Source organism: Rhipicephalus microplus, chromosome 3 (assembly GCF_043290135.1).
Source record: "Rhipicephalus microplus isolate Deutch F79 chromosome 3, USDA_Rmic, whole genome shotgun sequence".
Lineage (NCBI taxonomy): Eukaryota > Metazoa > Arthropoda > Arachnida > Ixodida > Ixodidae > Rhipicephalus > Rhipicephalus microplus.
In genome coordinates, this window is record NC_134702.1 from 165,156,555 (window position 1) to 165,228,643 (window position 72,089).

At 46.5% G+C, this 72,089-nt stretch overlaps 1 protein-coding gene across 1 annotated transcript; it reads right to left on the reverse strand.

Moving 5' to 3' along the window:
• Positions 1–2,499: 2,499 nt before the first annotated feature.
• On the reverse strand, positions 2,500–38,851 carry LOC142803038 (facilitated trehalose transporter Tret1-like). Its single transcript, XM_075888141.1, has 6 exons — positions 38,599–38,851; positions 34,881–35,042; positions 33,766–34,029; positions 32,452–32,745; positions 11,793–12,038; positions 2,500–2,718 (listed from the first exon to the last, which is right to left on the reverse strand). The coding sequence occupies exons 1-6, from the start codon at positions 38,770–38,772 to the stop codon at positions 2,500–2,502; spliced, it is 1,359 nt and encodes a 452-aa protein (XP_075744256.1). The 5' UTR covers positions 38,773–38,851.
• Positions 38,852–72,089: the final 33,238 nt, after the last annotated feature.

Genomic DNA, 72,089 nt, shown 5'->3' on the forward strand with positions numbered 1-72,089 from the left:
TTGCCGACTCCAAAATTGCTGCAAAAACGAGCTTTATTGCGTTAAAGCAAGTCTAACAGGCAGTAGCGAAGCCAGGTAGTAAAATAAGCCCATACTATCCCCCCCTCCCTCCGAAAAAAAAAATTCTCTACGCCTCTAGTTGGAACGTGCATTGAAAGCAGTGTAGCGCCAAATGTGCATTAGCGGTAGATTTGACTTTCTTCTTGTGCTCTCCGAGGGTATCGGTGAAGCATGGTCGGTTTGTCTACTGTAAAACCGGTCGCCGGACAAAAAAATCTAGTAAATGACGCATGTCCAGCAAGGGAGAAATGACTTGCTCTGCTTCTTCAGGCATACATCACTGACGTTCTTATTGAGATTTGTTTTCTTGCACTACTATGTATGATTGCACTCCAGATGTAAACACAATACCGTCGTTATTGCCTGTAGAAACAGAAGCGTTGCGCTGCTATATAGCCTTGTGGATGATGGTGCCATTCGCGGCATGGCGGAAGAATCAGCTGGGACGGAGCACTGCGCTATGCGGCAGAAGCGAAAGAAAGTAATACGTCAGACACGAGCATGCTAAGCTTCGTCAGTACCTATATTCCACAAAGTTGATTGCTCCTGAAAAATCTTTTTAAGGTTGGAACGACATCTGCGTCACAAAAACAAAATTTGACCGTTGGCGTCTGGGGTCAGTGGCGTCTCGCGTTCCGTGGCGTTGGGGTCACGTGAAGCAAGAAAAAAAAATCAGTAGATGGTCGACGCCCCCATAAGATGTCACGAAGATGTCACAGGGCCATCAACGTTTGTGACGTCGCAAATGCGTTTTCACGACGTTAGGATGACGTTGTGTCACTTTACGTCACATGATCAGGTCATCGCATCGCATCGCGGTTTGGTGAAAGCTGATTTGATCTTGGATGCAGCGCAAAACATCGTTAGGTGCAGAACATCAAGTTTCATGAAAAAATGAGGGGACTGCGGAGCTCCTATCATTCCGCGACCATGGGTAGTATACAAATTTGCCTAGTCTTCACGCTTGCGGGATTGAACTGCACCCTTGGCTTTGTTTATTGTTGTGCTTTGGTTTAGTTTCGAATAAAAAAACGGGCCGTTGGGAACTTCGAGAACGTTGTGACGCTAATTGAATTAATGAGTTTAAAACGTTAAGGTGGTGAAACGTAGCTGCTATAGCTTTCCGATTGTTGTTTCGCAACAAAGTATCTGCAAGGCACGCGAAGCCAACCGGAGCCGAACGTACGAAGATTAGACAAATTTGTGTACTACTCATCATTGTCGTGCTTGCTGAAACGACGTGCGTTGCACCTCCCGAAGCCACTAGTGCCGGAGTTCATTATAGTATATTTAAAGGAAACTGTGTGGTGCAAAAGCTTTCGAAGGGTAGTGGAGCATCATAGATAAGTCGGCCGAAAGTAAAAATAAGAGGGCTAGTTGCCTTGGAGTCGTTTCAAGCTAATGCTTAAAAAATCATGCAAGTTTGTTTTCTGAGAGGGTGCAAAGAATGTCTGGCAGCGAGGCTGAGAGCTTATGCGTGCACGCGATAATAAGGTCGAAGGGGTATCAGTGTTTCTGTTCCTTTTGCAAGAACAATACAGTGATGCATCTACTTGCATCGGTTGCACTGTGGGGCGCGAGGCGGAATGTGCGAGGGCTAATGCTTGCTTAGAATTAACATTTCGATGCCGCCATTGTTATCGCATCCCAGTCAAAGCAAGAACAGTGCTCACTATAGTGACAGGTGATCGGGGCAAGTGATGTCAAATTGAAACGACATGTTTATGCGCGTAATTTGCTAAGAGATCAGTTACAAGTAAACACAAAACTTTCTCTGATTTATTCACTTCCAGTAGGCCTCTGATGTACTGATGAATCTCAGCACAATGTATGAAGTCCGCCAATCAAGCAGTTCATCAATTAGGACGAACAGTTTACATTCATTACCAGTGTGTGGCCCAACAATGAAGAAAAACGAAATTCTTGTTTCGCATTGGTTGAGGCACATTGACACAGTGATACTCACGTACAAATTTGGGCCGGCAATAAAATGAGTTATTTCAGACATTTAATGTTCTTTTCCTTTTATTTCTTGGTGTTTTTTTGCCCTATGCATTTATTTTTTCGACCACTGTGCAGAAGGCGCAAGACGTTGTGGTCTAATTTTTTAGAGTAAACACCGGATCTCTAGGTAGCAGTGGGGTATATAGACTACACGTGGAGCATCTCCTGAGAACCCACAGTTTACAACTGCACTGTAAAGCTAATTTTGATCGTAGCGCTGTGTTAGTGATAACAGCATCATAAAAAAAAGACAGCGCACATTCGACTCTTCAACTATTTCAGAATGATTCACCTGAAGTGTCATTGCTTACAAAAAATGGTGACATTGATGCAAATGACGTGACCCCACTTGGTTGCTTTCACTCTACTTTTTTTTACGTAGATAAAGTGCGTAAATAAAGGGCGTATAACGAAGAATATACGCGCAGAATCCTCTCAATAGAAGTGAGTAGAAGGGGGTTGCTCTTGAGTAACACCCGGGGAGCGGTCACTCTTGAATGGGCTGGGAACTTCGAAGGACGTGCTGTCAGACTTCACATGCGGCCCCGAGGATGGTAGGGAGACGCCGAGTGCATAACCCACCGAGGGAAAGGTTGGCCGCTTGCCGCGACTCAGAGAACCCAGGGTAATCGACCGTCGTCGTCCAAGCATATCCTGAGCATGTCAGAGGAACGTGCAAAGTTTGAGACAAAGGCCTTTTCACTTAACGAATCTGAAGAGCCCAATGTAGCACTCGCATTGCCATTACGGTATTCCGCGCGCTATACGTAAGCCCTTGAGGCACGCTATTCGAAAAAGCTTTAACAACGTCTCCTGAGGCACTGGGTTGTCTATACTGTGCACAAGAACAGCGTTGCCATTGTAGAAATACAAAAAAGTGACAAAAGATAAAATATAAAGTGGCCAAACGTAGCTCCACCACTTCCATTTAGCGACATACTCTTAGTCGCATAACAAAGCATTACTGATACTTACGAATTCAATTAGTTGTGACATGAGAGCCATTGCATCCGCTAAGTTAAGTGAAGCGTAGGTTAAAGCGCATATCTGTTCTTCTGACGCTTCTTGTTCAAGTGACTGATAAGTTCGAAACAGATAGTTACAGTAAGACCATTTCTAAAAGGGAAACCTTGCTGGAGACGAACATTTCAGGTTCACATAGTAGGTGATCTATGTTTTCGCCAATTGCATATAGGAACACGCACTGCGCATAGGCAATAAAACATAGCGAGGTTGTATACAAGTGCGCCATTCTACTTCGTCCTTGCGTTGCGCATTGTCTGCAGAGTTGCAAGCCTATAAAGGCGGGAACCCTATGTGCACCCGCCGGCTATCTGAAGAAGGACATCTGCATTTCCGATGCGGGCGGAAATGCTGTAGGCCCGTGTGCTCAGATTTGTGTGCAAGTTAAAGAACCCCAGGTGGTCGAAATTTCCGGAGCCCTCCACTACCGCGTCTCTCATAATCATATGGTGGTTTCGGCACGTTATACCCCACATATTAATCAATGAAGAAGGACATGCACATGCATCAAATTATGCTACAGAAAAGCTTGAAAACCTTGAGTAATCAATCAATCAATCAATCAGTTAATCAATCGATTTTCGCTGCGTTTGTGTGAAAAGCGAGTAAATGTGCGACGAAAGTTTCACAAAAGCGGGCGTTTTGAGTGTGGGAAGTAAAACACACGCGTGCAAAACGACGACTAAAGCATGCGCCGCTACCATCGCGCGGTGAAACTGACACGCGTCACATTGCATGACACATTGAAAAACGTTTCTTTTTTAAACGCCTGCGAATGCTTTCCGCGGAACAATGCAATACATCTCAATGCAATACACCTCAAGTCTCATTCACTCCTGTGAATCGCAATTAGTCGTGCGATAAAGTCGCAAGGCCACTCGTCGCAAATGGCAGCTCTAGTCGCAAACCCACTGCTTTTGCTTAGGGTTTGCCCACACGTGCGAGTAGTGCCAATCGTGTAACCAATTGTGAATGTCGACCAAAAAGGGACTGAAGGTGACTTTTTGTCACAGCTTCGCGAGAGTTATAAGAAGTCGCTAAAAAAGAACTAACGTCTTGTCACACATACCTCTCGTTTTCCTTCATCCGCGAAATAGCTGACTCACTCTTCATGCGTGTACGATTGGTTGAGTGGTGTGCGAGTGAGTCGCACGACTGAAAAATTGAGCAAGTAATCGCTTTGGGCCTAAAGAGGCCACTTCTGCATGTTTGTCGCAAAGTGGCCATATTTGTGACAAACTCGTTCACGCGAACGTTGCTACTCGCGTTCTTGAATGAGTCCTATAGTCGCTCGCTGCTGAACTTTTTCAGTTGCCACTGCACTCGCCAGCTTCTGAACCAATTCACGACTGAGGTACGCAGGACATGAAGTTGTTTTACGTAGCAACTAATCTGATGTCCTGACGCGTACAGGTCGCAAAAATTGTGAAGATCAGTCGTCTTGAGTCGCTGTTGGTCGACAGTCGCGAGTCCTTGCGCGGGCCACGCTAACCGCAAGTGGGAATGATCTTGAAAAGGGACCAGTTTTCCAAGTATTCATCGAATGCACAACTCAGTATCGGAGTTTATTTTGTGTGCACTACGATGTTTTTCCGCGAACCACCAATAACGAGTGGTGTTGCAGCAGTCTGTTGTGTACACTTTAACTGCTTTCTCAATGCTCTTGTCCCGATCAGTCTGCTGGAAGCTACAGAAGGAGAGATGGCGCTGGGGAAGGAATTTGGGTCTTGAAGAAGGAAGTTATTTTGGGTGCATGCAGTGAAACGCAACTTCCCCCTCCCGCAGTATGAAAAGCCTATGCTCTGGCTGGTGAGAGTATTTTGCGACAAGAAGCAAATACAATAAAAACGCATATCTTGAAGTGTGTCGGCTATTGGTCAACACAATAGCATGCTACCTGTGGTTTGACGTAAAAAAACAGGCTCTGGCAGCCTCGCAGAGTGAGCATGGAGCGAGAAAATAACTTAGCACACCGCTCCTGAATTTCCATTTTCCTGCTCGAATACATGATCTTAGTGAGTTCTTCATAACAGTGTCTGTCGTTCACATAATGCGTTTTCTTGCAAAGCGTGAGCGTGACTCCTGACAGATTTAAAGCGTCGTGCCAATCTTGTGCCCACATGCATTGCTTTGATTCTCCCTGTAACACTTTTTCAACTTGCCAACAATGAATTAATTATGTAAAAAGCTTATTGCCTCACGGACTGACTACTGCAAAAAACTTTAGAATCTATCTAGTACGAGCGGAAGTACAAATAGTTGCCAGACGCGGCAATTGGTTATTGTTTTCTTCTCTCGTCCCAACGAAAGCGCTGGAAGTTAAGTAAGAAAAATAACATCCGGTGAATATCAACCGAGAAATTGCCTATATGTCACACTGGTCCCATTTATTAGGGAGGCGATCGCCGGGCTAATTCCAAGGGTCGAAGTATCGGCCCCCCGAACCGCACCACGAAAACGTGGACAATTTAGAATTGGTCCTTTTTGGCGCGCCAGCGGACGCCGTCTGTGGTCCAAAGAACAAGTCAGAGCCGAGAGTTGATAAACAAACAAAATTATATTCTCATTAACGGCAGATCATAACAATATACACGTATGCACACTCCACAATAGTTACATACAATACGTCACCAATCAAACAACGTACTACACAGTACAATCAGCCACACTCAAAACAACGGACATAGACAACGAACGATACGCTCTACAATGCAGTCGCATGCATTGAACAACCAAGACACTTAAAGACTAAAGAGATAGAAACCTATCCAGTCCAAAGTTCTTGGAACGAAAGTCTGGATGATACTCTTCCGAGAATCACTCACTCAAAGTCCAGGGTTGTTGTCGTTCCGCGCCCTCGAAGTTTCTTTTCCAGGAAACCTCGCCGAAGTTTCTCTTCCAGGAAACCTCCCGTCTTCAATAGGCCACTCTCCAAGCTTCAAACTTCTTCGCCCGAACACGTCGGCTTCACACACGCAGCTGTCGCCACGCGTCTTCGCTCGATAGCGGTAAACACACTCTCTTGCCTGTAGCTCGAGCCTTCACCCCTCAGGTGGAAATCCTCTTCATCTCCTGCTTCGTCCCTACGGACGAAACCTTCGCCGACTACACGGCGGGATCCCTACGCACTCTGGCGCTAAATTCTGTCTTCTCCTGATCTCTCATCTCGGCTGCTCGGTTAAATACCTTCCGCGCGACATTCCAGAAAGTTCTCCTCATTTCGTCGGCGCGATGCGCAGCGGAGGCTGGGGAGAGGGCAAGACGGTTGGCACGCCCTCCGCGGCCGATGACTCAACTCGGTATGACCACGCCCCTTTCGTTCTGGAACTTTCGCGGGCTATCTCGGCCGCCAATGTGGGGTGAGGAGGTTCGTCGGCGAAGCCACGCTTCCGAGGGGAGAGCGCGCGCCCCGGGAGCCTTTAGATGTTTGTTTTCTTTTTCTTTTGCCCTCGCGGTGCCACTCCCGCGTTTCGTCGCGACAATTTGGTGGCGCGCCCATTTTTAGAGCTCGTTCTGTGACACTGCCCCCCACTTTAAGAATATTATCTCATAATATTCAGAACCACACAAACGAGCGCGAACAGTCCCCACATACTCAAAGACTGTAACATAGTCCGTCGCTCATGACACGTCACATTCGCAAAAGTTCACTCAATACAATTGTACATTGTAATTCAATTCCACAACACATGAAATATAGCCACAGGTACATGACTACAACGCTTCATCACACATTCCAAACAATACAAACGTACAAAGTTCACTCATTACCACAATTATACAACACTCTACATCACATCACAGCACAGACACTTCGACACTTGTGACACAGGATAACACAACATTAACACAACATATGGCACTCAGCACTGCCAAACACATTCCGATTCCACCTCACCACCTATCCTGTGCATTTCGAGCGGCGCTTGCGCCCTTTCTTGCGGTGCTCGCTCGATCTCTTCTTGTGTTTCCACGTTCTTTTTTGGCGGGCCCTTTCCAACGACGATATCTGAGGCGGTGTCTCAGCCATCGTTGTCACTTCCGACACCGTTAACGGGTCATAACATTCGACGGGTCCGGTCTGTTTATTTACCAGCTTGTTCATGTCTCGACATTTGGCCCGGCTGGCCGACTCCGTCACCTTTACACTGTCGGTCGGTTGGGGTCGTGCCGACGTACGTCCAGCTGCGCAGCATGTGAACTCATTCAACTCGATCGTCTTCTCATTCAGTGTCTCTTGCGCCGCGGCTTCACCTTGGGCTCTAGTGAGATCCGTCACGGGATGCCCCTCCACTGTATCTCGCGGTCGCTGGGTTGGCGAAGGCTCTATCTTCGGGTCTTCTCCCAAACATTCTGGATCGTTCGGCCCTCACGCCCCGTCGATGTTTCCGATGACAAGGTCATACAGGGGGGTCGTCATGCATAAAGCAGTAACCTTTCCGCTGAAGTACGGGGTTTCAACCTCAATTTCTGCTTCGGGAAGCATCCGAACCGTACGGTCAATTAGGCAAACCGGTTTCGTTCTGCCCGTCAACTCACTTTCCCGTACCGAATTTCTCCGTACGATAACCGTGGAGCTACCGGTGTCTCTTAGAACCGTAATCTTCTTGCCCGCAACCTTTCCAGGCAGCGTTGGCATTCGCTTCGTAACACCGGTTGTCTGTTTTGACATTAAAGCACCAACAATAGGAATTTTCTCCCCATTTTTCAATTCTACGAATCCGTCGGTGACGGCATTATTATCGGATTTCGGTGCTGCTTGCACACAGGATACCTGGTGAGTTTGACTCGCTCCGTTTCGACATGCATCTGCTTTGTGCCCAGTCTGAGCACACTTGAAACATTTTACTGCCGTAGGGCTCGTAAAGATCGTTCGACAGTTTTTCGTGCGATGACCCACTCGGTTGCACAGAAAACATCGCGGAATGCTCTCTGGTGCACGCTTCTTTTCTTCGGGAGCCAATTTCTTCGAATCATCGGGACAATCCTTCTTGACCTTGGCCAAATTAGTTCCACGTTGCACTTCCAAGAATTGATCAGCCAATCCAAGCATGTCTTCAAGTGACTCAGCCTTCCTCTCTTTGAAGTACAGCGACAGGCTTGGGTGGCAACTAGTAAGAAACTGTTCTCTAATTAGGAGCTCTCTAAGCTCATCGTACTCCTGCGCTGTCCCTAAAAGTTCAATCCATCTGTCGAAATAACGACAAAGTCGGGCGGCATACTGCGTAGCCGTCTCACCATCAGCTGGCTTTCCTGTCCGAAATCTGTCCCGGAATCCTTCCACGGTAAATCTAAATCGCTTCAGCAAAGCAGTTTTCACCTTTGCATAGTTGGCTGCATCGGTCGGCGTCAGCCTCCCGTACACACTGAGCGCTTCACCACTCAAGCAAGTACTCAAAGCAGTTGCCCATTGATGTTCTGGCCAATTCTGGCTCTTCGCAATCGTCTCGGTTCGGTGAAGGTACGCGTCAAGGTCGTCCTTCCTTTCATCAAACGCCACGAGCAGCTTGCTTGGGTTCAAGCGGAAGCCATGATCTTGCCGTTCGCTGCTTTCAACTCTAGGTTGGACGGGAGTTTCACTTCGCTGTTGCAACCGGAGCCGCTCGAGTTCCATCTCGTGCTGCCGCTGCCGTTCCCTTTCAGCCATCGCCGCTTCTCTTTCTTCTCTCGCCCTTTCGGCTGCCAATTTTTCTCTCTCCAACTCCAACTTCAATTGATGCTCTCTTTCTTTCTTAGCCCTTTCAGCTGCCAACTTTTCTCTCTCCAGCTCCAACTTCAATTGCTGCTCTCTTTCTTCTTTCAGCTGTCGCTCCTTTGCCTCTCTTTCTTCTCTCGCCCTTTCAGCTGCCGACCTCTCTCTCTCCACCACCTCTTTCTCCTTCTGGCTTACCCACTTCCGTAGTTCGGCGCCAGAAAGACCCATCTTCTCACCAAGGGCGACTAACTTTTCGAGATCCATTGTGTCTCGCAACTCGCAAATAAATGCCACGTGCAAAAAGTATCTGCCTAAATCAGTCTATCGGAACACTCCCCTGCTCTCGTTAACGAGAACACTGAACAACACACAAAATCGTTCCGATAGCACTATCAACAACTCGAGGCTCTTTCTCACTACTTTGGACACACTGTGCCCCAAAAGGTCCTGTCGCGGACGCCAGATTAATTGTCACACTGGTCCCGTTTATTAGGGAGGCGATCGCCGGGCTAATTTCAAGGGTCGAAGTATCGGCCCCCCGAACCGCACCACGAAAGCGTGGACAATTTAGAAGTGGTCCTTTTTGGCGCGCCAGCGGACGCCGGCTGTGGTCCAAAGAACAAGTCAGAGCCGAGAGTTGATAAACAAACAAAATTATATTCTCATTAACGGCAGATCAAAACAATATACACGTATGCACACTCCACAATAGTTACATACAATACGTCACCAATCAAACAACGTACTACACAGTACAATCAGCCACACTCAAAACAACGGACATAGACAACGAACGATACGCTCTACAATGCAGTCGCATGCATTGAACAACCAAGACACTTAAAGACTAAAGAGATAGAAACCTATCCAGTCAAAAGTTCCTGGAACAAAAGTCTGGATGATACTCTTCCGAGAATCACTCACTCAAAGTCCAGCGTTGTTGTCTTTCCGCGCCCTCGAAGTTTCTCTTCCAGGAAACCTCGCCGAAGTTTCTCTTCCAGGAAACCTCCCGTCTTCAATAGGGCACTCTCCAAGCTTCAAACTTCATCGCCCGAACACGTCGGCTTCACACACGCAGCTGTCGCCACGCGTCTTCGCTGGATAGCGGTAAACACACTCTCTTGCCTGTAGCTCGAGCCTTCACCCCTCAGGTGGAAATCCTCTTCATCTCCTGCTTCGTCCCTACGGACGAAACCTTCGCCGACTACACACGGGATCCCTACGCACTCTGGCGCTAAATTCTGTCTTCTCCTGATCTCTCATCTCGGCTGCTCGGTTAAATACCTTCCGCGCGACATTCCAGAAAGTTCTCCTCATTTCGTCGGCGCGATGCGCAGCGGAGGCTGGGGAGAGGGCAAGACGGTTGGCACGCCCTCCGCGGCCGATGACTCAACTCGGTATGACCACGCCCCTTTCGTTCTGGAACTTTCGCGGGCTATCTCGGCCGCCGTTGTGGGGTGAGGAGGTTCGTCGGCGAAGCCACGCTTCCGAGAAGAGAGCGCGCGTTCCGGGGAGCCTTTAGATGTTTGTTTTCTTTTTCTTTTGCCCTCGCGGCGCCACTCCCGCGTTTCGTCGCTACAATTTGGCGGCGCGCCCATTTTTAGCGCTCGTTCTGTGACACTATATGATTCAGGTAAACCCACTGCGACAAACCACCTCCGAAAAAAAGATTACCTTTTCATTAGCTCGTGATTCATCCTTCACATTGTGCAATTGTCATTTGTTTTTTTTTCCTCTTATGTCTTTTGTGTTGTTCTGTACTATTGGTCATCAGGGCTCATAAAAACAAATTTACAAACTTGTTATAATGTTGTGTACTGAATACAGCAAGTTTCATTATTGTGTTTTGATTACCTGAATGCTGTGTGCTGTATTTTGACCATTTATTGTTACCTATGTTTGCCTATGCTCCGCAGTGTTCCACCTCTAAGCAATGTATGGGTAGGGGGCCTGTGTCAGGCAGTCATATCTGCCTTTAGCCCCTTCATTCCATACAGTCATCATCTGAAGAAAGTTCTAATTCTATTCAAGTCAATTGGCACGAGTGAGGAAAATGCATAACACGTGCCTCTAGACTGCGAACGCAATTTTTTTTCTTTGAACGCATGGTTTTTCAGGGTCATAGCGCGTGCGCGTGTGGACAAGCCGCAGCATCCCGCAGTGGCCCCAGAAACTTCAGAGCGTGCTGTGCTTAAATCAGCTAACTGTGAAGCTTTGGCCCGTGACGTAGCCATTTGTAAGCCCGTCGTGAAAAAAAAGAAAGATATTTTTAGCTAACTTAGAGGCATAATTTCATGTGCCAGGGCGTGAGCAGCGCTTTAATATTTGGATCACGTTTTCCTGTTCTCTACTACCGATAGGCAGTGTTTTCTGACTATGCTGAAAAAGTGTTTCAAGGTCCAAGTATGGGCTCCCCACAAGCCACCGATTATAAACAGGAAACCAATAGATCAACAGAGACACAGAAATGTAAAATTATTGGGCTGAACGACACGATTCTCGGTACGTGCAGTGCATGGTCAATCATCGCCAATCACACTTTATATTGCCTTCTCTTCTTTGCCATTATGAATTATCTCCACAAGAGGATTCTGCGTTCAACGGCATTCGTATTGACTTCATTTAGCACTGACACGTCAGTTAGTGGTGATACCGAGATGTGTATATAGCATAATTGGATTGCTCGACGCATCAGCCTCGGCCGAGGTAAATGCAGCGTCTTAAATGAGCAGCTTAATCAGGGGACGTGCATCATCGTCCACATCTTTAACGAATCAAGGAAGGCCGCGGCAAACGCCTAACATGCTGCGAATATCTGTAGAACAGCTACGCAAATAAAAGGAAAGTATTTCACAGCTTATATTTTATCTCGATCAAGGAAGCCGCTGATAATCGTAGTCCCACTTATACGCTGAGCTCGTCACTAGGGAAATGAATTCTCAAGCGAATTCCTTACAGCTCGCGCTCAGTTCACGTGATGGTCGAAAATTGTCGCCTCGCATTCACGTACCTCAATGGGGCACTCGTCAAGCAAGATGCTCTCCAGTGGGAGGTGCTTGGTCTCCGGCATGAAGTAGTAGAGCACCAGTCCGTTGGCGAGCGTTAGGGTGCCGTAAAACCAGGCCATCTCACCGAAGCTGAAACCTGCGCGCACGCGCTCGAAGAAGGTGACGCTGCAGAATGCGCATGCCCAGTGGAAAGTGCACACACTGCCGAACTCCACGCCATGGCCGCGGAGAGGCGTCAGCTCTGCAGCCTGAAAAAAAAAAAACAGTTCGCAAAGGTACGGACAATAATAACTGTTCTGGTTTTACGTACGAAACACACGACATTAGATATGAATAAAATAATAACAATGGTGCTTAGCGTTTTACGTGCCAAGACTTGCATACGAGTATAAACGCTGCTGTGGTGGATGCTGTGGGAAATTTCGACCATCTGGTGTCTTCCGACATCCGCTGACATCGCTAGTTACACAGGCTTTAGGCACTTTGCCAAGCCCAAATTCCGGCGGGATCGATTCCGTGGCCTTTACGTTAGCGGAAGAGCACCACAGCGACTCAGTTGAGCCCAAGTTACCTCGCAAGGTTGAGCTCGTCATAAAAACCATTTACCACAGGAGATACGGATTGCTCAAAAGGGACAAAATCCAAAAAAATGGCCCCGTATCTGCATGTTAATCTGCAAATGTCGTCGAAAGACGACAGTTTTGCGTGTGGAGAAAGTGAACAAAACATTTATTAGATGTTCTGCGCAAGAAATCGGTGAATGGTATTAGAGAGTTTTAGTACTGCGTACGCTGCGTACGTGGTGGCGTTGCGTACGTAAGGACGCCACGTTCTGCGTAGTTCGCATGCGCAGACCGCAACGCGCTCGTATTGCATTACGTACGCAGCCGCTACGTACGCACGCATCAGATGCGTGCGTGCGTACGTATGAGGTGATCGCGCGTCTTTCGAACAAGTTCGCGAAAGCGCGAGACTTCGTTTTGCAAAATGGTGGCATCGAAGGCAAGCACCGACCGGCTCTGGGGCTTAAAATATGGCTAAAGTGAACTAGAATAGGGTAGTGGGCTTGCTGGGGTCCCCTGCTTGACGCTGGGTATGTCACACGTGTGGTGGCGCCACCAGCGACTTCAATGTAGGGCACTGCCTGACGGAGGCGTTGGTGCGCAACTGAAATCATGCTTTTTGTGCGCTGTTATCCCATGCACTGGACGGAAATGCACGCAAATTTCGGCAGTGTAAACGGTGATGCTGATGTTGCTAAGACACTAAAAACAAAGAAAGAAAACTAGCGTGGAGCTAGGTGCGCAGGCCGTTGGCCTACATGGGCGCGTAGGTAACCATCTAGAACATTGTAGCATGGTGTATGCAGCTATACTGTTAGCTCGTTATTTGATGTTAAATTAAACACACCGAGTACCGTCAGTACTCGTGCGATTAAAGCTGTAGAAAACATTCTTTTCATAAACACTGTCGGCGTAACTTGCGCGATTAAACTGCATGCAGAACTCGATGCATGCAAGGGATGCTGTGCAAACATGAGATGCATTTAGGTTCTCCTACAAGTGATAAGCAGCGATGGCGAACTTTTAAGCTTACGTTGTGCGGCTATCAATTGTAAACTGGATTCTTTGCATTTCTCGGGCCCTATACTTTCGTCACACACGCCTTTTACGAGCGTGTGAAATTATTACCGATGCTGACCTTGGCACACACTCGGGAGTTTACCACGAGCTTATACATTTCACCGCATTTAAAAATGTTCAGCTGTTCATTCTTTCTGCAGATCTCCATTATCTTTGCTCTGTAATTTGGCTATTTCTCCACTGAATATTCCTATGCAAAGACTGTAAAAATCTACAGATAAGAAAAACAGTAAGCCACTCTCCCCAAGTACTGGGCACAAGTACATGAAAATTTATTCATCAGATATATATTGGGCACAGTTGCTTACTGGATATTTCTTCTTCAGGAGCAGCGGCTCAACTTTAGATGCTTTGACTTTCCCCGCTTCTATCAGAATTAATGCCTTCACAAAACCGCGTAACAGTATAAAAGCTGATTACGTCTTCTGAGAGGCCAGGGGCATGTTGTGCACACCCAACTTCTTGGGAAAACTTTTCTTTCACGATTGTCAATACATCGAAAATGCTGTCCGAATGCAACTTGTGGCAAAAAAAGCACTCCGTAAACATGTTTTCTAGCTTGCTCACAAAACTGTACAGGTGGCTAGATGGATACAACAGTCCACCTTTACTAGAGTATACAGTTGGGCATGTTGGTAAGACATACCTAATCGACGTAGCGAGTTTTGAAACATAGGACAAGGGATGGGACAGAAGGGAGCGCTTACTTCCAACAAAACTTTATTTCGAGGAGCGTACATATATATGCTCATGAAATTCTAAAAAGCACTTAACACTGTTTGTCACATGCCCGCAATTTGTAATCTATCAGATACCTCTTTCATGCGGTAAACACTACATAGGACAAACTGGCAGGTGTAATATAGACCGGCTCCGCGAACACGCTTGCAACGTAAAAAATGGTCGAGATGGTTTTTTGGCACCACATTGCAGCACGTTTGGCTGCAAGCCACTTTTTCTTGGTACGGTAATCATAGGAAAAAACATAAATAAAGTGACAAGGGAGATTATTGAAGCAGAAAGGATCAGTTGATTAGGGCTGAACTGCGTCACCAATCCTTCTCTCGGTCTTTGTGAAAAAGAATTGTCGTTTTTGAGATCATAAGTTTTTAGCGCATGGTAATAGAGGGTTTTTCATCTGTTTGTCTGTTGTTTTCGAATTTCATGAGCATATATATGTACGCTCCTCGAAATAAAGTTTTGTTGGAAGTAAGCGCTCCCTTCTCTCCCTTCCCTTGTCCTATGTTTCAAAACGCGCTACGTTGATTAAGTAAGTCCACCTTTGTCACGAAAGGTGGTTAGACGAGCGAGCTGAAAATCTCCTTGAGCTAGCATCGTGAGTAGTGTTATGCAAACTTCGCAGTTTGTTTTAATGACACACTTTCACGCAACATAGCCAGCAACATAAAAGATCAGCGTGGAATCACTTCTAACAATATGCTGTTTGTGGTCAATAGGTGCTGGTACAAAACTAGGCTCTTTCACAGTGCTTGCACTGCCAACTGAATCGTCTTGTGGCAGTGTGTCAGTAGCAGCATTGATCTCCAGCAATGAAGCTAGCTCGCCTCGGTCACAATTCCCCAGGCTAACTGTTTTCACGAGACCTATAATGACAGACAAGTAATGGTTAGCAAAAACTGAGTTGGCGTGGGGTGGTCGTTGCTGCCGGATAACTGACGTATAATACCAAATAAATTTTTAAATGCGTCTTGGCTGGTCTTTCATGTCATTCTGTATTTAAATGCTACTTTTGTCAAATAAGAAAGCATTTATAGCACACTGGTTATAGTCCCACGCAGTCCAGTCACGTAGATTATATGCTTTTTTTTTTTTTATTTTTTTTTATTGACGTAGATTATATGCACGTAGTCCCGTAGCACATACTTCGGCTGAAAATGAAGGTCACACACGACAGATGTGTCGTCCAGGGCTTTGTCCGCTGGATTTAAATTTCTTTCCCATTGCTTTTCAGGGCTGTATCCTTCGGAACGCCGAACAAAGACGGCGTCTTGCTGCCCTTCACGTGGACGTAACCTGTACGACAGCTTGGCGTAAAACAGGGTTTTGCCGCCGCGGAAGCATTTTAACCTCGTTTGAGGGTCACTGCTTGTCAGGCCACACTACTGTTCGCCGAAGAACCTAGGAGATTGAGGATGCAAAGCGCGACGAGTTCTCAAAGTAACAAAACTCTCACACACCGGCCACCACTACAAACAGGCAGCAACTGCCCCAGCGCCAACGCTCGCTACATTTAATGCGGGGGTGGCGCCACGCCGCGGAGGCGCGCTGAAGCACGTTTGTGTGACATTGGCGGCGTCACCGCAATGCATGGCGCCGGCCGGCGAGTGAGCCCACTACCCTATTCTAGCTCACTTTAATATGGCCATAATCTGGCTATAACACTTGGATTGGCTCACATTGGCTGTCAACAAAACGTGCTTCTATTTTAATCTACCAGATGGCGCAACACGCTTCACGCTCGTTACGTACGCGGGTACTACGGCGTACTAAAAGCCGATCAGTGGCAAACGACGCCACGTAACGCAAGACGCTTGCGTGATGCGTACGTAGCAACATTCCGCAGTACTAAAACTCTCTAATAACTGCTCTGGTTTTACGTAGGAAACACACGACATTAGATATGAATAAAATAATAACAATGGTGCTTAGCGTTTTACGTGCCAAGACTTGCATACGAGTATAAACGCTGCTGTGGTGGATGAGGGAAATTTCGACCATCTGGTGTCTTCCGACATCCGCTGACATCGCTAGTTACACAGGCTTTAGGCACTTTGCCAAGCCCAAATTCCGGCGGGATCGATTCCGTGGCCTTTACGTTAGCGGAAGAGCGCCACAGCGGCTCAGTTGAGCCCAAGTTACCTCGCAAGGTTGAGCTCGTCATAAAAACCATTTACCACAGGAGATACGGATAGCTCAAAAGGGACAAAATCCAAAAAATGGCCCCATATCTGCATGTTAATCTGCAAATGTCGTCGAAAGACGATAGTTTTGCGTGTGGAGAAAGTGAACAAAACATTTATTAGATGTTCTGCGCAAGAAATCGGTGAATGGTATTCTGAAGGCGCTGCGTTAAGCCGCGTGCACACTGAGCATTCCGGCCGCCGAAAGTGCTCCGAATCCGATTCGGCGACGGCGAGATCCGCCGAAAGGGCCCTCTCCGCGCCGATCGCTCTTGGACCAATTTTTGCGGCGTCTGCCACCGAATCGGTCACTGCGGACCAATAGGAGTGCTAGTCAAGGACTTTTGAAAAATGGCCGCCAAGCCCTACTCACTTGTTATGCCGCAGTGCACGTAACTGAATGTTGAAACCAACGGGAGTTTAACCTACTCTGTGCCTACTTCACCTCCGTATTTCGTGGAAGAGGTGACCAAGCTTGGTCTTGGCGTGACCGAGCTTGTTGCGGTCTTGCAGAGCAAAACAAACCCACCAACGCCACTGGCGTCGGTGGTTTTTCTGCTCTTCGTGCATCACAAGACAGCTACTTGCCAGCAAAGTAAGCAGTACTGTCTTTTCTTGCTTCTTGCGTACGAGAAACGTCGAAGTATACACCACCGGATAGCGTAGTAGCGTCTGCGAGCCGCGACAACAACCGGGTGACAGCGCATCCATCCCGCGTTCGCCCCGTAGTAGATGGCATATTCGGCGGCACGGGGCGCGTCCAGTGCGAACGACGCTGCGTTTCGGCGGCAGGGGAATTTCGGTCGCTGTAGAAAGCGGATGTTTCAGTGTGAACTAGGCTTTGGAGTGTCTCGAGCGTACTGCGGAGGCGAACGACTGCATCAAGTCACGTCGTACGTGAGACATGAGCGCTATCTGGCAGCTTCTTGGAAAACGAAGCGCGTGGCTGAAAGACGAGCGTGTGCGCCCGTCTCAGAGGTGATAAGGTGTAGAATGCAAAGCGACGGGTAGGTGCCACCACCGTGTCGTCTAAGCAATCCGTTGGAAACACTCGCGCTTTTGGACGCGGCGCGGCGTCTGTGTTGTTCATACGACCTTCGAGTGGCTCTTGCTTCCTACAATGATCTTCAAGTGAATTTTTCAAGTGAGCGTTCAGCTTTGTTTGTGTCGCATCAGTAAAAGTGCCAGGACTATTTTTATGCCAAAACCTGCTGCGTGAGTGGACTATTTTCACGTTTTGGAACGTTTTTCTCCGGAGCCGGCCACCGCCTGGGCTAAGGCTAACGAGGTAAGCCCACGCCGGCGCGACGCCAGCCGCGTCGCCGTTCCCGGGTGCCCTTTTCGCTCTTCGCAGGGCTTATTTTCAGAAAAGAATGGAATATCAGATGGTGGGGGAGGACATAACCCCCGAAGAGGTGACAGAAGACCGAGGTTGGCAGTCTGTAGGCGCCAGAAGAGCTGGCGCGCGCTCGGCAGGCGCTAATCTTAATGGTGCTACTCTCAACGAGACGAAGTCGACAACGGCCGAGGACACACGAGGCCGCAACATTGGCAATAACATCAAGGCTAGAATCATCCGCGCTGGCCGGTTGTCCCAGCTCCCCAGGGAGGATACGAAGATCGTGATTCGGCCCCGTGGAGGCCTCAATATTGTCAAGACCTGCTGCACCGTGGTGGCTGATGCAATCCTGGCAGCCACAAGCATCTGCGCCGAAGATTTGCGGTGTGACACGCTATGCCCCAACGTGCAGCAGAATATTATGGTTGTCCGCACACCTAGAAGGGAAAATGCCAACCACTACGTCAAAGTTCGGCAGATCGTCGTCATGGGCCGAACATACGAGGTGAGTGCTTACGAGGCCGCCCCTCATTCCACGTGCAAGGGCGTGATCCGAGGTATTCTACTCGTAGACGGCCCGAATGATATTGACAACAAGATCGTAAATGAAAGAAATCCGCTCGCCCTGGAAGCCAAGCGCATAGGCAGCACCAGTACGGTAATCGTCGCCTTCGACAGTCATAGAGTCCCAAACTTTGTACGCTACGGCCCCACCCTTGTGCAATGTTCGCTTTATCGCAAGAAAATAGACATTTGTTACGCTTGTGGTCGGCTCGGTCACCGTGCTGATGTGTGTCCCAGCCCAGGCGACATCGTATGTCGGGGCTGTGGGGCTTCAAATCCTGACGCACAACACAAGTGTACCCCCAAGTGCAGGCTGTGTGGTGGGCAACACCTCACGGCTGACAAGGACTGTAGGCAAAGATTCCAGATCCCGTATGTGATGCGACGAAGGCGCTGGGAAAAGTCTCGCGCCACCGATCAAGGCCAAGCCACGGCACCACCATCACCCCCCACGGAAGGGCAAGACTTCCAGCAGTCACGTGGTTTCGGGGGCTGTTCCAGGCGACGTTCTCGGTCCCATTCCAGGGGCCGTTCCCGGTCCAGGAGCCGCTCCCGGTCCCGAGGAGGAACCCGGCGCTACAAGTCTGGGAGCCGCTCCAGGTCTCGATCCAGGTCTACCGGGCGTCAACAGCGGCCTAGCGGGGTGTCAGCGAGAAGCAAGAAGTCGGGCTCTATAACCTGGGCCGACACTGTCCGAGGAGGGCCAGCTGAGGTACTGTCGGGGTCACTCCCAGAGCATGCGGAAAGCGCGCGTGAGATTTCCCAGCTGAAACGCGAGAACGCAGAGATGAAGGAAACCATAAACAGGCTTTTGTCCGAAATTGCTGAGATAAAGAACGCGAGAAACCCACCACCGCAACCCGCCGTCGCATGCGTCGCCGATACAATGCCCTTACCCATGGAGGTGCACAGCACTAAAGCCGGCGACAGCAGCAGTGAGGGTCAAAGTGCTCCCAAGAAGAGGGCCGTCGCCCACGAACAGGAAAGTGTAGCGATTCGAGTCAGGTCTGAGCTTCGAGACACGCTATCCGCACTCAGTGAAAGCATCAATAAGCTCGGGGAGAATTTCGCCCAACTGCAGATCACCCTGGCCGCGCAAAACGACCGAGTATCCAGGGTAGAGACGTTTCTCGAAAGCGTAGTGAAACCAGCTCTGACCTCAACCGCCGTCGTACAACCCCAGCCCGGCGCTACGGGCCCGATCGTCCACGCTATTCTTAGCCAATCTGAGGGCTGCACCAGCCCACAAAAGCACCAAGATGGCCAAGCCAAGTGAGACGTTTCTCATTTGGCAATGGAACTGCAGGGGCTTCCCTAGTAAAAAGGCGTCCTTGCAGCAGTACATTTGATGCTCTAGCGAAAAACCCCTCGTCATTCTGCTTCAGGAAACATTAACTCCAAACGTCACACTGACTGGTTACAAGCCCGTTTCACGTTATTCTGATGGCCGGGGCGTCTGCACCTTGGTCAGTAACAAGCTCACACACAACTCTCACGACCTCAAAATGGCCACCAGCAGCGCCGAATATGTCATGACCGAGATTCTGCCGCGCAGCTCGGACCGAAGCAGCATTGTTTCTCAACGTGTACAGTAGCCCTAAGGACCGACGGCAGCGCTTCAGGGTCCTCATAAAGAAGGCTGTCAACTTGGCAGGTCCCAACCCCCTGGTTGTGGTGGGCGATTTTAATGCTCTGCACCACACTTGGGGCTACCTGTACAATACCAGCAAGGGCGCGGAACTGTGGCAGAACGCGACGGACATGGACCAGACTCTAATCACCGACAAGGCCTTTCCAGCTCGGTTGGGCACCTCATCCTGCAGAGACTCCACTCCCGACTTGACCTTCGTCAAGAATCTCCCCGGTGTACAGTGGGCCAACTCAAACATTGACTTAGGTAGCGACCATTACGTCCTGGTGACGCAGTTCTTAGTGGTTTGAAAGAGGGCACGGGAGTTTTCTTGGACAAACTGGGACCAGTTTCGCAAAGTCCGCAACGACCGACCCCTACCTGCAACCAGGCCAAGCCTACAGGAGTGGATTAGCCAGCTCAGAGAGGACGTCATAAGTACCACGAAGAATATTAGTACTGACCTTCCGGTTGAAAAAATGGATAGCCGCCTTGCCCACCTGCTCGAGGCCAAGCAGTCACTTCTCGCCCGCTGGAAAGGCCAGCGCCTCAATCGCAGGTTGCGCAAGAAAATCTCCGACCTAAACAAGACCATCAAGGAGCACTGTCGCGTCCTCTCCAAGCAGCAGTGGGACGAGGTGTGCAACTCGGTAGATGGCCAGATGCGTAATGGCAAGACATGGAGCCTGTTCAAGCACCTGCTCAGCGAGACTAACACCAAAACTAACCAGCGGAACGTACTAGCGCGAGCCATGCACGAAGCCAAGCAGTCCTTTTGATAAGAGGAGGTTTTGAAGCAGCTGGTGCAAAAGTACCTCCCTGTCGACTCGAACCCCGCAACAACAACGTACCCTGAGTACTCAGGACCAGCCAACACTGAACTGGACGCCGAAATATGCCACGAAGAGGTTCGGCAAGCGCTTTACGGGCTCAATGGAAGGTCTGCCGCGGGCCCCGACGGCATAACTAATAAGTCCCTGCGCAACCTGGACGACCGGTCAATCGACTACCTCACCGAGGTCATCAACGAGGCATGGAAGAGCGGCGAGGTCCCCGACCCGTGGAAGGTCGCACGCACCGTGCTCATTCCTACGCCGGGGAGGTCACCCAACTTGGACAACATGCGCCCCATTTCGCTCACATCCTGCGTGGGAAAGGTAGCCGAGCATGTGGTCCTCAATAGATTGACTCGGTACCTGGAAGACAATGGGATCTACCTGTACACTATGATTGGTTTTCGGGCCAAGCTTTCGACGCAAGACGCTATGAAGCTGCTCAAGCACCAAGTCATCGACTGCAACACTCGAGACATGCGGGCCATTCTCGGCCTCGACTTAGAGAAAGCCTTCGATAATGTTACTCTTTCGTGAGCTCGGCCTTGGAGTCAGATTCTACAAATATATCAAATCGTTCTTGACCCGTAGGAGAGCCACCCTCAGTGTGGGAGACCTTGTCTCCGAGGAGATAGAGCTGGGATCGCACGGCACGCCACAAGGGTCAGTGTTATCGCCCACCCTGTTCAATCTTGTCGTGATCGGGTTGTCCAAGAGGCTCTCATGTATCGAAGGCATTAACCACGCAATTTACGCGGACGATATTACCATTTGGTGCACAGGTGGCAGCGACGGGCAAGTCGAGCGCTCCCTGCAGGAGGCAATAGACACCACGGAAGATTACCTCCGTCCCACAGGCCTGAGGTGTTCCCCAAGCAAGTCCGAGCTCCTCCTTTACCAACCCACTAGGCGAGGGCCCAAGCCCAAAAACTGGCATCCGATCTCGAAGAGTGATATCAAGCTCTACACCGGAGATGGCAGCGTTATACCCAGAGTCGACTCCATTCGGGTCCTCGGCATGACCATCGAGTCCAATGGTTCCAACGGCAAGACTATACTCAAGCTCGCCGCCAAGACGGATAATGCGGTTCGGCTGGTTCGGCGGGTGGCCAACCGCTACCAAGGCCTCAAGGAAGACAACCTAGTCCGCCTGGTCAATACATTTGTGCTCTGCCACTTTTCATATGTCGCAGCCATGCACAATTGGCAGCGTGCCGAGCGTGACAAGATCAACGTCTTGCTCAGAAAGATTACCAAGCGGGCCCTCGGTATCTCGATCAGGACGCGCACCGAGTGCCTGCTCCAGCTCGGAGTACACAATACGTTGGAGGAGATTGCCGAAGCGCAGGAGCGGGCCCAGCTCGCGCGCCTTTCGAGCTCCCAGACCGGCAGACATATACTCCGAGAGGTCGGTCACTCTCCGGCTGAAGTGGACGAGAAGATGAGACAGGTGCCCCGTGAGATTCGTGACCTCATCACCGTGGCACCAACACCGAGGAATGTCCACCCCGAGCACAATCGTGGTAGGCGACGGGCTAGAGCTGCCACTCTTCTCAAGCAGATTCACAGTGAGGAGTACGGCGTCAGCTTTGTCGACGCGGCAGCGTACCGTGGGAGCCGCGCCTTCTCCGCAGTCGTCGTCGACTCCAAACAACAAATCACCAACTGCGCATCGGTTCACACTGACGATCCGACGATTGCCGAGCAAGTGGCCATCGCCCTGGCCATCCTGGAAGGTGAAAGGGAGGTCATCTATAGTGACTCTAGGTCAGCTGTTCGCGCTTTCGAGCGCGGTGTAATCTCCAAAAAAGCCCTGCGTGTGCTCCAAAGTGGTGGCCGCGACGGCATCAAGCACCACGTACTGATTTGGTTTCCTGTACATGTTGGACAGGTCCAAGGCGCTCCCCCCAAACTCAACGAGTCTGCCCACGAGGCCGCGCGCGCACTAACCGACCGCGTGGGTTCCGGGCAACGATTCGGGGCCAACGGGGTTGCGGAAAACAGGGACGCGCCTGCCACGTACAACGAAATAACAAAATATTTTTACCTCGCGTGGAGACTATATCCACTCCCTCATCCAAATCTTAATAGGCCACAGGCCCTTACACTCAGACTACTGCAAACCGACACGTACCCTAACCTGAGATCCCTTCACGCTATTTATCCTGACGTGTGTCCCAATGACGCTTGCCCCGCATGTGGGGATGTATCTACGCTGGCGCACATGCTCTGGGAGTGCAAGGCAATGTACACTAACCCAGACACTACATCGGTCAGGTGGGAGGCGGCCCTACGCAGCTCCCTCCTGGCCGACCAACTTTGGGCCGTCCAGAAGGCCCGCGGAGCGGCCGATAGGCTTGGCCTAACGGTCCCGACGTGGGATTCACCCGCTGCGCGCTGACGCGCGCCTTGCAGGACCTCAATAAAGTTTCGCAACCAACCAACCAACTCGCGCTTTTCGTGCAAGCGTTGCATGGTCAGCGCAGCGTGATAGACGCGACGGTCCTTAGAATTAACTTTGTATTCCTTTTTTAGTAAAAGACTCACATACAGAATATATACGTGTTGTTATGGTGCCTCAGATATGCGCAATAATTGCTTTTCAATTGACAATTGCACAAGTATAAACGCTGAATCTTGAGCAACATTGGAGGGTGCTGCGGATGGGGTCAGCCGTTTGGGGTATGGGTTAGTGCGTTCAGAGTACACGGTACCGTTAAGCATGTACAGACACATGTACAAACAGACACAAGCACAGACAGACAGACCAGATGTTTGCGTGGAAGGTCCTTAAGAAAGATTAAAAAACTAGCAGATCCCACGTATACAGTCGGAATTGATGATATGCAAAGCACGAATGAGAAATGTTGATATGTCACTTTAAAATCAGCAAAACGTTACGAGGCGGAGGTGAATCATGCCGTACGTGACTGCCGTGTTATGCCGTGTTATGAATATCAAGTTTGGTTGTCTGGTTTACCTTCGTCGTCTGTTCACGTCACGTGGTAACAAGTTTAGTATATGTAGAGGTAGCGAAACGGCCGCGAGCTTGCTATAAGCGATGTGTGTTGTCATGTTCTTACATGACACGCGGGACAGGATTATTATGTTTTATACTTTACCATTCATTGACGTCACGTAACACCAAATTCAGTATATGTGAAGCTAGGAAAACGGCCGCGAACACATTATGAGGAGCCCAATATACTCCAATGTAGCGTTGATGCGCGCGTAGGCTGGGCACGACGACGCTACGTTTGCAAAGACGCCATGCGCAACCAGCGTCCGTCAACGCGGCCCGACGGCAACCGGCGTGAAAGGCGACATGCTGCATTTCGCGCCGACGCGTTACCCAGACAGCACTGCCTCTCCCTCTGTTCGTGACGGAGGGACACCGGACGCGCTGAAACGCGCATGCGTCAAAGCAACGCAGCGTGGCGCGCGCCTGCGAGTATATGGCAGCACTGGAGCCTGCAGTGTGGCAACGCCAGCGTGACGCGACGAAATGAACGCCGGCGAGCACGCGCACCACGTCACGTCGAAATGTATCGGCGCCTTCATTGTGGCATGTAGTCATGTCCTCACATGACACGCATCTCATGATTACCATGCTTGCGCCAGTCACATACCTTCGTCATCCATTGGCGTCACATAATACTAAATTTGGCATATGTGAAGCTAGCGAAAGGGCCACGAGCGCATCGTTAGTGTGGCATATAGTCATGATGTTACTTGACACGAATATCACGATTATCATCCTTGTATGTGTCATTTACCTATGTCGTCCGTGCGCGTTGCGCAATACCTAGTTTGGTACATGTGAAGCAAGCGAAGCGGCCGCGAACGCATTATGAGCGCAGCATGTAGTCATGTTGTTACATGACATACATGTCATAAGTTTCATGTTAGGCCCTGTCGCTTGTGTTTGCCATGCAATCATGCCATACCATACCACTTTTGCAACATGCCTAGGGAACAAAACCACCGCAACAGCGCCAGGGCCATGAAATATATTTCATTAGATTCATGGCATACATGTCATTTAACGTTATGACTATGCAATTATATTCATAACACAGTCATGTTATGCCATACCAAGTTTGGTATCGATACCATTATCAAAACGGCCAGGAGAACTAAAAGTCGTAGGCGACTAGATAGATCGATGAATAAATAGATAGATAGATAGATAGATAGATAGATATGCTCAAAGTCGCTGAAGTTTGATAAGAAATGCTTCGCATATAAAACAAGACGTCACACAGTGCAAACGGCGCAACAAGTGGGACGTCGAATGCTCAAACCTCCATTAAAAACGTTATAGCCATATTTCTTGATGGTAGGCAGCCGCAGCATCAAAATATTGCACGAAATTCTTTGCAAGTGTGCAAAGGGTATAACGCTTTGCCGAAGAATGAAAGAGTAAATGCCTTCCCATGGCATGGTACGAAGAATTCTATTTGAGAATCTGAATATTTACAGGAATAATATTGTTATTCATGACATAGGGGATAAGTGTGCTTTTAGCAGTTACACAAAGAGTGTTGAACGAAATCACCGCGATTTTCACAAATTGATCGGGGTTAGGAAAGCTTGCTCGGAGGTGCACATCACGCTTTTTGGAGACTACGGTGGTAGGAAGTCTTGTTGATGAGCTGGCGAATGTGTACGTTGAATGCATCGTTTTTGGGAACGTCCTGCGGCTGACACGGCACAGTGTTGGCCATGTCAATCGGCACGTTAACCACCTGCCCATTTATGCCAAACTGGCCACTGCCATGAGTCAAATGCCTAACGCTCATAAATGGCAGACGTGTAGCTATCGCGTTCGTCAACAGTGTTGATAGCTGGCAAGTGTGCCACTATCCTACATTCGTCATCTGTTCACGTCCCGTAATACCGAATTTGGTATGAGTGAATATGGTATAATCCCTTGACAACACTGCTTCTCCCTCTTTTCGTGACGGAGAGACGCCGGACGCGCTGAAACGCGCATAAGTCAAAGCAACGCAGCCCGGCACGCGCCTGCGACTATAAAGCGGGACCGGCGCCTGGCGTGGCAACGATGGCGTGACGCGACGAAATGAACACCAGCGAGCACGCGCACTGCGTCAAGTCGAAATGTATTGGCACCTTGACTGTGGCATGTAGTATGTTCACAAATGACACGCATCTCATAATTATCATGGTTGCACCAGTCACATACCTTCATCATCCGTTGGCGTCACGTAATACTAAATTTGGCATATGTGAAGCTAGCGAAACGGCCGCGAGCGCATTATCAGTGTGACATGTAGTCATATTGTTGATGACATGAGTGTCGCGATTATCATGTTTGGATGTGTCATTTAACTATGAAGAATTTGGTATTATACCGAATTTGGCTTGCAGAATATCGGTGCGTATACGTATACGGCTGTGTGTATCATGTTGTATAACACTGTGATCTTTGTGGACTAGGGCTGTAAGGGTGGTAGTATCTGTCACAGAACGAGCGCTAAAAATGGGCGCGCCGCCAAATTCTTGCGATAACGGGCGGGAGAAACGCCGCGAGGTCAAAAGAAAAAAAAAGCAAAACAAACATTCAAGGCTCCCCGTGCGCGTGCTCTCCCCGCAGAAGCGTGGCTTCGCCGACGAACATCCTCACACCACAACGGCGGCCGAGCAAGCACTCGATTTTTCCAGATGGAACGGGGCGTGTATGCCGGGTTGACTCATCTGTCGGAGACGGCCCCCGTACAGTCTCGCGCCTCTCCCCAGCCTTCGCTGCGTATCGCGCCGACGAAAGGACGAGAACTTTCTAGAATGTGGCGCGGAAGGTATTTAATGGAGCGGCCGAGACGAGAGAGCAGGAGAAGACGGAAGTGAGCGCCAGAGCGCGTAGGGATTCCGCCGTGTAGTCGGCGAACGTTTTGTCTGTCGAGACAAAGCAGGAGATGAAGAGGATTTCCACCTGAGGGGTGACGACTCGAGCTACAGGCAAGAGTGTGTGTTTACCGCTATCGAGCGAAGACGCGTGGCGACAGCTGCGTGTGTGAAGCCGACGTGTTCTGGCGAAGAAGTTTGAAGCTTGGAGAGTGGCCTATTGAAGACGGGAGGTTTTCTGGAAGAGAAACTTCGGCGAGGTTTCCTGGAAGAGAAACTTCGAGGGCGCGGAACGACAACAACGCTGGACTTTGAGTGAGTGATTCTCGGAAGAGTATCATCCAGACTTTTGTTCCAAGAACTTTGGACTGGATAGGTTTTCTATCTCTTTAGTCTTTAAGTGTCTTGGTTGTTCAATGCATGCGACTGCATTGTGGAGCGTATCGCTGTCTGTGTCCGTTGTTTTGAGTGTGGCTGATTGTACTGTGTAGTACGTTGTTTGATTGGTAACTATTGCGGAGTGTGCATTTTTGTGTATGGTTTTCGATCTGCCATTGTTGAGAATATAATTTTGTTTGTTTATCAACTCTCGGCTCTGACTTGTTCTTTGGGGCCACAGCCGGCGTCCGCTGGCGCGCCAAAAAGGACCACTTCTAAATTGTCCACGCTTTCGTGGTGCAGTTCGGGGGGCCGATACTTCGGCCCTTGGAATTAGCCCGGCGATCGCCTTCCTTAATAAACGGGACATGTGTGACAATTAATCTGGCGTCCGCGACAGGACCATTTAGTGCACCGTGTGTCCAAAGTAGTGAGAAAGAGCCTCGAGTTGTTGATAGTGCTATCGGAACGATTTTGTGTGTTGTTCAGTGTTCTCGTTAACGAGTGCAGGGGAGTGTTCCGATAGACTGATTTAGGCAGATACTTTTTGCACGCGGCAAGGTTTTATTTGCGAGACACAATGGATCTCGAAAAGTTAGTCGCTCTTGGTGAGAAGATAGGTCTTTCTGGCGCCGAGCTACGGAAGTGGGTCACCCAGAAAAAAAAAGAAGGAAAAGAGAGGGCCAAAGAAGAAAAGGCAGCTGAGCTGGAAAAAGAAAGGCTGGCAGTCGAAAGAGCCAAAGCGGAAAAAGAAGCTGAGCTGAAGAGAGAGAGAGATTGGCAGCTGAGAGGGCCAAGGAAGAAAAAGCAGCTGAGTTGGAGTGAGAAAGGCTGGCCGCTGAAATGGTGAGAGAAGAAAGAGAGGCAAAAGAGCGACAGCTGAAGGAAGAAAGAGAGCAGCAATTGAAGTTGAAGCTGGAGAGAAAAAAGCTGGCTGCTGAGAGGGCGAGAGAAGAAAGAGAGGCAAAGGAGCGACAGCTGAAAGAAGAAAGAGAGGAAAGGGAACGGCAGCGGAAGCCCGAGATGGAACTCGAGCGGCTCCGGTTGCAACAGCGAAGTGAAACTCCCGTCCAATCTAGAGTTGAAAGCAGCGAACGGGAAGATCATGGCTTCCGCTTGAACCCAAGCAAGCTGCTCGTGGCGTTTGATGAAAGGAAGGACGACCTTGACGCGTACCTTCACCGATTCGAGACGATTGCGAAGAGCCAGAATTGGCCGGAACATCAATGGGCAACTGCTTTAAGTACCTGCTTGAGTGGTGAAGCGCTCAGTGTGTACGGTAGGCTGACGCCGACCGATGCAGCCAACTATGCAAAAGTGAAAGCTGCTTTGCTGAAGCGATTTATATTTACAGTGGAAGGATTCCGGGACAGATTTCGGACAGGAAAGCCAGCTGATGGTGAGACGGCTACACAGTACGCCGCCCGACTTAGCCATTATTTCGACAGATGGATTGAACTTTCAGGGACAGCGCAGGAGTACGATGAACTTAAAGAGCTCCTAATTAGAGAACAATTTCTTACTAGTTGCCACCCAAGCCTGTCGCTGTACTTGAAAGAGAGGAAGGCTGAGTCACTTGAAGGAATGCTTGAATTGGCTGATCAATTCTTGGAAGCGCAAGGTGAAACTAATTTGGCCAAGGTCAAGAAGGATTGTCCCGATGATTCGAAGAAATTAGCTCCCAAAGAAAAGAAGCGTGCTCCAGAGAGCTTCCGCGATGTTTCCTGTGCAACCGAGTGGGTCATCGCGCGAAAAACTGTCGAACCGTCTTTACGAGCCCTACGGCAGTAAAATGTTTCAAGTGTGGTCAGACTGGGCACAAAGCAGACGCTTGTCGGAACGGAGTGAGTCAAACTCACCAGGTATCTTGTGTGCAAGTGGCACCGAAATCTGATAATAATGCCATCGCCGATGGATTCGTAGAGTTGAAGAATGGGGAGAAAATTCCTATTGTGGGTGCTGTAATGTCAAAACAGCCATTCGGTGTTACGAAAGAAATGCCAACGCTGCCTGGAAAAGTTGCGGGCAAAAAGATTACGGTGTTAAGAGATACCGGCAGCTCCACTGTTATCGTACGAAGAAACTTGGTAGGGGAAAGCGAGTTAACCGGCAAAACGAAACCGGTTTGCTTAATTGACCGTACAGTTCGGATACTTCCCGAAGCAGAGATTGAGGTTGAAACCCCATACTTCAGCGGGAAGGTTACGGCTCTATGTATGACGACCCCCCTTTACGACCTTGTCATCGGAACATCGACGGGGCGCGAGGACCGAATGATCCGGAATGTTTGGGAGAAGACCTTAAGATAGAGCCCTCGCCAACCCAACGACCGCGAGATACAGTGAAGGAGCAACCCGTGACGGATCCCACTCGAGCCCAAGGAGAAGCCGCGGTGCAAGGGACTATGAATGATAAGATGATCGTGTTGAACGAGTTCAAGGGCCGGGCTACTGGACTTACGTCGGCACGATCTCAACCGACCGACAGTGCAAAGTAGACGGAGTTGGCCAGCCGGGCAAAATGTAGAGACATGATCAAGCTGGTAAATAAACAGACAGGACCCGCTGAATGTTATGACCCGTTAACGGTGTCGGAAGTGACAACGATGGCTGAGACGCCGCTTCAGATACCGTCATTGGGAAGGGCTCGCCGAAAAAGAACAAAGAACAACAGGAAGAGATCGAGAGAGCACCGCAAGAAAGGGCGCAAGCGCTGCTCGAAATGCACAGGATAGGTGCTGAGGTAGAATCGGAATGTGTCTGGCAGGGCTGAGTGACATATGTTTTGTTAATGTTCTTGTTATCCTGTGTCTCAAGTATGTCGAGCGAGTCAAAGTGTTCTGTGCGATTATGTGATGTATAGTGTTGTATAATTGTTGTAAACACAGAACTTAGTACGTTTGTATTGTTTGGAATGTGTGATGAAGTGTTGTAGTCATGTACCTGAGATTATATTTCATGTGTGTGAGATTGAATTGTAATGTCCAATTGTATTGAGTGATATATTGTGAATGTGGAGTGTCATGAGCGACGGTTTGTGTTACAGTCTTCAGAGTGTGTGGTGACTTTTCGCGCTCGTTTGTGTGGTTTTGAATATTATGAGATAATATTCTTAAAGTAGGGGGCAGTGTCACAGAACGAGCGCTAAAAATGGGCGCGCCGCCGAATTCTTGCGATAACGTGCGGGAGAAACGCCGCGAGGTCAAAAGAAAAAAAAAGGAAAACAAACATCCAAGGCTCCCAGGGCGCGTGCTCTCCCCGCAGAAGCGTGGCTTCGCCGACGAACCTCCTCACCCCACAACGGCGGCCGAGCAAGCACTTGATTTTTCCAGAAGGAACGGGGCGTGTATGCCGGGTTGACTCATCTGTCGGGGACGGCCCCCGTACAGTCTCGCGCCTCTCCCCAGCCTTCGCTGCGTATCGCGCCGACGAAAGGACGAGAACTTTCTAGAAATTGGCGCGGAAGGTATTTAATCGAGCGGCCGAGACCAGAGAGCAGGAAAAGACGGAAGTGAGCGCCAGAGCGCGTAGGGATTCCGCCGTGTAGTCGGCTAAGGTTTTGTCCGTCGAGACAAAGCAGGAGATGAACAGGATTTCCCCCTTAGGGGTGACGACTCGAGCTACAGGCAAGAGTGTGTGTTTACCGCTATCGAGCGAAGACGCGTGGCGACAGCTGCGTGTCTGAAGCCGACGTGTTCCGGCGAAGAAGTTTGAAGCTTGGAAAGTGGCCTATTGAAGACGGGAGGTTTCCTGGAAGAGAAACTTCGGCGAGGTTTCCTGGAAGAGAAACTTCGAGGGCGCGGAACGACAACAACGCTGGACTTTGAGTGAGTGATTCTCGGAAGAGTATCATCTAGACTTTTGTTCCAAGAACTTTGGACTGGATAGGTTTTCTATCTCTTTAGTCTTTAAGTGTCTTGGTTGTTCAATGCATGCGACTGCATTGTTGAGTGTATCGCTGTCTGTGTCCGTTGTTTTGAGTGTGGCTGATTGTACTGTGTAATACGTTGTTTGATTGGTGACGTATTGTATATAACTATTGTGGAGTGTGCATTTTTGTGTTTGGTTTTCGATCTGCCATTGTTGAGAATATAATTTTGTTTGTTTATCAACTCTCGGCTCTGACTTGTTCTTTGGGGCCACAGCCGGCGTCCGCTGGCGCGCCAAAAAGGACCACTTCTAAATTGTCCACGCTTTCGTGGTGCAGTTCGGGGGGCCGATACTTCGGCCCTTGGAATTAGCCCGGCGATCGCCTTCCCTAATAAACGGGACATGTGTGACAGTATCTCCAGTGGCACCGCCAATTACGTGGTACCCTGCTAATTTGGTGAAACCACGCGACTCCTGTAGATTGATAATAACCGGCTTGTTCTTAACACGAGTGTACTGGGTTAAAATAGCTTTATTATTCGCGTAGTTTCGACAATCCCACCGCCAGACGTGGTACGTAGGCTGCTTAGCCGTGGTGAGGAGGGGGGGGGGTATAAATGTTGCCGTCTGAATCAAACTGGTGGGTGGCGAAAAGGGTTGCGATGGCTGAGTTTCAGGTGCCATTCCATTCAATGGCTAAGGGGATGTCCACAACTCCACTGCCATCATTCTTTGGCTAAAGTGTTTATTTTGCTGTTTTAATAATTGAGTAAGCGTGTCTACACAATCGGTGAGGGTATGCATGAGGCAAGACGTTGTGGGAATCTATGCACTGAATTCTCTAACTGATTTCATCAGGTCAATAAATGTGGTATTACTGGTGGTAGAGTATGTAGGTCTGTCCTCACTATCCGAAGTTTCCGATTTACGTTTAGGGGGCAAGGGCGTTGCCGCCTCCTCAATTTGTTCCAGAGGTGTTTTAAGCATGATTCGTAGGGAGGTATTTACTAGGTGCTGTTCTGGGTTATTAAATTTATGAAGCTCTTTTTAAGCATGCGGTTTTTCTTGCTTAAAGCATTAAATCGGCCGGCATTTTAAAATCATCACGGGTACTCTACCACTATGCCTGAAGAGGAAGGTGCATAAAAACTGTATCTTGTCTGTACTTACTTACGCAGCACAAACCTGGATGCTTAAAAACTGGGTTTAACCTAAATTGACTGATACAGTGAGCGATAGAAAGGAATGTCATAGATGAAATCTTAATAGGCATGAAGGAGCAGAGTAGGTCAGAGAAAAAAAAACGGGGCTAAGGATGTAATAGTTACAATCAAGGACAACAAATCGATATGCGGCGGGCATGTGGCGCTAAAGCAGAATAACCGCTGGTCGTTAAGGGCAACTGAGTGGATTCCAAGAAAAGGTGAACACGCTAAAGGGAGACAATATTAGGAGTTTGAGGAGATGTAAAAGTTTGCAGGTATATCGAACAGCACAAAGTATATGAGTGGGCTGCTTCGCCGAACATGGAGGCCTTTTCCCTGCATATGACGTAGTCAGGCTGTCACTGCTGTTGATTAGTATGATAATGATGAGGAAAACTAAGCATTTTATATTACCTGTATCCAGGTGACAGATCCAATACCGAGTGCATATCCGAAGAAAAAGACGATCAAGAAGACGAGTCCCAGCCGGCTCCCAGGAACGATGGTCACGCCCACATCGAGGTCGGTGGCATTCGCTGTTGTAGATAGCGTGCTGGTAGTGGTCTCACTGGCAGCGTCAATTAGCATGTTCGGGTACATGCTGCCCAACGATATCATGCTTGCGACGCATACGTTAGCAGAGACCACCAGCAACCGCAGGCGACCCACCGTGTCTACCAGAGGAAGAGCAGCGAGAGCCACAGCCACCTGTAGGTGAAAAAAGGTCTTTCACTTTGACTGACTTCATACATTACTGAAATTGGCACCATAGTCTAGCATCTGTCGCAAATTCAGTAGCACTTCTTGCTTAACTTGTCGGTTAAAACTACGTTACAGACCGTAAATACTATTGCAAGCTATGTTCAATTGACTTGATGCAAAGACATTGGTAAGTGCTCCCCCTGTTCATTATTTTGTGCATTATTCTATATCCTGAATAGATTGTTATTGGACTCTAATACTTTCTAATGAGTGGTAGTGATAATGGTACTCGCAGTAATTGAAGTTGCGCCACCTTTGTTACGTCAGTAATGAAAGCAAAAGCCCCACTGCATGACATGAGAAGATATCACAACCTGCTGAGTTTTAGATCCAGAGTTACCCTTAAACACCAGTCGACGGCAAAGTATAAACTCGGGCTGGCTCTCGTGGCAGCATTGACTATTTCGTCACCATATCTATCTATCTATCTATCTATCTATCTATCTATCTATCTATCTATCTATCTATCTATCTATCTATCTATCTATCTATCTATCTATCTATCTATCTATCTATCTATCTATCTATCTATCTATCTATCTATCTATCTATTTATCTGTCTATCTGTCTGTCTGTCTGTCTGTCTGTCTGTCTGTCTATCTATCTATCTATCTATCTATCTATCTATCTATCTATCTATCTATCTATCTGTCTATCTATCTATCTATCTATCTATCTATCTATCTATCTATCTGTCTATCTATCTATCTATCTATCTATCCATCCATCCATCCATCCATCCATCTATCCGTCTGTCCATCTATGCATCTATTCGTCCATCCGTCCGTCCATTCGTCCGCCCATCTGTCTGTCTGTCTGTCTGTCTGTCTGTCTGTCTGTCTGTCTGTCTGTCTGTCTGTCTGTGTGGAGTGGTGGTGGGGGTGCCAATAGCAGGTCTTTTCAACTAACTCATACCTCTGAATATGTGCAGTACAGGGGAAGTCCCATGCAGGAAACGAACATCACCTGAGTAATAAGTATGGCCAGATCGGTATCTTCCCTGTCTGCATAGACTCCTGCTGGACTCATCAGCACACTTGCGCACGTTGCTGCCATATTGGCTCCACAGAACTGTTGCGTGAACATGATGTGCGTGGATAGCCAGTAGTGTAGCGAAGGCATAGGGGTTCCAGAAAATGCCTTCTCCATAAGCTTGAACTCTGCGTTGGCCTCCACTGGTTCCTTGCGCAGGTTTCGCTGCATTTCCATAGCTCTTTCACGCTGGCCAATCTGCGAAATTAGTTTCATCGCTCATTGAAGCCCGTTTACCAGATAGCAAGGCTTTTTGTCGAGCAGCGTGAATTCTTCTGCACCCCCATCCCCTGTCTTGATTAGTACTATATGTGTAAACCATAGCTAGTAGAACAAGACTTCACGGATACAGAAAACATCGCTTTGATATGTTTCAACTCCGACACATGTTATTTTTAACTTAGGGTGTTCTTGTTGTGAACATTACCGTATTTGTGATATATGGCGTTGCCAACTCAAGTAAAAAAAGGCACTTGATGACCGCGAATCGAATGCTTCTCCCTACCAGCTTTCTACCTAAGCAAGAAATATACTGCACAGCTAAAACCATTGAATGATGTTTAGCAGAGGATTAAAATAATATCTTTGGTGGTCGTTTGTACATGATCAGACAATGACGCTTTAAGTTTTTTAGTTGAATTCAAACTTGCCAAATTGCTTGACGCGTGTTCTAGGTTCTCACCCTGATACTTTGAAATATTAGGATTAGCACTCTATTTATTCAGTAAACACTGGTGTTTCTTTTCCCACTTACACGCCAAAGACAAGCTGTGCTTTCAAGCTGTGTGTTCGCCTTCATGCAGCAGACGTATTTGCCTAAACCAGACGCGAGGACTGACACTGTGACTATAATAAAGAACTCTATAGAGACAAAAAAGAACCTCTGGCGTGTACGCTATTTACGTTTAGGCAAATTGTGTAATCGTGTAAACGTACTCAATATATTGTCATTTAAAGCGACTGCTAGCTGTGCGCAGACTGAAGAAATTCTCTATGGAATTTCTTTACATCGAATATGTAGACTGTACAGCTCCCTGTAGCTTTCGTACCTGCAGAAGCCAGCGTGGCGATTCGACAAGGAACCAGGACAGAGGAACCAGTACCGCCACTGGTAAGAGGCACGTGAACGCCAACATGGACCACGTGACATAGCGTCCCAGGAGTGTCACGTATATCGAGCCAATGAGCATGCCTATAAAATGCCGGGCACCCTGCGCAAACAACGAAGGATTAAATTCGATGAAGATTAGATACTCCTCGCATATTTCGCACACTTTTAAAGCACGAAATAAGAATGATCAGCCAAGCAACTCGTATATTTCAACTCTCTTCAAACACCGTCAGCCAACTGCTTGTATTATCTGGCGTTTTCCGCCCAAATATTATGATATGAATATAAGCGGTGCCGCAGTGTAGGGCTCCGACCACTTTTACCATAGGTTTTGTTTGAGGCGCTCTGACATTGCACGGTACATGCGCCTCTGATAATTCACAATTGAATCTTGGTTAATTTAAAAAAAATTGTTTGTTGGTCAACATAATTTGTCGCATGCACTCGGTAGTCAGTAGGTGCAACGCAGTTGTCTGGGATTCTCCCATTTGTGAAGAGCTCTTCGTTACATGAAACGCCTAAGCTGCACTTGCGCGTCGCTAGGCCTCAGTTGGTGGCGGATTGCACTAGAAATATTTTAACTCAAAGAAAACACATAATGGAAGCATAAAAATAAGCGAAGGTGGTCTGAGGGCAAGAAGACAATGAAAAGGCCGCCCTCTGCACTCTTGCATTTACTTTGTTACTGTTTAGTTGTTTCCTACTATGCACTGGAAGTTCCCTACATGATTTAACGAGCAAGCGGACGCATGGAATCACAAACGCCAGAAGGCGTTGAACTGCTGTTCTCGTTTGAATCATTGTCAGTTGTTGCGCATGTTTCTATTGATGAAACAGGCATATTCATCAGTATCGCAATTACAGGCTCCTATTTGTGCTAATTCAAAATAATATATTTTGTGATAGAGTTGATGCATTAGGTGGTGCACATATTGTGCTGTTTTGCAGCTATTATTTTAGGCGCCATTAATACCAAACCATGTATCTCTAAATCTTAACGTCTTGCCGTCATTCTCTTCATAACGTTAACGTCCGAAAACGCTAGGCCTGCGCGGAAGGAGCAGCACAGTCACAGCGAATGCTAGAAGAGCAACCTTTCAGGGCCTTTTCTAAGGGCTCATTTGACAACCACTAGGAGGGCACTTGCTTGATACCCACCATGGCATTAATAAAAAAATGCGTAGTAGGACAGTAGTCGCTGTGCTATTTTTTGTAATTTTTCTGACGATTCTGGTATCCGCTAAACACCTGCAAGGAAATTTGTGCCAACTGTTCATGCAGTGGCTGACGACGGTGAGGAATCATGCCTGAAGTGGGTATCCGCCACAGTTCATGGGTGAACAAGAAGAAGTTTTTGTAATGAATCGGAGCATTCGACGACCAACTCGTTACGCTATTCCATTTGTGCGACGACTGCTAGTTGTTTCGCTTTTTTGAAACGCTTCATAAGTGATATTAACTCGATTGTTTTCCCATTATCAAGCCAGCCTGAGGCAAGTTTCCCAACAGATTCCAAGCACCAGCGTGACTCAGTATTATAATACTGGGCTGGCACCCAGTGGATCCGGGGTTGAGCTCCACTATGCAATTGGTACAAGTTTTTTTTTCTAATTGCATGCGAAGTTGTTATGGACACTGGTGGTGGCGGCGGACATCTATGGTGGCTTGTAACCCGAGTTTTGATCTTATAATAGCTTTCGCTGTAAAAGAGTCAACTTCACGATTATAACCCATTTATATAGTAGAGAAAGTGCATCTATTGCCCGGTTGCATATCTCTTCTACACAAGTTAAAGTAAGAAACATGCTTTGTAGGGTTGACAGCAAAGAGTTTAAAGTAGCAGTGCGTGTTACAGCGAATTGGGGAGAAGGGGGGTTCCGAAGATTATTTCTTTTATTTACTACGCAGGAATGTACACTTTGTCAAAAAAAAAACCGTCACTGACCTATGTCAAAACAAACATTGAGGGTGCGGAATACGTGGAAATTCTGTAATCTGTTTTGCTTTGCTTTGAACTATTTTTTTTTCACAGTGTCTTTACTTGTGCACACAATATTTTGTTGAACTCTCAACCACGAATATATGGGCGAATAACCGAGTATCTACGAAAAGGCCAGGTGTATATGCTTGGCTCTGCCTGGCTACAGTAACACTGCTTGTCAACGTTGAATATAGTGACGTATACTGCAATACAAACTTTAAGTAACTAAAACGACATTTTTGAAACACGCCCTGGTCATTCTGCTGCGACAATGAATAATAATAAGTAAGGTAATAAAATAAACATCTAATATGCAACGCTCCACCTACCATACATAAGTAGTTCACGTGCTCTCTCACGACTTCGATGAACACGGCTTCAAAGCGGTATAAATCCGGCTTTTTTCTCACTCGGTGTAGTGATACTCCCCAGCTTCTCTCTGAAACCTTTTTGTATCTAGCTTAATTTGGTGTTGCCTGCAAAACCAAAGGCATTGCAAGTGATCTGCATCTCATCTGGTTTTGCATTGCTGCCGTGATCGTCCCGCTATTACCGAGCGATGATGCCATGTAATTATATAATATAATGCCCTTACGTTTTGTTACGTCATATGGACATTATTGTGACATCTCAAGGTTTTGGGATCCGTGAATTCTTGATGACGCCATATACCGATGTCGCAATAGAAGGGGCATCTGAGACTTTCACCTTGGTAATTCTTTATCCTTACAATACAGCCACCGCCAAAGAACTTTGGTTCTAAGCAGTGCTATGCAATATATTGCTAGTAATCCTACAAAAAACGACTGCTGAAAATGAAATGAGTGCAATATCGTTTTATTTACAGGTAGACTTCCAGATTGCAGCTTTTCTACATGTAGACAGCACCTATGGGGAACCTTAAGATGAGAGAGATTAGTGACAGCTCCATTAGGACATGAGCCAGAGTAAAATTAATGATAAACAGGAGCACGAAAAGACCATACCGACTCCTGTATTTCTCGAAGCCCCATATTCATGCCACAATCTGTTGTGGCGTACTTATGCGAATTCAGTACCATTCAAGGAATTTACCCGGAAGCATAAGGTATGTTGCGTTTTAAATAATAAAATTTGAGCAAATCGCAACACGCAATCCTAATATAGCACCCGTATTTCAACTTAAGACAGGTTTTCGTATTGCGTGCATGGGTGCCAATAGTTGTTTTTTACGGGCATTTCCACCTGTGGATTTCTTGTGGTTCAACTGAATTTCAGGGTAGTTACTCAAGTAGACAGAATTATATATGTGGAGAAGCAATAACCTGTTGACGGCAATCCCTTTCGATATGGAAGCGCTCTCTTGAAAAATCTTTAGGTTTTGCCAGTGCTCTAGCACATTTTTTTTATCTTGCTTCAACTTTAACGGTGGTGCTTGCATTCGTAAATTCCGTATTTGTGTACGGTATACTTCTAAGTTTCCTTTCCTTGTCCAATACGTGTGCACAGAATTGCAGCCAAACTACAACTACTGAGACTTCAGTGTCGCACTGAGATAAATGTTGCCTAACTATGAATTTTTTGCAGCAGTTAACGCACAAACACTCTTTACCCTTGGCCTATCCTCTCTTCATAGACTGACAATACATATAGCCTTCCGAACAGCTGCCTAATGACGATAATCGCGAGAGCATACTTGTAGGCCTCGGTTTCTCGGGTCGGCAAGCTCCGAAATCTGGGCCGGCACCACAAGAGATAACATGCCGGCGAAGAAACCGTTGATGAAGCGTCCCGTGTAGAGATACCACACCTCCTGCGCGCAGCCGACGCACAGCCAAGTGCAGAGGATCCCAACGACGCTGACTGCCATGGTGCGGCAGCGCCCAAGTGACTGCGCCGACAGTGCGCCTATTACAGCACCGCCAACGGCACCGACTAAACCGAGGGAATGGAACCTGAAATGGTAGTATATAAAAAAATCAAGACAAATGTCATAAGATTGTTTTTCTGAACGCACAGAGAGATAATGCAAAATATTATACTCAGATGTCCGCCTAACTACGTCCACTACAGGGCGTGTGTATAAACTGTACTTACTGCCGTAAGAGTGTATAAACATATTATTTCAATTGGAATGCAGATGCCGGACCGTGTGCAATCAAATTTTTACGTAAAACGCTTGATAACGGGATCGTTAAAAAGATTTCAAAAGTAAATATGAAGTGCGGCCTCACTGGCGACCACCAGCCGGTAACGCACTTCTTCACGAAAGCAGGATTGGCCACCCTGGTGCAGCTCTTGGCAACTACCTTCCGTGATTACAGTAATTAAACCTTGGCCCTCAGGCCCCTGCGACTGTGAAGCAACTTTCCAAAGCGTCGGTCAGACCTGCGACGCAGAGGAGGCTGCTAAGAATCTCTGGATCTGGACAGGCCAACATTATTTACTCATTTATTTATTTATTTATTCACAAAACCCCCACAGGCTCCATCAGGAGTATTGTGTGAGGGGGGGGTATATACAGTGCATATTCACATTTATTGAAATATCCAAACATGATTATACTCGTTATATAACATAAAACTAACGTTAGAGATTTGTTAGCGAGAGCAGACATGACATGCAACTAATAAACAAAATGCAGAGAAACTCATTTGTAAGCATGCAGCACATAACTGTTTTAACTGGCAGATCAAGTTTTAAACAGAAACATCGGTAACTTGGAAACTTGGTGTTCCGAGTGGAACATGGTAATTAATCTAGAAAAAACTGCTCACTTGTGTATCACCCACAAAATCAGAAGTTTCACTTTAAATATGATATAAAAGGGTCACAGATTACACAAGTCGAAGAATATAAATATTTGGGTGTTACAATTACCTCAAGTTTCAACTGGACAACCCATATAGTAAATACATGCTCTTCCGCACGTAAAAAACTAGGGGTTCTAAAGCATCGATTAGCTAATTCCCCCAGTTCCTTAAAGCTTAAAGCGTACAAAACAATGGTAAGGTCTTCCTTGGAGTACGCCTCCGTAGTATGGGACACTCACACAAAAAGCAATATACAAAAGATAGAAAAAATTCAGCGCCTGGCAGCCCGTTTTATTTACAGTAGGTATAGACGCCGCGATTCCCCCTCCGCGATGTTGCAGTTGGCAAATCTTGAACCTCTTGAGGACAGACGACGAGGTGCTCGACTTAACTTACTCCGTCAAATATGTTTTGCTAAACTCGAAATAAAGCCAGAAAACTACATGGCAAAGGATTCTTCCAGGCCTTCCCGTCACAAACACAGCTGTAGCACCAAGCCAATTTTCGCAAGAACTAATTTATACAAACACTCTTTTTTCCCGAAATCAATCTCTGAGTGGAATTTGTTGCCCCGAAACTCTACTTTTCTTTCCTTTTCACCATGAAATGCGCCTTGTGTTTCTTGGCTTTCACAATACTTGTTTGATTTAACAACTTGTTGTGTGCCTAAGAGTGTGGTGCTTTGCTTATGGATTTTGTTGCAGTGGGTGTACTCAGCCCTCTGGAAACGAGTATAATTTGATGGTGATTGCTATGTTTTTCTTACATTTCGTGTATACCAGTATCAATTTTGTTGTAACATTGTTGTACCTTTATTTTACCTTTGAACTTGCTGTACCTTTCCTGCTTGGACCTTAAATAGTTTGCAGTGTATGATAAATAAATAAAATAAATAAATAAACTATACAAAATTATATAATATACAGCAAAGACCAATATACATGGTTTATTGCAAGGTTGATGCCACTGGCGATGAAAAAATGATTGTTACTTCGTGACCAAACAATACGGGATCATGAATGTTGACAACATTATCGGGAGACCATTCCATATTTCAAGAGCTACTGGTAATGATGCTGAAGAGTTGAATGCGTTCGTGCGCCCGAAATGCGTTTGAAAGAACGGCTGCCGTGCAAACGGCGAGAAGTGCGTGTTGGCTGGGTGAGAGGGAGGGTGGTTTCGTGCTTACCGGACGCTATTTTGTGAAACAGGCAGATCAAGGCGATCTTTCTGCAAGAATCTAAGGGAGGCAGTGATAGTGATGATTTAATGTGAGTGATACTGGAATGTCGGCTGTAATCTTTCGCAATGAAGCGTGCGCCGCGGTTTTAAACACGTTCGGGGGCATTAATTTGGTAGGCCTGATGAGAAGACCAAACTGTAGACGCGACTTCTAGTTGAAGACAAACGAAGGCTAGATATGCAAGTGCTTTGGTCGAAGTTGGAGCGTAATGAAGGTTACGTTTGAGGTAACCGAGAGTGCAGGATGCTTGTGCTGAAATTTTCTCTATATGCGTGGACCATGAGAGTGAGGGTGAAAGATGCACGCCAAGGTATTTATATGATGATATGTGCTTCACGTGACTGTTGTTAAGAGTATAAGTAAAAAGAGAAAATGATTTCTTGCGGCTAAAGATAATGAGCTTGCATTTGTCAGGGTTAAGCGACATTTGCCAGCGAGAGCACCAATTAGTTATGGGGTGTAGGTCTTCCTGAAGAGCGAGGTGATTTGATGTTAAAGTTATCTTACGGTAGATGATACAATCGTCTGCGAAGAGTCGTATGTTAGAAGAGATATGCGATGGTAGGTCAATGATGTAGATTAAAAATAACAAGAGACCGAGAACACTGCCTTGCGGCACACCGGAGGTGACATCGGTTAGAGGAGATGAAGATGAATTAGCAACGGTATACTGTTTACAGAATGAAAGAAAGTTTCTTATCCAGGATAATGTCAAGGAGTCCAGATTTAATGATGATAGTTTAGATATGAGGTGACAATGTGGAACACGATTAAGCTTTAGAAAAATCGATGAATATGCAGTCAATGTCCAGGTATTTATCCATGAGCATGAACATATCATTCGTGAATTCCATTAGTTAAGTGTCACATGAAAAACGTTTTCTAAACCCATGTTGGTTCCGGTAAAAAGATTTGTTAGCTTCGAGGTGCTGAGCGATGTTAGAGGCACTGACATGTTCTAACAGTTGGCGCGGGACACTAGTTAGAGATCTGAACATGGCTATGTTCAACGCTTGAACGCTATTTAGGGGGGCTAGTGTAGTTGTGCTATTGCAGGTATTGGAAAGAGCTAAATGGGATGTAGTAGGGCACACAAAAGTTAGGAGGACATGTGATTCATTGATATGTGGGGTTTAACGTCCCAAAACCACCATATGACTATGAGAGTCGCTGTAGTGAAGGGCTCCGAAAATTTCAACCACCTGGGATTCTTTAACGTGCACCCAAATCTGAGCGCACGGGCCTACAGCATTTCCGCCTCCATCGGCAATGCAGCCGCTGAAGCCGGGATTTGATCCCGCGACCTGCAAGTCAGCAGCCGAGCACCTTATCCGCTAGACCACCACGGCGGAGCATCATCTTCGGAGCCAGTGCGATACACTACCTCGTTTCGCTATATATTTATGATAGAGTTGCCATAAAATAGTAACAGCTCACATTTGTCTATATTTAAAAAAACAAAGCATAAACTTACATTCAAGATGGAAAATAAAAACTTGCGTTGAAAGGGAAAGTACAGGATTATAGAGCACAAGGTAGCCAACTTTAGAACGTTTAACATGGAGAGAATTAAGCAGTCTGTAAAAAGTGGCAGAAGCCTGAAAGCTGTGAAGGCAAACCTGTGCATAGGCAAAACTCGTATTTATGATTTAAAGGATAAGGAAGGCGATGTCATAACCAATATGAATAGGATAGCTGAGGTGGCGGAAGAGCCCTACAGAGAGCTCTACAGAAGCCAAAACAACCAGGATGAAATTATAAGAAACAATTTTAGCGAAGAGGAATTCGACATCCTACCAGTAACGAGAGGTGAAGTAAGACAAAGACACTGATGAGGATAAGTTAGCAATGGACCTGCTGAAAGACAGCGAAAAAATTTTGGGAATCTTATATAAACAGTGTCTCTCGACGGGAAAGGTACCGACATCTTAACGGAACGTCAATATCTTTTCAATTTGTAAGAAAGAAGACGTCAAATACTTGAAAAATTTCAGGCTGATTAGTTACTGTCTGCTCTCCGCAATTTATTTACAAAGATGATAACTAGTAGAATTATGGCGAAATTAGGATTCAATCAGCGAAAGGACCAAACAGAATTTTGTACAGGCTACTTCACAATAGATCACATTAAGACTATCAATCAGGTAATAGAAAAATGCGCGAAGTAGAATGAAACCCTGTACTTATGTTTCAAAAATTACATGAACGCGTTTCACTCAGTCGAGACTTCAACAGTAATGCAGACACTGCGAAAGAAGGGCAGCATCGAAGAACCCTACATGAACATAATGTAAGAAGTTTACTGTGGATACACAGCAACTATAGTTCTCAATGAGGAAAGTGACAGAATCCCAGTTATGAAGGTGGTACGCATGGACACACGATTTATCCAATGCTATTCACCACTTGTTTATAGAAGGTTTTGAGAACCCTTGATTGAGAAAAGTTATAAGAGTTATTGGAGAGCATCTTAGCAACCTTCAATTTGCTGATGACATTGCCTTGATGAGTAACTCAGGAGACGAGTATCAGCTTATGATTACTGAACTGGACATGGAAAGCAGTAGAGTAGGTATGAAGATAATTTGCCCAAAACTTAAGTAATGTGCAACACTCTCGGTGAAAACAACAACTTGTGATAAGTGAAAAGACACAGCAAGTTTTAAAGGAATGTGTCTTCTTAGAATAAGTAGTAACCGTGGAGGCGAACCATGAGAGTAAAATAAAGGAAGAATAAGGATGGGGTGAATCATATTCTGCCAGCATTCTGAAATCATGAATGGTAATACAACACTAACTCTATAGGGAAAGGTATATAACATCTCCATTTTGCCGGTGATTACCTACTGAGCAGTAACCTGGAAGCTCATAAAGAGGGTTCAGCTTAAATTAAAGGCAACGCAGCGAGCGATGGAAGTCAAAATGATATGAAGAGATAATAAAGACAGAGCAGAGCGCGTTAGGAAACGAACCGGGGCTAATGTTATCACAGTTGAAATCAAGAAGACGATACGAACACGGGCCGAGCACGTAGCACGTAGGCAGGATAACCACTGGTCTTTAGGAGAACTGGCTTAATTCCCAGAGAAGGTGAACCTACGAAGGGGAGATAGAAAGTTAGCTGAGAATGTGGGATTAAGAAGTTCGCAGGTATAACGTGGCAGCAGAAAGCACAAGACTAGGTTGATTGGCGGATCATATGAGAGACATTTGGCCTGCAGTGGGCGTAGTCAGGCTGCTGCCGATGACGATGACACATCTGAGTATGCATTCTGCCAAAGTGAAGCAAACACCGTAGGTAGAATGAATACCCACTTTCTACAGATGCTTCGTTTTTGTCCGGGCACGATCCGTGGGCCGGGAAACGGCCTGGCTCGTCCAATGCTCTTGTGTACATGCGGCCGGCCACAAGACAGGCTACGAGTTTAAGAACAAGCTCCTAAAAAATGCCTACAACAAGTCCTGCTCTCAAAATGAAATATCACACAGAAAAAAATTGCGCTAGCACCACTTAGTATTTAAACAAGCTGCCACAAAATTACAAAAAATGGAACTAAGGCAGCGATGTGTGGCCTACAGGCCACCTGTTTCCTTATATCATCAAGGACTCTACAGACAGATGGTCGCACTCTAGCAAACAACGTGTTCAGGGGGAAGGAAAAAATCTAATAATGGCTAACAATTCACACAGATTTTAATAAATGGCCCAAAATAATTCAAGACCGCGGATTATAGAAGTAAGGAAATACCTAGGTATCGGAGTATGCACACAACTTTGTTTGATTTCTTGACCCCGAAATACGTTCACGACTAGAGACTTATATCTACGCTAGGTTATGTTATATTTAGATCCTTACTATTTGGTATATGGCGAACGAACAAGACTGCTAACGTTTTGCTACATATCAATTGGTACATCACAGTTCGTAGAGGCCCGATTATTGACATCGATGTGATCTTTTCTTATGCCTTTATTGATGTAGCTTACTGCCACGCTTAAAAAAGCGTTGGTCTTTTTGAAAAAGGAATGAGTCGCTATATATAATCAAACAATAAGAAACAGGTGAATAAGACTTAATTTTTACATTCAGACGTCTCACTTGTCATGAACTGTTGTGATAGTTATAATTGCTGATATCTGTGATGTGCTCAATGTAATGTGGCATATGCAACAATGGTTCTAAGATATTGTGATTCAGATACAATTTCCGCCCCTGGTAATACCCTCTGTAGGGCAATGTCATCCTGTCCTTTTTGTGTGTGCGCATCTCTAATACATTTGCAGAAGCCTCGTAGAGCAAGCCTCACGCTTTCGGTTCGTTTGCAAGTCCCAGCATCGTTACACTTTTGTTTGATCGACGTCGGTATCATTTAGTGCCTCCATATTAGGCAGCTTGTATCCACTTTCGAGAAATTATGCCCTCCGCATTTCCCCCCCCCCGCCTCGAAATCAATGATATTGTAATGAATACTGAGCCTAAGAGATAATAATGAAGTAGATATAGTACCTATGTGAAAGCTATCAAAACAACGAAGCACTCTCATGACTACCCCGCGGCCACTGGCGGCGAACGGTTAATTTCTCAGGCGTATGAGAATGCTGGCTCATCTTCAGAAAGAACAAGGCACACACAAAGTGCACTCCCCTCTTATAACCATAGCTGGGCTCTTAATCTCCAAGACGTCTCCTATACTCGTGTCTAACGCGGCCTTGCACTGGTTATCGCCATTTCGGCGAACACCTCTTAGAAATACAGTTTCGCCTTAAAGCGAGGCAGTAGCGCCACCTATGGCTGCATCTTGGAACAGTAATCCAAGAGACGGGGATAGTCATCGGTCACCAGGCCTAGCCCTAGAACAGCTAGTTTTTAAAAGATGCCTACCAGAAAGGATCGATGTCAGCGAAGTGTGGGTCTCTCTTTAGGGACGTCCAGGCGGATCCTGCGTATCCGATCGACGTGCCTATGCACACAGAGCCCGTCCAACAAGCGACCAGTGACTGAAGTAGCGCCCGACTTGCGGGCGGTGCAGGACCTGCAGTCGTCGTCTCCCCGACAAAAAAGGGCATGTCTTTCATACGTGGTGTGGTAGTGCTGTGACCGGGAGGCACGTCCACCGCAAGAGCCGCAGCAGTAGGGGTTGTACGGGATTGGAGAGCAATGGTGCAGGTTGCGGATGTGGCATTCATACTTTTTTCTTCTTGACGTCTTAAACAAGCTGCATACCCACAGGATAGTAACGAAGAAAAAGATAGCGATGCAAATTCATTCGGGGGTGTACACCCACTAAATGGATCTTATGTACACCTAAACTGAGCTAACAACGAGGCACTAGAGCAAAAGCAGACAGGGCGAGGAGGAGGAGAAGAAAAACCTTATTACAAACAAAGACCAGACAGACCTGAAGCTTCGTGTACCGTAGATAACATAAGGCTGAATATCACTGTCAGACTTGGTAGTGCCCCTATTCCACAGCCCCACTTGCACGAGTCATGGGTTCGGCCCTTGTGATCATTTCTCTCTCTCTTTTAACAAGCATTGTATCAAAATATACGTTACAAGGTACAGTGCGGTCAATTACCCTTTTGTGTATGAGCTAAGATCTTCTAGGTGACAAAAAAATGGCAGGCGTGCGCGGTATCCGCAGCGAAGTCACAGCGAAAGCTAGAAGAGCAGCCTTCCAGAGCCTTTCCAGAACACTCATTAAGTAACTACTCCAAGCACACTTGCTTGGTACCCACTAGGGCTTTATTATTAAACTTTTGGGTTGTAGGAAAGCATTCAATATTCCATTTTTTCATTCTGCTGAAAAGCGTTGATCCGCTAAACACTTGCTAGGAATTTAGTACCAATTGTCTATGCTGTGGCTGACAACGATGAGAAATTATGGCTGAAGTGGGTGTGCGCCATAGTTATTAGGGAAACGAGAACAAGCTTTTGTAATGGCTTGGAGCATTGGACGGCCCACTGGTTACGCTAATCACATTGTGCGATGACTTGTTTTTTTCGCTGTTGGTAAACGCTTTATAAGTCGTATTACTGCGATTGCTTTCCCGGCATCAAGCCTGAGTAAGGCAAGTTTGACAACGACTTTGAAGCACAGGCGCAAATTAACAAGAATTTTGTCTGGCACCCAGTGAACCCGGGTTCAAGCCCGACTGTGTCATTGTTGCAAGGTTTATTTTTCTAATTACGTGCGATGTGGTTACTGACACCGGCGGCGGTGGCGGACAACATGCAACTGCACGCGATCCAAGTTGTGATCTCATAACATCTTTCGCTGTAGCAAAAGAGTCGTCGCTGATCTTTTAGGGCTGAGCTAGACAGCAGCGCCTCCAATTCGTCTTGTGTGCCATTGGTGTCGTGCTCTTCTCCGTGTTTTGCACTTTCCCACGTGATATGAAAAAGTGTCAGTGTGGCTCCACATCACCAATAGATGTCTCTATATGCCGTGGGGTACATCTGCTAGAGAGTGTGCAGATTCATGTAAGGGTTCTTTTGTAGCTTTCGTAGTACGGTCGCCTCCACAGCGTTGACTAGATTTACGTATTTTCCCCATAATATATGGGAAGTGTTGCGTAGCAAGCGTGAAGCTTGACAGGGTCCTGTACGGCAGAATCTGGAGTGGCTTGGTGGTTGGTAAATCCTCAAGCCACATCATCTGTGTGCAAGTTCCCAATGATGCCTTAATGCCCCTGTCCCCAAGAGACAGTCTGGACGTATTTAAGTGTATGGTTCCATTTAGTGCCAACCAATATTGGAAGCGCCTTCACTCCACTTTTTCTCTTTATATAATTCCTGGAAGCTTTTTGCGAGTCTGTAAAAATAGTTATAGGAGCATTTCGATTCCATCCCTTTTTTGTTGCAAGTGCATCCCTTTTTGTTGCAAGTGCTATGAAGACCTCTTGTGATTGTTTTGTCGAGGCTCTATTTATTGAAGCACTGGCTGTTAATTTTTCTCACTGTCTGTGACTACATGCACAGCTTTCTTTGCATCGGCCTGGTAAAACGAAATTGATAGGCACGTGTTGATATACCTTGTCATATTGTTAATAAATTCGGCCCTTGCCTTCCTTCTCCCAGCATACAGAGTAGGATCTACATTTTTCTTTTGTATTTGCAATACGATGTACCATTCTCAGTCAGTTTGCTACATGTTTAGTTTTTTTGGTGTTTTTGTAAGAATTTTTCCGCCCTAATTTTGTTAGCACTGATCGTCCAGTTGGAGTCTGGAGAAGTCAATTTTCTTGTGCTAGTAGCTGGGCCTCGAATAATTCCTAAATGTTGTTTTGAAGCTCAAGCGCCAGCAGCTTATCATGTCAAGTATTACGTGGTAAGCTTAGGGTTCTATTGTAAGCCAATCTTATTAGTTTTTGTCTGTTATTTCTCTTAGGTTCACATAGTATGGTACTGAATTGAGTATATATTATGACCGATGATGACACTTTCGACCAATCGGAAGGTTTCTAGCTCTCTCATATGCCCTTACGGTTGAATGTTACACGTGAGATTATGCGTGATATTTTCTGTACTGTTGTTCTGAGTATTTTGAGGGTGTGCAGACATCTATGATTAGCTTGAAACCACATACCCAGTATTCATGCAGCTTCTTTTTCCGGAATGGTTTTTCCTTCTAGTCTCTCTAGCAGTCTTAGACTCATGTCCGTTCTTTGCGCTTTTCTCTTTGTGAAGCCAATAAACTCCGACTTTTCGGGTGAGCATTGAGGTCCCCGGATCCTCGCGTACTTCCCGATGGAACTAGACGCCGGTTTGACGCAGACTAATAACTGTTAGTCTGCTTTCGTCCTGCCTGCTGCTACTCTAGTGTCTTGTCCTCAACAAATTTTAAAATATACATAATACGCTTTACTAACCGAATAAAACAGAACTTTACCGAGTCAACTCAGGCGGATCAACTAACACTCGGGGAGCGGCACCTATATGGAAGAGTGTATTGAGCAACAGAATAAGCGTAGCCAGACGTGGCCCTAAAGACAAGTGGCCTCCGCCCCCCACCGCCGCCAAATTATTTTTGCCAAGGCATAGAAAGCAAAAATTGACCATTTTAAGGAAGTACCCCTCCAAAAATTGAATAGGTGACCCCCCCCTCCCCCCCCGAAAAACAGTGCTTGCTACTCGCCTGAATAAGACCAAAATCGATGATGGTGCGCTTCTAGTAACATCCTAGTATGTTTGATAAGGGAGCCATCCCAATGGTTAGGTACTCTAGGTATAGTCAATAAACCTGGTTAACGAAATACAGTTGATCACTACGCCAAAGAAATTTGTCTAACACTGAAGCTAAACGTGCTGTTTCAGAAGAAGCTCAATTTTTACTGTGCACTTATATAGTGTTTCACAGGTACAGCACAATTTTCGGTGAATGCAACCATACTGTTCCTCGGTGCTACATCTCCGTCTCGACGGCTAATCTACATGATCAATGAAACAAAACATTGTGATAGAGAGCTGAAGCAGTGACAGCAGTAAGACAGCCAGAAGAGCACCGCCATCTAGACGCCAAAGTGGGCTAAGGTCACTTGCTCGTGAAATGTTGAAATTACCGAACGCCACAACTGAAAAACTTCTCTGATCCACTCTCAGGACGGTAATAAAATTCATTGTCAGTCTATCTGACCACTGCCCGACTAGAGGGAAACGCGACGTGTGCCTTGTCTTCTCTGTTGACCGGGCGCGATTTGTCGTAGAGTGAACGTAACTTTGAAACCTGCAGTTAAAGCGCTTTGAAGCAGGCGCACGTCATAGAGCAGTTTTCGGTATACGTAGATGCTGTGAGCAAGGCCGGCGCGTAGAATGAGGTTGTCGCCCGACCGCTGTTAATGCGTCGAAGAACTGCTTTTTTCCGATTGGAAACTTGCCGATTGGTATGAATGCCTAGAAATGACGTATTGAAGGAAGTAATCGTTGATGTCATGGTCATAATGCATTACATTAGTTTAGCGAAAATGCAGTGTTAGTACAGTGCTAGATGCCTCGCCGTGGTGGTCTAGTGGCTATTATACTCGGCTTAAACCCCTCATTTGACCTCATATAACCTCACCGTTAAAACCCTCATATGAATCATTAGTACAGTGCTAGATATAAAAAGGCGCGTTCGCAAAACGTATAGCGTGCGATGTATACTTATAGGACGTTTTTTTTGCGCGAGAAAAATACCCTGGCATAAAGCACTTTCGATTAAAAAAATCTCCAGGCCTACGCTGAACACACCGCGAAGCCACAGCGAAAGCTGGAAGAGTGTCTTTTCCGGAGTCAATTGTAAAGTCTTTTGGCAACCAATAAAAGTACACATTCGTAGTGTACTTTTACCTTCATGTAGCCACCGTAACCTTCATGAAGTACGAACATACTCACTACGCCATTATTCGTAACTCTGTGCATACGCGAGATGCCAGTAACACATATGTAAAGTATTTTGTGCACTCTTTGCTGTGGCTGATGACGATGAAGAATGCATGAGGCTTTTCTAATGGGTTAAAGTAATTCAATGACCCACTCTTTGGCAAATCGCATTGAGTGACGCTGTGGTTCTATTTCACTTTTCAACAACGTCATATTACGAACGTATGTTAACACTGTTATGCCCGACGTGACTGTTCTATAAGATGTTGTTGCGGAGGAGTACCAAGCGCCATCTTGATTCTACGGCGAAATGCTCGCCAGCGGCGCAAAGGTCTGGCCTCAATTTCCATCTCTTTTCGGAATTTTTTCTATTTACACTTTTTACTATTTCTTGTGACAGCGGCAACGGGTAAACCTTAACTCTCACCAGAGCAGTAAACAAAAGAGCAGAGTGGCTGCATCCAGATGGCTAGGCAGGTGGTGGATGGCAGCAAAGAATAATAGCCACTAGTGGTGGTACTATATGTCACCAAAGTTGACGCCATTGCTTCACATAAAAGCGAGGAAAGTCATTGGGCTCTGTAGACTACGCTTCAAAGCCAATAGAAGTCATCGTCGAGTATAGAACAAATATTTGACTATTTAGAGTTGGCAGGAATGCACCATTGGACAACATTCGTCTGTCCCGGTATTAGTAGTACGACCAATACTTTTTCACAATGCTACATTATTAAATAGCCAACACTGCAATCACAATTGGCGGGGGGCATTCCTGACGCTTGTACGTGGTCTGTTTGTGAAGCACTTTGAAACACGGTCACTGCTGGAGGGTAGAGTACGACACTGCCGTGCGGAAGGCTTGGGTTTGATTGTGGGTTGAGCGGTGATATTACATTCTGTTCTGGCAAGAGATATTTGATGTAACGAGAACGCCACTGTGGCCGTCAGCATATGGTCTGTTATGATCGCTATTCTGTGCACTGGCTCCATCACGTGGTCTTTAGAGATTTCTGAAGACTTTTAAAGATACCCAAATTCACCTGTTGCGTATAACCAAACCCAACGGGTCCAAGTATACAGATAAGTGCCACACGCGCCTGCGAGAAAACGTTTCATGATGTACGTGACAGGATAGTCCGATTAATAATATTGCCATGGCTTGCAAATCTTGTTCTTTACGCTTACGTCCTCCTAACTTTAACTGAGGCGGTTGCATTTCTATACAGGTAAAAATGTTTGAGCTTTTGTTATTTAGATTAAGGTTCACATTAAAAAAATCCAGGTGGTGAAAATTTCCGGGGCTCTACATCACAGCTTCTGAAAAAGGCAGCTCAAAAGTTTTTCATTCAACTTAACACAATATGAAGGCAAGAGTGACGAAATTTTTTAAATTTTATGTGGTTATGGAAATGCCGATAAAGGCAGGCACGTTGAAACTAAGTAAACGCGAATCATTTTGCATTAGTTTTCCGACTTGCCCGTGCTGCAGCAGATTTATATCAAAAGAAGTATTGTTGAAAGTGTGTAGCAACACTATCCTGGTTAGAACATGTTTACGAAGAAACTCAGGAGAAATGGGTTTCATAGTGTATAACCGGTAATGTGAGGATGTAGCGTAGAAAGAATTTTCATAACTTGTGACACCTTAAGCCGCACTTTCATGATGCACACATCAAAAATTGTAGTCGCCCTTGACCAATGCCACCTAGACTGTAAGGCCTGCTACCACCGTGACGTCACTCGTTTTCCACGAGTGATCGGCTGTGAATCTATTGCCACTGTCGTCTTCCAGTAAAAGACAAAGCATTGGCGGCAAGTTATACAAACTTAACAGCTTTATTCTGCCTTATGAATCTAAAAGAGCACTGGTTTAAACAATGAATTGCGCTTCAAAGCATAAACAGGTTCACGTGTACGTCATTTCTTCGACGAAACAGTCGCCGATTATAGGTGATCTAACGTGTGGTTGATCTGCAAGAGCAAAATTTGGTCTACCAACAAAGTGAAGAAATAAATAAGGTGAAATTTATTCTTCAATTATTTGCACACAAAAACTATGCAGAGCATGCAGAGAAACTGTTCCTACGCATTTTGAAGGATTCTGCAGTTTTAGTAGTACTCTTTCTAACATCTGTTTTGATAGACACGAAGTTATTGAGGAGAGTTTTGCTGCTGCCACAAATATGTTATTCAGATAACTATGAGAGTCAGGACCATTGCAAGAGGAAACAAAATCTTGTGTTTCAGAAAAAATTTTGTGACTGACACAAGAAGCAGCGTCCCCTCTTTTGATTTGGGCACTTTCGCAGTGGTGAGTAGTCGATCATAATACTTCGGTCGTTAGAAAAATGTTAGTACTGGATTCATATTAAACCGCGTAGCCCCTGTTGGTGATTATACTTCACTGCCGGTTCTTGGATCAGTATTTTAAGGTAGTGGTTCTGGAATATTCTAGCTTGGAGTGGAAATCACACCTGAAAACCAATTGAAAAGCGCTTTACCGTAAGTGTCTACACGCATCTAAATTTAATGAAAACACATTATGCTAAGGTGCTCACCAAAATAAAGTGGTATGAATGCTGCAAAAAATATACATAAAACCGGTGCATTAGGTCATTCCTTTGATTTTTATCAACCAAGTGAACTGAAGTAGTACGTGTCCGTGGCGCTCATCGCCAATGAAAAAAGGTTTACAGGAAAATCGCATGTTCTGAAAATGTACTGCCATGCGCGTTTATTGTTTCAATGCCAGTGCTTACGCCAAAAAGTCAGCACATATGACACCTTTATCTTAGAGCAAGAACGAAACATGGTGGAAATGGGGCCATTTGAACCAATTAGAAATATGTAGTATGGACACACGTTCGTACCTACAGGTCACGGAATGTCGACGTCAGCTTGACGATTGACGCACGCTCATTTTCTTCTTCGGTTGTCCTTAGCAAACGAGAACACTCGGAACTATGGTCCCATTGCCACGAAAATTTGCAACGCAGCATCGCTCAGCCGTTCGGACTTGCAGCCGTAGAGATTGCGAATATTCCATGCAAAAAGCATGTCACATATTCACACTGCAGTTCACGGACACAGAAAAAGACGGTCTTCTCGAGTTGCCAACAAGTACACCAGCACGCCATGAAAACGTTCGTCGGTCTTGCCAATCCTTGTTTGTCGAGTAACGAGAGCTAGCATAGGCACGCCTGTGCAGCGAAACGCGCCGGTCACAACGACGTGACGTCAGAGACAGAGGCAGACACAGTGAGCAGGCCTGAAGTTATCTAGAGTGCATTGGCCTCACTGAGCTTTTTAGCGCAGGATTAAAGAACATCATGGTGATGACGCATACAAAGAATGCCTATGCAGACCTCCGACCTAGTGCATGTCATGTCAACGATTCAAACAATAGAAGATGCAGCTGCCCACTTTATGAAATTGAATTCGTGAGCGTCGATGGCTGAGTCTACAAGCTAAGTATAGTGAAGCACACCGGCTAAATGTTCCAAAATACGTGCATGCGCACCATGAAAAGTCCGATAAAACTGGCTTGGCAACCGAGAACCACCGACAGTTCATTTGTTTGTTTCTTTGAAAATGAGGCACTTAACCACTTGGAGAAAATGGTCAAGAAAGCGTAGCAAACATTTTCTATGAGTATTTCAACAATGTTAATGACCTGAAGAAATGGTTACCTTCATCCTAGTTATTATTTCATAACGTTGGCATCGAGTTAAAAAGACAAAGTCATAGCTTTGCCACAAAGGGGAAGCAATGAACGCGATAGCAACAAATGGGAAGGTCATGCACAGAACGGCAAGCAGATCGAAACGTGCCCCGCGTATCTCACGCAGCAATGACGCACGAAACGTACTCACCGGTACAGATGAACACGAATAAGCATCTCAGTTGTAATTTCGCTGTCTCTGAAAAGCGTGCCCTTTCCGCAAATGAAGACTTTTCAACAATTGAAGTGACCTTTGGGCGCCCGGTAACGAAACCCAAAGGCTAGTCAATACGTACGATCCTCCCCACTGCAAGATAAGGGCACGCGATCGAGCGTACACCCCCTTATTCTCTACGCCGACCAAAGTACGTATGAGAGATGAGAACCACCGTGTGCTCACTGGGCCATCTCGCTTATAATGCCGAAAGCACAATAGTCCCCCTTCGAGATACCCGCCAAAAGTGTTAAGTGGTAGATATAAATAGCTTGGCGTTTGGACGTCGAAGCAGGTACCCCTCGGTGGCTAAGTGGTTAACGCATCACATTCACGATGCGGACGTCCCACACTCTATTGCACGCACCGGAGTTTTTTTTTCTGGAATTTTTCATCTCGCGTTTTAATATATATATTATATATATATATATATATATACGTCTACATATATGGTGCATGACAACGGCGCCGACTCTCACGCTGACGCCGGAGGCGAAATACAGCCGAAAAAGTCCATAACCTTGCTATCGCAATAAATGAGAAAAAGAAAACACTTTCTAAGCGCAAAAACTTCTGGAGGAGTGCCAGCCCCATATATCTACCACTGAGCTACTCCGGTGCTTCAGAAATGTACCATTATTTTCAGGTGTGGCTTGAGCAGTGTGGCAGATAGACATCAGAACAGATTTAGTTGCCGAGACTTGGTGAAAGGGAAAATAAAAACTAGCAGCCATTTAAATGACCCCCCTTCCCCCCTGTGTTTATGAGGCACACACAACAGTAAATAGAAACGAGAATAAGGTAGCCACATGAGTCTTGTTAGCAAATATTTCTACCCTGGTTTGTTCTGGTCAGAGTTCAAGAGTCGTCGCCTGATATCCCGAGTGTTAATGCATGAAATTAAGATCGATGAAGTGGCACGGCAATGGGGAATAGCAGCTGATGACATAGATTTGCAACACTTGGAGAAAAATTTAGGCTTTCTGTTAACTTGTTCGGATGTAACCCTAACGAGCATGCTCACTGGATAGCGCGCGATTTCACGTATTTAGCTGCCGCGAGTAGCCATGCTCGTAACGAGGTCGGCATTTATAAAGATCCGTTGTTGACTCTTCATGAAATTGTTTCCCACTACCATGTGGCCGGAGAAACGTTTCCAGCACCCCATCCTCATTTCACCAAGCCTCAGGTGAGCACACTCAGACTACTTCAAACCTGTTCGTATCCTACTCCTCGATCCCTTAACCTGATAGACGCCGACCATTCGCAGTCGTGCCCTAAATGCGCCCAAGACTCATCTTCTTTTGATCACATGTTCTGGCTGTGGCCAGCCCTTAATGTCTCTCAATTCATCACGAAGGAGCAATGGGATGCATCCCTGAAGAGCAGCAGCCTCCATACACAACTCCAGGCCGTCCAGAGGGCCCACGAAATCGCGAAGAAACTTAGATTTCCGGTCCCATCGTGAGCGAAGCCACCGACTTGATATATTGGGAGGCCTATCGCTCCACTAAATATATCTCTCTCAGGACCTAAATAAAGTTCTTGTCGTGTCAGGCCTGTGTCAACGCGCTATTAGTTAATTCAATAGGCCAGACTCCGAAACAGGTGAGTAAAACTAAGCAGCAAATTGCCGCAATAAATGTCACACCTTTATGGCTCGGAGATGCTCATTAATAAACATGAGACTCTTAGACGTTTGGAGGACTTCAAAGCCGCGTGATTTCTTTAGCATAGACAACATAAATGATACACTAACATTTTTGAACCCTTTACTCCGACGAAAATAAGCACTATTGTCTCGACTGAAGTGTGAAATCTCGTTAACTAGAAGAATGAGTCAGTAAGAATCCGAGCCAAGCCACTACAATGCTGTGTAAAAAATTAGTCAGACTGATCTAACTGAAAAAAAAAGAAACGTTTAGTCCTTCTGTGGGTGCATATTAGGCTTTACTTACTCTTAGCTCGTAAAGTGAGACTTGTAGTCTTGCTCACTGGGACATAACTTGCTTTTTTGTTTTATTCTATTAGACATTCACAGTTTTCTGGACCACCGTCATTCTTCACGCTGTGAAGAAAATTTTTGATATATAATTAAGCCGTTCCAGTGAGAAGAAAGCTCATCACAGTATAAGTCAAAATAAATTGGTGCTCCACACAACTTTAGTAACAAATATGATTCACGCGTCATTGTTATTGCGATAGCAATTATATTGGCACCCTCAGCTGGATTTTGCCGCCGACATCGGCGTCGACGTCATGCACCGTATATAAATAAGTTTCATGAATAAGAAGCCTTGAGAAAAAAAGAAAGTTGAGAACGGAACACTCCGGCGCGCGGAATCGAACGTGGGACCTCAGCGTCGTGGAAGTGGGGCGTTAACCACTGAGCCACCCCTCAGCTCTTTCTTACTTTATTGCCATCTTTACTAACGGTCAAGTTAATGTGACAATCACACATCACACGTGTTTTATGTGTGTTAACGCATCAAACAAAAATATTACATCTTCAAAACAGTTTTTAGTCTTATACACATCTCGCACTTTACTAACAGCTTCTACGAAACACTCATGCACGGATAGAACTTTTACATCACAGTGTTTGAACATTAGCATACTATGCCAAACCAAATGAAGACGAAGTAAGAAAATAACGCCCAAATATTGCACAGAACTATCTCAAGGCGAAAAACGGATTCCATGTGGAGTAAGAGGTAAATCTTCCTTTTCAAAGTACTGTGTAAAGTGTCCCCCAAAAATGGCGTTCTTACAGTCAATAAATACGCGTTCAATGGTCTCAGGTTTGTTACGCAAGAGAGAGCTTCCTCCCCATGGTACATGCAACCCTCTCTCTTCAAACCACGTTTATCGTATGAAGTTCCTCGTATTGTTCACGTATGCAGGTTGAAAAACAAAGTCTTAACAATGGGAGGTGTCCACATGTTTTTCACTCGCTTTAGTGCGTCTTATTCGTATGATTTTTCAAACTTTGAATGATAAAATAGCACACAAAAACATTCTGTAATAACTCTTTCTTAAGGCGCTTTCTTTTCACTTTAGCTAGGTAATCTACCGAAAACCTTGCCCTTAAGAAACAATATGAGACCACAACTTCGCGCAAGAACGATGACAAGGTGTGTCGTTCACCCCTGTCTGATGATACAAGTAGTCTGGCATGTGGTGTAATAGCGTTGTTTCAAATACAGCCCATAAAAAGCGTCTCTCTGGTCTCTTAATAGCAGGAAACGTGATATTACTTGTTTTAGAAACAGATGATACAAAGGCAGCCCTTCTTGCTTAACACGCCGGAACGAGTTCGTTCTAGATATTCGCTCCCGTGTAGAGCTGCAAATCAATAAGGCGAATATCCTGTGGATTTTAATAATGCTTTTGCGCGTACAATTATGTACAAATAGGCACATCTTTCACAGTTCAAACGGCAAGCTACATATAAGCGCCACTTACCGCTGCTCACGAGCATCTCGGGGGGGGGGGGGGGAGTTGTATTTTCAGCATCACCAGCAAAATGGCGCAATTAAAACGGGTGCCGCCGCGCAATGTGGCTTGGCTACATCGCGCGGCGGCGTCTGTTTTAATATTCTATGCGTACTCTTTTCAGCTTAGAGAAGGGAAGCAAAGCTCCCTCACATTCCTTATCTCGCGGTGGCGAGGAGGGGAACGCTGTATGCCTTGGCTGGCCTCGTGATTTACCTGGAATGGTTCTGCTGTAGTTGCCGGGTGCACAAAGGTCATTGCCATCATTGCAGTCTCCGTTTGCGAAAAGCGCTCTGTTTTCAGACACAGCAGAGTTACAAACAAGACGCTTATTCGCGGGCATCCATACCTGTGAGTACGTTTTGTGCGTCACTTGTGTGCGAGAAACGCGGGGCATGTTTCGATCTGCTTTTTATTTTGCGCGTACCTTTGAATTCTTTGCCATCACGTTCATTCATTACTTCGCCTTTCCGGCAAAGCAGTGGCTTTTACTCTAATGCCACAATATGAAATATTCTATCAAGCCATTTTGTTTTACGCTGCCTCAATTTGAACAACAACCGTATAGAAACAGAAACAAAATAAAGCCTCCAGCAGAAACCTTGCCTGTTGTATTTTCTGAAACGAACCAAGTTTCTGTAGTTGAACGGGGGCTTTTATTTTTATTGCTTCACTTGAGATTACTTTTGACCCCTGTTGCAGGCAAATATTGAAATCGAACTTGAGAATGCTCAAGTGACTTATTGTCTCGATACTATTGCTGAAGTGTCAGTCCACATCTCGTTTAGTTCTCTGTAACTTGAAATGAGCAGATATGTCTTCGCTTGCACTTAGCACAACAGTGTCATAGCAAAAAGAGGCAACAAGCAAGCATCACAGGGTGAAGATGCTCGCATCGTAAATGACGCTGTAGTGGAAAGGAAGATTTAGAAGGCTTCTGCTTCATGCAATCGAAAAAAAATCGCACCATATGCACGGAGTGATTGATGATGAATGGGGTGAAGCATTCATCAATCTGTCCGCTCTTCTGTGCATTCGTTCGTTCTTGCTTCCGTCCATCCGTACGTCCATCCGTGCGTCTACCCGTTCCTGCATCCATCCGTGCCGTGCGCCCATTAGTTCGTGCGTCTGTTACTCCATTTGTCCGTGCATTTATCCGTCCTTCTGTGCATCAGACAGACAGACAGACGATGAACAAACGTGGCCAGCAGATGATTCACAGTTTGCCGATAAAAGCCTCCGAAGGTTTGCCCCACTCATCATCATTCACTCCGTGGATGTGCTCTTATGTGGTTACTACATACATGCATACATACAGGTGAGGACCGATCCATGCCTTAAAGAACTTCACCCTTAAAACAGCTGCTTTATTTGATGGCCCACGTGCTCGCCTCTTTGCGACTGCCTCCACCTCGTCCCCTTTGCTGCATCGGCACTGTAGCAATCGACAGGGGCGCCCCACTGTGCAGACGGTGTCGTAGTCCATAGGGTTCAGTTTGATGGTCCTAGTCAAGAAGGCGGAGTGACGAAAAAATTATCAGTTTCCTTCGGTATGGCAGTGCTGAGAGTGGTGTAGAGGACGGATAGAGAACTTTTTCGCATTGTGAGGGCCGTTGCGTTCACGGCGTGTAGATGTAGCTGTAGCGTGTTCTTTCATATGCACTTGATTTTGCAACTAAAGATGTCCAGCATGAAATGGTTATAAGTGCTCGTACCCTGGTGGCGAGGCTGCGATCTGAAGAAATTGACAGCCTAAACTATAGTCTGAAGGAAAGTTCTGGGAGAAAGATGCAGTGGTGCAAGAAGTGTCTCAGCTGATGCCTTCCATGGAAGCGTATAATTTTTGAAGCTCGGCAGCGTCAGCGCTGGGACAGTGAAGTACAGCGGGAGCCTAGCATACGGGCTGCGGAAGTACTCGCTCGTTGGCTGCAGCACGTACGCTGTAAGCGTCGAGAAAGCTCGAGTGGCATCATGGCTTCTGAGCATAGAACTGTTCTTGCAGCTGACGATGAGGCATGTGCAGCTTCTGTGAGTTTTCGTGCGGCTGCTGGCGTTGGCGCATATGTCGTGTCTTGTTGACTGAGTTGCACCGGTAATTGATTGCTGGCATCGACAATGGCAGATGTGGTAGACAAAGCGGTTGGCGTACGACGAGAATCATTCGTGGCATGTGACAACCTTAGCCTCATCTTGGGAGCCGCGTCTAAAGGGATGTCTTGCGACGACTCCACGGCTACCTGTGAATCATCGATGCCGTAGTTGAAAACCTGGCGGAATGGTACAACTTGTGTTGGCTTGTCTGGACAGCGAGAAATGAATGACTTGGGGTTCGAAACTAACGTTTAGCTGAGCAGGGAGTAAGTGACGTGGCACGGCCAGTTGCAGTAGGCCTAGCACAAAACCTCAGAGTTGGTCGCATGCGTGCGGCCCAAAAGGCACGACGCATCACAGATCAAAAGGAAGCATGGTTACTGTTATGGCATACCTCTTCTACTGTTTTACGCAGGTAGAAACCAGCTTTCTTTCTTTATCAGCCAGATGGCCGGGAGTCTTTGGCAGAATGCAGGAAATCACGGTGGTAACACCATGCGGAGTGCAGAGATCGTCATATGTAGTCGTCACACCATAGTAAAGGTGGGTCAGAGGTTGGTGGGCTTAGTACAAGTGGCTGGTGAAAGATTATGCAATGTTATTCTATGTTCCAGTCACCAGTATAGTGGAGAGACCGAGAAAGAAGGCTGGTGAAACATTCGTTAGAAAAACCAACAGTCTTTGCTCGGTGGCCCTCATGCTCGCCTCCTTTTGTTCTTGTACACCTATTAACTGTGGCGCATACTCATGGTGACGCATTGGCCAAGAATCGGGTGGTTGGCTGGTTGGTTGATCCTTAAAATTTTGGCACAACCCACCACGAGGACCGGCCAGGGAACATACCGTACTTTATTTAGGAATTGAGTAGTCCGCGTCTACCTCCGCTTTGTTTTTTTCACTGCGTCGGCACTGCAGCACGCGAGAGCGCCATGAAAAGTAGGAAGGACAGTCTTTATTGAGCGATTGAGTTTAAACCTTTTACGGACCGTTGGCCACCACACAGCCATAGCATTGCGATTTGCGCTCAGACCACGCCAGGCTAAGGCACTGGCTTCTGGGTTCACACACAGAAGCACTGGGCCCACATCCTGCGGAGCAAGGAGGGCCTTTCATTTCTCCTATGTGCTGGTGTTGGGCTGCCCCCGCGGAGCTGGATTGGCAGTGCAGTCATAAAGAATGTGGTCTAGGGTGGCCGGTGACTATTCAGATAAATGAAGGCAAGGTTAACCTTCTTGAGCTGTTCTTTCAAATGTGTATTTTGCACGCCTGCTGATTTTGCGGAGCTGTTTTTTTGTACCAGTTAAACCTATCTTGACTCCGTTTTCATTGTTTTGTTCCTTAGGCTACAATATATGACGTAACAGCCTTCTCTTCTTAGTTCAACGCTTTATAAATTTATGGTGTGACTATTTGTTTACCCTTAGAGTGGCTGTATTGTGAAGGTAGCAAAAAAAACACGGTTAAATATTTCGTGTTGCGAAAAATTAGAATAAAATCCTACAGAAATGCCACGATGATGAGTCTTCTTTGAGCTGTGCAGCAAGTGTTCAATTGGCCATCTAGTGCATTTCTTAAACTTTGAGGCATTGCACAAAGTGATGAAAATTCGGAAAGTGTAAACTTAGTTTATTTAAAGTATCTAAGGATATTTCTCATGCTTTTATCGGTGCATTGGGGAGTATAGTTGAATATTTGTACCAGTCGTCATCAATATTTGTCTAGTTAAAAATAAAAATGCAGATATTCCAAAGCCATGTTACACCCTTCAAAGCGTTGTATAAGATCGTGCCTAAACCGTCATTGCAGAACAGCTGACATCATCACGGCCAAGTTCGTGTCGTCAGCGTAAATAAAGTAGACCTGCATGAATGCGGCTTTACCACAATAAGCGTCTCGGCTTTTGTAGACCTGTGTGGCTGAGCTCACCAAGCGTTGATGTGGGTGCCGATGGTTCTCCATTGTCGTTTTAGGATCGACCTTGAATGAGCCCTTTGTAACGATAACTACACCCAGTATTCAAGAAGCTGAACAAAATAAAAAGCGTCAGTTCATTCTTTCACCAGAAAAAGAAGCAAATACGAATGAGGAAAGTGCTCGTTTTCTAAAAGGAAGCCACAGTTTCGGCACAAAGCTAAACCAATGAGTGAGATGGCAACACATTGGGCTGTTCTAAGACTAGAACATTTATTAACCATATGAAGTGCATTGAACATGGTCGATTGTGCTTTAATTTACAATAATGTTTTAACCACAGCATCTGAACAGATATTCTTGCGAATACTTAGCTGCGTGACGTCCGACAGTAGGGAAAGCCCAAGCTCAGCATCGAGATACCAGACAAGCCGTTGGTTTTCACGTCGAAATACATAAACATTAAAGTTTCTAGTGACTATTATCGCCACATCCTGAAGGCACACCACACGGATGTTGTGCAGCAAGAAGTTCCTGACCTTAGTGTGCAAGATTTCTGGTGTGATGTTCACTGTTGTGATGACGAAGCTCTGTGATGTTTCAATAATGCAAACCACACCAAAACTCATCTGTTGGAGCGACTTTGGTTTTTGCCCAGTGTTAGTGGTGGTGCGCATTTCAACGGTAACTGAATTCACAAGCACTGGAGTTTATGCGAGTAATTTATCCTGTTGCGTCAGAGCGAAAGTAGAGCCAGAGACATTTTGGATGGTCCTTTTGATCCAACTGTATGTGCTTCAGTGAAACCACCCTTCAATGACCGAGCCACCAGACATTTTAATGATTGTGAACAGAGTGTCTGACTTGTCCAAAGTACATGCCTTGTTCCAGAATGTATCTCTTATATCCACTGGCAGTAAGCCATTGGCAAGTGGTGCATATACATACCTCGCCGTTAGCAAGGTGGATAGTATGACTTGTGTGGTCTACTTGGTTAATGCCGCGCCCCGAATAGCGAGGGGTTCCTAGTTCGAATCTTTGGTTGGTGCCTTAGACGTTTTCCTTCCGATTTATTTTTTGTGTCTTTTTATAGACATATACAAACTTTACATATACGGTACATGACTGAGACGGCAATGGCAGAATGAAGCCGACGGTGTCAATATAATAGTCTCCAAATAAAAGAGTGCAACGCGAACCTGACGTAAACGATGACACTGAGCGTGGATGCAAGTACAATCAATCGAACTTGAAAACGACATCACAGAGCTGCAGCAGCACAAGTATATCTGTGTTTGTTATGGAATCCTTATGATAAATGAATAGAAAAAATGCGTTGCGTTGGTGACAGCAACATTCTTAAAAAAATTAGTGAGGCTGTTGTCTGTTTTTTCCGCTTTATGGAAAACACATGAACATAACGCGCACAATATATAACACGGCACTATTGCAACATGAAAAACACTTTGACAAGTAACCAAATTGATTATAGGCGTCAGTAAAACAGTCTCACCAGTGAGTGTTGCTACGACAATGAGAGACTCACAACTGTGTGCTGACGGTGCAGGCAGGCGATGAAAACAGGAGTTGAAGAAGTACCAGAGTGTCTGCTCGCACGAGCGAACCAGGAACAACACTCGGCGTACGTCCGACATTGTTACGTGTAGTTGTAGTAGCTTCCCACTGGCTTCATGGATCCGACCCACTATTCGAATCGTCTAGCCAAGAGAAGTTAACCCTTGACCTCTGCCAAAGACTCGGGACAGCCTCTGAACGAGATGCTGGTGAACCGTCATTGTCTTTCTAGCGCCAAATGAAACACCACCTTCTGAACGACGTGGCACTCCCCTCCATGCGCACTTCCCTCTTCTTTGTGGCCTCCTGTTGCAACCCATTGTCGTTTTCTTCTTCGGGTAAGTCTTGTCCCCGCATGACCCCGCCCATTCTTTTATTGTCGATTTCGGTCACGCCGCACGCATCAAACACGCTCATCTCTCTTTGCAATGCCCCGCCGTGGTGGTCTAGTGGCTAAGGTACTCGGCTGCTGACCCGTAGGTCGTGGGCTCGAACCCCGGCTGTGGCGGCCGCATTTCCGATGAAGATGGAAATGTTGTAGGCCCGTGTGCTCAGATTTGGGTGCACGTTAAAGAACCCCAGGTGGTCGAAATTTCCGGAGCCTTCCACTACGGCGTCTCTCATAATCAGAAGGTGGTTTGGAGACGTTAAACCCCATAAATCAATCAAATCAATCTCATTGCAGTGCAATACAGGCGCAACCAATCAGAAAAATCCATGAAAGTGTATGGGATCGAGATTGTTGGTGCGGCTTCAACTTCGAAAAAGAGCGCAAAAACGAGGATGATTTCATGACCGAAAATGACTAATGATACGTTCAAAATAGAGTACAGATCTAGCTAGAGCGAAAGAGAGAGGCACTGATACGGCTTAGACAAAATGGCTTCGAGGGTGTGCTGAGGTCTTTTCTCAAGCCGCGGCTATCTCTCTCTTTAACGAAACTCATGAAGTCTCATGCATTGTGTGCTACACCACGATTCTCTTGTCAATGTAGTATTTGAATGCCAACCACAGGTCACAAGATTCCATTCTGGCCACAGCGGCTCCATTTTCTATGTAGGCGAAAATACTTGAGACCCGTGTGCTTAGATTTAGGCGATTGGTAAAGAAACCCAGGTAGTAGAAATTTTTGAGTCCTCCACTAAGGCATCTCTTATAATCACATTGTGGTTTCGGAACGTTGCAACAATCATTATATGTCAAATCAGCCCCCAACTTCTTAGCAAGCCCAGAGTCTGTTATTTCGTATCAAAACTACTGCTGATGAACTTTTAGAGAGCAGTTATTCGTTGACCTCTACTCGCCCGGCGCTTCTATCCGTGTCTACCAAGACAAGATGAACTTCTCTGCTATATTAGCGGTCATGATCATCTGAACTACCACGCCCATGCCAGTCGCCGGGACTCGGGCTCAATTGTCATTGTGGTGGCAACAATATGAACACTATAAGCTAGATTTTGCCACTGCCATCGGCATTGACGTCAACGTGGGTGTCGCCGTCTCTCACCGTATATTTACATGTATCTATAATATGAAAACGGAAGAAACAAATTAATTCAGATGAAAACTCAAATGTGTGCAATCGATCTTAGGACTTCGGAATCGTGAGTAGGAGGCGTTAACCACTGAGCCATGAAAAACCACGTGCCTGAACGTGTAAACAGCTAGCTATACATATCTACCACTTAGTGCTTGTGGCGGGCATCTCGGGAAGGAGGGGGGGGGCTATCGTGTTATCAGCACAACCAGCAAGATGGCGCTATGAGCGCATGTCGCCACATTGTCAACACGCTACGGCGCGTGCTCTCATCTGAGACAAGTTCTTTGTCCCACGGAGAGAAGGAAATGTACGCTCAACCGCTCTCCCTTATCTCGCAGTCAGGAAGATTGTACGTTTTTTATGGCCTTTCGCCTTCACCGGAACGATTCTGTTGTAGTTACGGGCGCACAAAGGTCAGTGCAATCGCTCCACAGATTCCGTTTGCGAAAAGAGCACGCTTTTGAAACACAGCGAAGTAACACCTAAGACGCTCATTTGCGTTGATCTGTATTTGTGAGTACGTTTTGTGCGTTATTTGGGCACGCGAAACGCGGGGAACGTTTCGATCTGCTTGCCGTTCTGCACGTGACGTTCTAATTTGTTCTTATTGTGTTCATTGCTTCATCTTTACTGCAAAGCTGTGAATTTTAATACATCTATATTTTGTTTTTTAGCGTTGCGTAGCCTTGTCCTGTACGATATTCGAGTCGTTGGTTTGCTCTGTGTGTGTCTATTTTTCATATTTTAAGAGTTCTTATTCTCCGTGAAACGACATATGCGTGTTTGTTCGTGCGTACCAAAAGTACTGCCATCCTTAAAACAGTCTCGTCGTCAGCTTCTTTTTGAACGTACATCAGGGCATCAATATTGACTGAATGACCTTTTTGACCTGCGAAACTTACAATGTAGGATCGGTAATGAAACGAGTGATGCCTTACTATATAAAAGATTTTGTTCAATATGTCAAAATAATAAGCAAGAGGTAGGTTTGACATCTGTAAAGATCCTTGTGACACTGCATGAGCCTTGCCCACAATCTTCATTTTCGAATACTGACATTAGCACAATGATTAGCTTAACGATTTAAGAGGGGGACGGCACTGACATTGAATTCTGGCCAGTGCAGCTCCGGAAATCAAAATGCGGAAGCCCTGCTATATTAGTGAGCTAGAGTTTTTTGAGAAGACTGTTTGTCAATTAGTTTTACCGGGTTTGTCTTTGTGAGCGACACAGTTGATCTCACGACAGAATGATTTCACGTAACTAGGAAAGCATGCATTTTGGACTGTTCGGTGGTTAACATGAGGTGTTTCTCTCAGTGTTTAGGCAAGTTTGTATGATGGTCATTCCTGGATACTTTAGTACTATAAAAGTGCATCCGTATTTCCGCATCTCACACTTGGCTCAATGCTAGAATCAAGGCCTGCATTGGACTCTGGTTCGTGCTGACGAGCCCAACGTTGCCGTGATGTAGATGACACTTTATTTGGGCATCACGTTTACAATAAATAGATTACGCTGCTTCAAGACGAATACTGGTGCAGGAGTAAAAACGTTATTTCTGCATACAAGCATGAGGCAAGGCCCATACTTTCGTAATTATCTCATTAACGAGACTTGTCAATTTCAATCTGGGCGCATGCCATACCTCCTTCGTCTAGTACATTGGCAGGTGCATAGCTCACGACATTCTCCGTGTTTCTTGCACTTTAAGAATTATGACATTTGAAAGAAGTAATCAGTATGATAGAAAAAGCTTTTTATTCAATAAATAGGAGAATTCTTGGCGGAATACAACTTAATGAACAGAAAACAAGAAAAAGATGAAATAATCGAATAATTACGTAGGACGTGAAAAAAACAAGATCTTTTATATAGCCGACGAAATTGGTAGCCACACTGGCTCTTTAGTGAGGTTCAATAAAAAGCTGTATGTAATTATTCGCCCTAAAGGGTGGAACCTCTCCGGATCGCTAAATAAAATTCATCGTATTGTATCAGAAACCACACCCCTTAAAGACTGCCTTCCAGTAATCTCTCTTTACCGTGAAATATATTCTGAGAATTCAAGGAGGTCGGAGAACACTGTTTGGTTTTGGATCAGAATATTAAAGTGCTAACTTCCGACAAAATCCTTCTTAATTATTAAAACTAGATTCACTGCCATTATTTGTTCTCGACGATCGAATAAAAGAAGTGAAGCAAACGGCGGGAATAACGGAAAAACATGGTGTGGTGCTTGCTTGCTCGGTCATTGGCGCGTATTTCAAATTTTCTATAAAGTAGAGGAGGGCGCTTTCTCGGGACTTTACGGCTTTTGACATTCTTTGTTGAACCATGTGAGATTGTTGTCTAGAAGACTTCGACGAGGAATTGTGAATATAAGGTCAAATGCTGAGCTTTGGCCCCATGTTCTGAGAAACCTCAAATAATAATCAACAGCAGTTGAAAATCATTCTAAAAATGTTGCAGAACACCTCTAAAGTGCTATTGTGCATAAGAACAAAACCTGAAGAACGTTAGCTGAATACTAGAATGCCCTGGTGCCCACTATATGAATTGGGTGCGTTCAGTTGAAAAGTTTTTGCAGGAGATTTGGTTAGAATTTTGAATGCCTTCGTACCCTTTTTACGCCTTTGATTGTTTCTACATTCATCCTACTAATATGTGATTACTGCTTGTTCGAACTTTTAGCTCTCTGCCCTCCTTGTTTGCGAGTGGGATCGGTATCTCTTTCGCTCCTAGAATTGAACCTTCGTTTATTGGGGCACAGCTTGTATAGCTTGCGTTTCGGCCTGTGACCACGGCCAACTTGTTTACTGCATTTGATGAATGGGATAAAGCGTATGCAAATCTCACCATACTCAAATATTTTATCGTTTTATCTATGTAAGCTGTTCTTGTTTTATGCCATCCAGCCTGTAGAATTGGTCTACGTTATTCGGTCCAGGGGATTTCTTATACCAGTCTTTGTCTAAGCGGGATGAGTTCCGACTTCTTCCATGTGCATATTTTATATTATTTTTATTTTATTCATACTGTTAGCATACATGCCCAAACAGGAGTTGCTCATCTGGGCACACAGATTTCAAAAGTCAATGCAAAAGTGGAACATCTGACATATACGTATTCACCGAGGCCAATCCTCTCGGGATGTTCTCTGCCGAATGGCGTCTGTAGCAGGTGGCTAATTCGGGTGGTAACTCATCATATACTGTGGAGTCCAAGGGCTAATAGCTTCTCACTTGAAGTAGCGCAGACACAATGTACGCCATCTTCATTGTTTCAAGCACCTTTTTTCCCCTCTCCAATCCGGTGTAGATAGTAGAGCGATTATGTCGGTCTGCTGTAGAATATCCTATTTATTAGACGAAGCGCACTTTGCCGTTTCAGTCCACACAGTTGTTTCTTATCAGACTATCATACGAATAAATTGTAGAGCTTGAAAAAGGGTTTATTGGCGACTGTTGCGACGGTGGTCCTACGATGAAACACGATCGAGCAAGAGCAACGGTCGAGCAGATGCCGGCGATGATCAGCACGAGCCGAGCGAGCGAAGCCAAGCACCCAGTACCCAAGTGGTGGCGATGTTGTTTGCCAACGATGCGTTTTCTTCTTCACAATTTGCCCCCGCCGAAAAAGAGCCATCCTGGCGACCTAAGAGTCTGGAGGCAGAGAGCTATGATATGGCTTAAGGCGGGCGATGTGGACGATGTCACGTCCACGCCGGCGCATGTCGTCAGATGGGGAAAGTGGCTCGATGAGAAAATTCACCGGCGAGGTCTGCTCCAAAACGCGGTATGGGTCCTCGTACTTTGGAACGAGTTTTGAGGATATGCCGGGGGTTTGGTAAGGAACAGCCAGCCATACAAGTGATCCCGGGGAATAGCTGGGGCTTTGTGAAGAGTCGGCGTTGTTTTCTTTCTGGCGCTGTTGTTCTTGTGACGTAAAGGTGCGTGCGAGTTCACGGCACTCTTCCGCATTACGGGCAGCTTCGGACACAGATGGGCATTCGGATGCGTCAGGATGGTATGGAAGGAGAGTGTCGATGGTGTGGGATGGTTCGCGTCCATAAAGAAGAAAGAAAGGTGAAAATTCAGTGGTAGACTGTGCCGCGGTGTTATATGCGAACGTGATGAATGGAAGAATGCGATCCCAGTTAGTATGATCGGATGTCACATACATGGCGAGCATATCGCCAAGGGTGCGGTTAAATCTTTCCGTGAGCCCGTTAGTTTGCGGGTGGTATGCAGTGGTCTTGCGATGAACAACATGGCATTCAGAAAGCAGAGACGTGACGACTTCTGATAGGAAGGCTCGACCTCGGTCGCTTAGTAGCTCTCGAGGTGCACCATGTCGTAGTATGAAGCGATGAAGGATGAAGGATGCTACGTCCCGCGCAGTGGCACTTGGAAGGGCGGCGGTCTCAGCGTAGCGTGTTAAATGGTCCACAGCGACTATGATCCACCGATTTTCATCTGATGTTGTCGGTAGAGGGCCATAGAGATCAATTCCGATCCGATCGAAAGGTTTGGCAGGGCACGGAAGCGGTTGAAGCGCACCGGACGAGTGGAAAGGCGGTGATTTGCGGCGTTGACAGTCAGGGCAGCCCATAACAAATTTTCGAACGAAATCATACATTCCGCGCCAGTAGAAGCGATGGCGAATGCGTTCGTAAGTTTTGAAAACTCCGGCATGACCACATTGGGGATCGTCGTGAAAGGAAGCGCAGATTTGTGATCGCAAGCTGCGCGGGACAGCCAAGAGCCACTTACGACCTTCGGGGGCGTAGTTGCCTCGGTGTAGCAGCCAATCACGAATGGCGAAATGAGCAGCTTGACGTCGGAGAGATTGTGGTACCGCAGTGGTTGACGATCCAGAGAGACAGTTAAAAAGGGAAGCGATCCACGGGTCCTTGTGTTGTTCACTGGTAAAGGAGTCGAGGTCGAGAGTTGCGACGGAGTTGGTACCAGTGGTTTCGCAGGCCGAGTCGGGAGGTAAAGGCGAACGCGACAGGGCGTCGGCGTCAGAATGCTTGCGTCCGCTGCGATAGATGACACGAATGTCGTACTCCTGGATTTGCAGTGCCCACCGAGCTAGGCGGCCAGAAGGATCTTTCAATGTGGCGAGCCAACAAAGTGCACGGTGGTCCGTTACCAGGTCGAATGGGCGACCGTACAAATAAAGGCGGAACTTGCGAAGCACCCACACTAGCGCCAAGCACTCTTTTTCAGTGACGCTATAATTGGCCTCAGCTTTAGTAAGTGTGCGACTCGCATAAGCGACGACGTATTCGGAATAGCCCGGCTTGCGTTGGGCGAAGACGGCGCCTAGACCAACCCCACTAGCGTCTGTGTGAACTTCCGTTGCAGCTGTTGGGTCGAAATGCCGAAGAATTGGAGGAGATGTTAGCAGACTACGGAGCGTGGCAAACGCGACGTCGCAGTCAGAAGAACAGGATGAAAGGTCTGCATCACCGCGTAGGAGGTTGGTCAGTGGTGACATGATCGACGCAAAATTTCGCACGAAGCGCCGGAAGTACGAGCATAGTCCGACAAAACTGCGTAATTCTTTTCAGTGTAGTAGGTTTCGGGAACTCAGCGACTGCTCGCAGTTTTGCAGGGTCGGGTCGAACACCATCCTTGGACACGATGTGCCCTAAGATGGACAGCTCTCGCGCGGCGAAGCGGCCCTTTTTAAGGTTCAGTTGGAGCCCAGCGTTGGTTAAACACGTCAGCACCAGTTGGAGCCGACGCAGATGTGTAGGAAAATCGGGAGAGAAAACGACAATGTCGTCGAGGTAGCATAGACACACAGACCACTTCAGTCCACGCAGTGTGTTGTCCATGAGTCGTTCAAACGTGGCAGGAGCATTACAAAGCCCAAATGGCATTACGTTAAATTCGTACAGGCCATCTGGTGTAATGAACGCAGTTTTCTGGCGATCAGCTTCTGCCATAGGAACCTGCCAGTATCCAGATCGTAAGTCTAAGGAGGAGAAGAATTCGGCTCCTTGGAGGCTGTCAAGGGCGTCGTCGATGCGCGGTAATGGATAGACGTCTTTCCGCGTCACCTTGTTCAATCGCCGGTAGTCGACGCAAAATCGAATCGATCCATCCTTCTTTCGAACTAGAACGACAGGAGATGCCCAAGGACTGTGCGATGGTTGTATAACGCGACGGCGTAGCATCTCTTCGACCTGGTCGTTGATGACGTGACGTTCTGCAGCAGAGACACGGTACGGTCTTTGACGCAATGTCTGGTGCGAACCGGTGTCAATGTAGTGGTGCACTGCGGAAGTCCGACCCAATTGCGGCTGAGAAACGTCGAATGAATTCGCGAAGTGCTGGAGAAGATTAAGAAGCTCGGCGCGTTCATGGGCACTTAAGGTGTCGGCGATGGAACTCGAGAAGGTGTCACTCGATGAGCATTCCAGTGGGGTAAGGGCATGAAGTTCGGTCGAGGCACTACTGCACGATTCGTCTGACATGTTAAGGAATAAAGAGGAATTGAGGTACTCCACTCGACCGAGACATTCGTAGCGTAAGCGGTGCAGAAAGGGGGTTGTGGACAAAAATATTGCTTCGGTCCGCAGTGACCGTCGAGTGTAGCGAAAGGCAAGGAAACGGCTCTGCGGCTCATGAAAATGTCGGAAGGTGTAAACATTACTGTAGCGTCGTTATGCTCATCGCAGCAAACAGGGACAACGGCAAGAGAGGCTGGCGGAATTTCAGTGTCTTCACGTACGACGAGTTTTGGAGACCGCTCAAGAGTTTCGTGCAAAGGTTCGTCACACAGGTGCGAAAATTGAACTTCAGCGCGTGCGCAGTCGATGACGGCATGATGTTGTGACAGGAAGTTTCACCCGAGGATAACGTCATGCGAGCACACCGAAAGGACAATGAACTCGACAACGTACATAGAGCCTTGGATGAAAATGCGGGCTGTACAGGTGCCGAGAGGTCTGACTGGCTGTGCGCTAGCCGTACGAAGCGATAGTCCAGAGAGCGGCGTGGTCACTTTGCGGAGGGAGCGGCAGAGCTGGGCGGCTATAATAGAAACGGCAGCACCTGTGTCGATGAGGGCAAAGGTAGAAACACCATCGACAGATATGGTGACGACGTTAGCAGGTGAAGTGCGAGGACTTGGACATTTCGATTACGGCGCAGTTCTTGCCTCTGGAACTGCGGCGTTCAGTTTTCCCGGTTGGAGGAAGCGGGTC

Excerpts from the sequence above, each read along its gene's own strand:
- LOC142803038 (XM_075888141.1), bottom strand. The coding sequence starts at position 38,772 with ATGGCAGTCAGCGTCGTTGGGATCCTCTGCACTTGGCTGTGCGTCGGC. Across the intron at positions 34,030-34,880 it reads CGCCACGCTGGCTTCTGCAG|ATTGGCCAGCGTGAAAGAGC; the intron begins GTACGAAAGCTA and ends CTAATTTCGCAG. Across the intron at positions 12,039-32,451 it reads GATCTGTCACCTGGATACAG|GCTGCAGAGCTGACGCCTCT; the intron begins GTAATATAAAAT and ends TTTTTTTTTCAG.